The sequence below is a fragment of the Ictidomys tridecemlineatus genome, unplaced genomic scaffold (genome assembly GCF_052094955.1).
Source record: "Ictidomys tridecemlineatus isolate mIctTri1 unplaced genomic scaffold, mIctTri1.hap1 Scaffold_190, whole genome shotgun sequence".
In the NCBI taxonomy this organism is placed as follows: domain Eukaryota; kingdom Metazoa; phylum Chordata; class Mammalia; order Rodentia; family Sciuridae; genus Ictidomys; species Ictidomys tridecemlineatus.
In genome coordinates this window covers 128,908-200,996 of record NW_027521631.1, presented here as the reverse complement: position 1 = coordinate 200,996, position 72,089 = coordinate 128,908, and the positions used below count along the sequence as shown (strand labels likewise).

Genomic DNA, 72,089 nt, shown 5'->3' with positions numbered 1-72,089 from the left:
TTTATTTTCCTGAAACATAATCTGGTTTCTGAAGCAGAAACAATAATTATGCATGTTAATAAAAACTTTTATAACCTAATATTTTGCTCAACATGATGCAGGGACATCAATCAAGTACTAGAAATGTCTCATTTCACAGCTAATAATCACAGACATTACACTCAGCTGAAACTACACAGTCACATTTTTTTTAAAGAGAGAGTGAGAGGAGAGAGAGAGAGAGAGAGAGAGAGAGAGAGAGAGAGAGATCGAGAGAGAGAGAGAGAAAGAGAGAGAGAGAGAGAGAGAATTTTTTTTAATATTTATTTTTTTGTTCTAGGCGGACACAACATCTTTGTTGGTATGTGGTGCTGAGGATCGAACCCGGGCCGCACGCATGCCAGGCGAGCGCGCTACCGCTTGAGCCACATCCCCAGCCCTACACAGTCACATTTTTAACACATATGTTGGAGACTATTTAGGTTTTTCATGTTCTTAGTGTTTTCTCTATTGCATTCTCCTTTTTCAGTGGTCCCTTATGAGACTGAGGCATGCAATAACCCACAAAGCTGTTTCTATCATATGAATCTATTAGTATATTCTATGAAAGAACAGAAGAGGTAAGTGTAATTGCCATTTGATCCAGAGGAAAAAATTAAAATTAAAACAAAGACAGAAAACTAAAATGGATGAGGACAAAATAACTGAAGTAATTTACCTGAGGTTAAACAAGGAATCACTTGGTCACACTGGTATTTCTTCACTTAGATCATACAATTTCTAGTTCTAGCCATTTAAACTTCCATACTTTTTTGGAACAGACTTATGAAGATATCTTCCTCCAATAACAAGAACAGAAAAACTTCAGAATGTTAAATTCCTACAGTATCTAAAAGATTAAGGACAAAGAGGAAAATGTGTTGCTTAACAGAATAGTAGGAGTAGACCTTTTCACTCACGGCTTCACCTGAGGTATCTGATCTTTAAAGTTATATTTCAGAGTAATGCATCTCAAATGTCAATGTGTGTAATCAAAATTCTACCCTGGTTTTCCTGGCTTTGATTTGCTTGCTTAATAAGAGAATGGATGACACTTTCAAGCATAGTTTAAAAAAAAAAAAAACAGGCAAATTGATTTCAGGAAGAAAAATGGTGACTTTCTTTCAAAGGTAGAGAATTATTAACAACTTAAAATATTCAAAACCAAATGTCAAAATGTAACTTGAAATGGTTAAGCCACCAAGGGGTTGGCTGTTGGATTAAAATGTGTCATCTTGTGCTTTTTGAAGAAAGCCAAAGGCAGCATCCAAAATGTTTTTCTTAGTTATGAATAAAAGCATCAGAATGTATGACAATTGTGATCAAAAAAATTCAGACAAATTGAAGAGAGCTGTGATTATATCAGCTCAGCGGGACAGGTGTCAGGCTTATTGAACTCAGTAAGGACAGCATGTGAGTGTCACCACGTGAACCGAAAGATCCAGGCATACTGTTCTTTGTCCTTAAGAAAAAACTGTTAGGACAACATCATCCTTATTTTGATTTTCTAAGCTTTCATTTAGCTTAGTCAAGAGTGGGTATTAACTAAATGATGTTTTTCTTTCTCAATGAAGAGTTTTCTGTTTGAAAGGAATAATAATATTAATCTCCCAATAATTCTTTTTTTTAGAAATAAAATATAAGGTTGTTCCCTAATCTCATTCTCTTCGATTCTTCTTTCCCATTAGTTCTAAAGCCAGATAATTCAGATATTTATCAATTGGGAGGGAGATCTTGTGACTGGATCTAATCAGCACAAGAAATTAGTGGTAAAGGAGGGACACAGGAAAACATTTAATATGCTACATTTTCTCAGAAATTATGCTAGGTACTGGCTTCCATCCTGCAAAGGACCTCACTGACTGAGTTCAGAATAGCAAGACCACTCAACAGCCAACCTGACTGTTGGCATTTGATTTGTTGGTGATTAAATAAAATAGGTAGGCACAGATCTGGGGACAGTTATAGAAGAGCTGTTATTAATGAAGCATAAGCATTGAGCTGTAGTTTATGACAACAGTTTCAGCATACCATGTTTCTAAGCTCCAGTAACTGGCCTGTGCTGAAAGAAAACCCCTGTAGGTTTGTAGTTGTTGTTGTTGTTTGCTTTTGTTTTTAAATCCCAAGTCTGCCAGAGGTCCTAAACCACATTGGATTGATATTAAGGTGTCTGAATATCACTGACTAACTATTTTAACTGAAAAACTAGATATTATCTTCTGAGATCATACAAAGAACATTAGCCTATGATTCAGAAGTTTCCAATTGCAGTTGAATTGGAAGAGGCTTTTTCCTTATATGGAACATCATTTCCTAGCCACTGAAAGACTAGGAGTGATTTTTTTTGTTGTTGTTGTTAAGTACTTGGTATAAACTTCCAAGGATCCACTTAGAAGAAATAAATGCACAGTGGTTTTTACTCATTTCAGGTGATATATGGACCACTTTGGGGTTCATGGATTCCCAGATGATCTCTAAGTTAATATAATAGTTAAATTTCAAAAGTGTATATATAGTCCAGTCTGGAGTGATGTCAGACTCCTGTAATCTCAGTGACACTGGAGGCTTAAAAAGGAAGATTCCAAGTGCAAGGCCAGCCTGGACAAGAGTGAGACCATGTCTCAAAATTTAGAAAAAAGAACTGTAATGTAGCTCAGTGGTAGAACATCACTATGTGTTCCTGAATTGAACCCCCAATACCATGAAAAACAAATAACAACAAGAGTGTAGCATCAGAAGTTCCAAACAACGATGGAGCTAAAGGAAAAAATCCAACATTCTAATTTTAGATTTGTGATGGTAGAACGTTCAAGAATTTAAATGTGTTCTTCCGTCCATTGAGCCTGTCCTTTTCCCATCTGGTGTTATTCCATTTAGCTAATCTATCTCTTTTCGTTTCCTGAGTTCTTATAGTTTTGAACAAACAGTGCCAAAATCAACTGAGCGCAAGGGCCTAGGAAGTACTTCTCATTTTGAGTGCTGTCATGACGTCATGATGGTACTGACAATAAAAAAAATGAATCTGACAAAGGAGAGAGAAATGGAAAATCAAATTAATGGAATAACAGATGTGACTGGCAATTAGCAAGCATTGAGAGGAGACAGTATGCATTCTTAGGCCCTGGTGAGGTTATTATTAGTTTTCCTTCATCTCCTTCACCCAGCAAAAGCATTCTCATTAAATTAAATTCTGATGCCATTGCCCGTATTGGGCTTAGGCATTCTACCTAACAGTAATTGATCGTTAAGTGATGCATGAGATGATTCACACACAACCTTCATTTTTTAAGGCAATTTATGAGCTGAATAAATGAAATACATATGTATGTGCACTTGGCCACTTTGTCTTATATTTTAGTAGAATTTTATAAGACTCATTAAAATCTAATAAGATGAATAATAGGAAAAAAAAGGATGAAAATTAAGTAGGTAGGTACAAATTTCACAATGTAAATAGCATTAAAGGAGATATGCAGTTTTAAAGTCAACCAACATTATTTTCAAGAACACACCTGCTGTGCTTTTTATGTAAATATCTTTACATTTAAAAAATTCATTAAAAATCATGTGTTTTCTTAATCATTCTTAGTCAAGCTGAAAAGAATTGAAAAAGAGTCTCAGTTTCTTCTTTAACTTCTATGAATCTTCACATTTTGTACAAAAAATGCTCAAAAATTGTACTTGCACATTTTTATATTGTGTATTTAGGGAAAAATAAGGCTAAATTTAAAAAATACTAAGTTAATTATAGGAGACTATGATATTTCAGATAGATTGCCATCTGTGTGGCATCAAGTTCCACAGATTCCACCTTTTAAATGATCCCTTTACAAATCATATATGAGTACAAGTGATATTGTTCAAAGATTCTATTAAAGATATTATTCAAAGATTTTTGTCAACAATAATTGTCATATATTTATTCCCCCTGTCTAGCTGAAATCGTGATTATTTTGACCAACAAAATTGTCTCACCACAAAAATCCTTAGTATGTGAGGTAATACGTGTATTAAATAGCTTAACTTAGACATTCTACTATATATTCATATATGTATATATAAATATTTTACTTCCAAATTTGTTATGGTTTAAATATGAAGTGTCCTCCAAAATCTTACATCTGAGACAATGCAAGAAGTTTCAGAGGGGAAATGGGTTATGAGAATCTTAACATAATCAGTGAATTAATCCCTGGTGGGATTAACTGAGTGGTAACTAGAGGCAGGTGGGGTGTGGCTAGAGGAAGTAGTGAATTGGGGGTGTGGCTATGGGGTATATGTTTTGTATCTGGAGAGTGGATTCTCTCTCTGCTTTCTGATCACCATGTAAGCTGCTTTCCCCTGCCACACTCTTCCGTCATGATGTCCTCCTCACCTTAAGCCTTGAGGAATGGAGCCTACCTTCTATGGCCTAAGACTTCTGAAACTGTGAGCCCTCAAATAAACATTTCCTCCTCTATAGTTGTGCTGGTCTAGTTTTTTAGTCACAGCAGAGAAAAGACTGACTAAAACAAATTTAAAAATAAGTAAATAATAAAATAATGCATTGCATTGGGAGTTGATGAAGAATTGGGTTAAGTCTTGGTTATTTCTCTGTATTTTATGATATTGCACAAGATCTACTTCTGTGGATCTCTTCTTCATCTGTAAAATGAGAGTTTTGAACTAGGCAAGCTTTAATGTTTCTTTCAGATCTTAATTACACAAATCCTTTCATGAGTAATTCTCAAGTAATCACAGTTATTCCTGAGAACACTCTGAGAGAGAGAAGGATTTTCTAAATGAATATTAATAATCAATCATGCAGGACAAGGGGAAAAGATATAATTGCAAACCATAAGAATTAAAATGAGATTTCTTTCCTAAGGCATTAATATCTTGGATATTAAAGAGAAATACTTGTTCAGAGATTCTGAAAAAGTGACTATGTGTTCTTTTAGGATATTTTTGAGATAATCCACTAAAGATATTCTGATGGGACTCTTTCATTTTATTTGGTTAATATTAACCTCATTACATAAATTAATATAAAATTGTAACGGTGCATTAAACATTCTTAGTTTCTGCTTTCTCTTGTATATTCAGTTTTATTTCTTGTCCTTGACATATATCCATTTGAAGGAAACAAACTCGAACTTGATGTTTATTTAATTTTTTTCAAAAATGTTCTATAGCCACTTTGACTTATGGTCTTGCCTCTGAATTCTTCTAGTTCCTTATCTTAGGTACATTAGCATGAACTCCTCCTTTGTGTGTGTGTGTGTGTGTGTGTGTGTGTGTGTACAAAATTCTTCAGGTCTTGCACTCATTGTTCACTCATCCTGAAATACTTTCTCGAGATATTTCTTGGCTCTTCCTTGTCAGCCTTCTATACATTTTACAGTCAAAAGAGATCTTTGACTGTAAATGTAAAGTAATTTCCTATTCTTTGGTCATTCTGTTGTCATGATTTACCTTTTTCTTTTCAGGTTACAAAAATTTATTAGATTGTCTCTTCTCTCAAATAGTTTACAAGAGATGGGGTTACAGAAAATGATAAATATTCATAAACATGGTTCCCCTTATGAGGGGATGCAGGATGGGCAGGAGCAAAAAGAACTCCTGACTTCAACTGGAGTGGTCAAAGGTAAATTAATTGATGGTGTAACTTGAAATTGACTTCTGTATCTTTGTTTTTGGTCACTAAAGTTCTATGTATTTTACCTAATAAACAGCTCTTAAAGTTGCTAATTTAGTATTCATTCCTACTCTGATGCCCTAATTCTAGCTCTCAGTATTATTTGTTTGAATTATTACAATACCTTCTTATCTGGGCTGTTTCCCTCCAGCTTCTTGCCCCATCAGTCTTTCCACTGTTCTACAGAGTAACCCCTGTGAAAAACTTCAAACCCCCAAACCATCTCTTATTGGAGTTTTTGGTGATTAATATTCCCTCTAGAACTTAAAATTACGTTTTTGTATGTCTGCCTTATTAAAGGGGAAGTTCTTTGCTGATACCTAACATAGATTGCTCACTAGTGTATTCATAGCACTTTAGAAAGGTGCATGGACACAACAGATGCTCAATAAATAAATAATGACTGACAAATTTTCATATGCAAGCCTTTTATCCATTTTAAGATAGCACATGAACCTGAAGATAGGTTTTTCTTTGTTTCACTTTTTATCTTCTGCAATATCTGTCATACAGTCTTGCACACCAGAAAAGCTCAGTATATATTTTTAATATAATTGTGTTCTTGTGTTTTAAAAGAAAATCAGTAGAAAATTGGAGCTGCTACTCTCGCACTATTTGCAAAATGTCATTTCTATTATAATATGATTTCATTTCAAGAGCTCTTGGTTAGATAAAAAGTAAAGAAAAGGAATCCCATAGTATTAGCTGCTAACTTAAAAAAATCCATATAAAGGCAAAGGATCTGCATTCCTAATAGAAAACTTAATTTAATTTTTTTCCTAAAAAATTGCCTGTATCTTATTCAATGGCTATCTAGAAAACGGTGCAATTATTTAAATAAAAACATATCTAAACCTAGTGTTTTTGCTAACTGTACATAGAGTGAAAATTTGTGAATATAACTGAGGGATTTTCTTCATAGACCTGGCCCAATCACAGAATAGTCATCCCACTAGTAATACTACTTTCCTACTAATGACTTGAGAGTTCCAAATGTTATTTCTTTCTTTATGTGATTATCTGTTCAGAAAAATAGCTTTGTGGCATATATTATGTAGATAAAAGTAGAATATTTTTGAAAGGACTAGTTCATTTTTTTTCATAAATCCAAGAATTAAAGCAATGTATTGTTCCTACAAAATGACTTGGGCTGAATGAGCAACAGACTGGCTACTTTAAAATTAAATTTACTAGAAAATTAATATTAGTTAAAATGTATGGACCAGGAAGGACTCTAGAATTCATTCAAATGAGCTATTTATAGAGAAGAAAACTGAAGTATACCAATTTACTCAATGTTGTACAGTTAGCTACTCTAAATAAAGCCTGAAGTTTGGATAGAAGTCCAAATGTAAGCATCCGTTTCTAATTTAATGCTTATTCCAAAATTGTGTCTACCAGCTTCTATTTTATCTCAAAGAGCACCAAATAGCAAAATTTTGAAACAAGTACTCAATGAGAATGGAGGCTGGTGGGTTTCAGGTGATCACATTTTAAATTCCTATTTTTGTCAAAAAAAAGGATTGTCAATTTATAATAATATACTGTGATCAAATCAATAACATTAAAAAATCATCAATCCTTTAAAAATGTACCTCTGAATAGTGGAAGGCATTTTTGAATCTAATATTGTTTTTATTTATGAAACTTATGATGTATGTGATAAACACATTCTGATTATCTGAATGTAAAGTGGCAGAGAATGTATGTGAACTGCTTTAGTGTGTGCAGATGTTTTAGTCAATTGCAAATGGCAAGATCTCTACTCAAATTAGATTACACAAAAGAAGCTCATTGGCTGTGAAAAATAAGGTAGCTTAAAGCAAAAGAAAGAAAAACAACACACCTAGAATTGGAATTATGTACAGAACTGCTAAAATTCTCTCTTTACCTCTCATGCTTAGCATTCTACAGAGTTTTTCTTCATGCTTTAAATAAGATATGGGCCCTGGAAGCTCCAGCATTATTTCCTCTCAGTTTAGCAACCCCTAAAAAACGTGAGATCATTTTTATTCCAGGTTCTGTAGATCAATATTAAGGAAGATCTTGAATTGGCACAACTTCAGGTACTTGGCCATGATGAGCGAGAGGGGATTTTTGCACCAGAATTATATGATTGAAATGTTCACAGAACCATAGGTAACTGAAAAAGATCGATTACCTCCTGAAAATGATTCCAAATTCTAAAAGGATACATATTTTTTAAAATTTATTGTTGGACCTCCACATCTCTGTGTTTCACAGTGTGGATTCTACCAATATTGGATAGAAAATATTTAAAAGATTTTATGTCTGCACTGAACATGTATAGAATTCTTATTGTTTTACTGTTAATAATATAGCATGACAATTATTTGTACAACATCTGCATTGTACTAAGCATTACAAATAATCTAAAGGTAATTTAAAGTATATAGGACAATGAAAGTGTGTATGCAGGTTACATGCAAATACTATGGCATTTCATGTGAGGGACTTGAACATTTACTGACTTAGGTATTGTGGGGGTTGGGAAGTTTTCTGCAACCAATTCTCTCTGGATATCAAAGGATGAAAGGATGATTGTATGTTCCCTAGAGTATTTTGGATAATAGAATCTGTTATGCTAATATTTTATGCTTTAGTTTTTACAGAGATGGCATACCATTTTCCACTATGGACTTTATATAAATTTACAAACTTACTGAGATTGAAATATTATAAAACTTACCCTTGATAGAAACAAAATGAAATGGGTCCTCATACAACGCTGGTAGAAATGTAACCTGGTAGAGACTGTGTAAAGCAATTTAATAATGTGTCAGCCTTAAAATATTTCATGTTATTAGAGCCAATGAGTCTTCTTCTAAAAGAAAATTCTAATAAAGCCATAAAAATGTAGATACATATTTATGTGCAACATTTTGTGTAATTAGAATATTAGAAATAAAGTGTTGAGCAAATTTGATTTAGTTAAATATAAATATGTGAACAGATAATCTCATATAATTTTGGTAGTGTTTGAAATGTTGAATGGAAAAACTGATTTAATAAACTGTTGTTAATAATATAAATCTATGCAAACTCATTAGAAGAAAATTATTCATAATGTATCAATAAAATATATATCAAATTAAAAAGCAAATATGACCTAGCAATTGAATTTCTAGGTGTTTATCATGTAGATATTATTGTGTTTACCCATGTAATGTTCATGTCAAAATTGTATATAATAGAAAGTATCTGGAAATAAGCAAAACGCATACCAATAATGGACCTATTAAATAAATGAAACAGTTAAAAAGGAACAATTTGTATTATCTGTAAAATATATTAGGTAAAAAGTGATCTTCAAACACTATCTATAGGAGATTCTCATTTATCTACAAATATATAAATACGCTTGCATAGTGATAGAATTTTCCTGCCAAATATATAAGAAATATGTGTACATTGTAGACATGACTACTGTCCAGAAGATGTACTTCCCAACTTCTTACGGTGACCTGGAGCCATGAAACTATTTCTAGCAAATAAAATGTGAGTGTGACTAACTTTTGAGATGAAAGAAATAAAAAGCCCTATTTAAATTCTGGCCATATCACCTCTCCTACAGTATTCATTGAAAGATCTTGGGTTGAAAGTGTAGAACTACAATATAAAAGCAGCTTGGATGGTTGATTCAGTTACAAGGACAGTTATCTATGAAGTCTAAAGATCATCAGGACTCACAAGGAGTTTTCAGGACCAAGAAGTAAACTTATTGTCTCAATTTGTTATGGATTTAGTGTTTTGTTATCACAGAATAAATTTGGTCTCTTCTGATTACTATAAATGACTAATATGAGAAGCCAGAAGTACTTCAAACTGGCTTACTGCTGTAGTATTGCTATGGTTTGGATATGAATTAACTCCCAAAAGCCACTGTGCTAGTGCAGAAATGTTTAGAGGTGAAATGACAGGATATATGAGGGCTATAAGTAATTGATTTATCCTAGTTTTAATGAACTGACTTGATGGTAACTATAGGCATGTAGGGTATGTCTGGAGGAGTTGGGTCACTAGAGCTATACATTAAAGAGTTCCCTGCACTTATTGATTTCCATGAGGTGACCAGCTTTCCTTTGCCATGCCATTCTACCATGATGTCTTGCATCACCCTGGGCCAAGAGCAGTAGATTTAGTGGACCTTGGATTACAGCTTTGGAACTATGAGCCAAAATAAATATTTTCCCCTCTACGTTGTTCTTCTTGGGTATTTTGGTTCTAGTAACATAAAGATCATGAACATAGAAATTGGTACTAAGAAGTGGAATCATTGCTGTGACCAACCTGACCATATGGTTCAGAAGCCTTGGGAGGTGGTTTGTTGGGGGAAATTTGGAAAATTTTGGAGATGCAGGCTGAAGAATCCTTAAAATATTGTAAGCAGTGGTTAGTAGGAAACTCTGGTGGGAATTCAGAAATCCAAAATGCCAATAAGAATGTAGACAATAAAAATTGTGCTCATGACATTTCAAAGGGGAATAAGGATTCAAATGGAATCAATTCAAATGGAGTCAATTCGTGTTACATTCTGGCAAAGAACTTATCTACATTTTGTTCATGTCCCGAGATTTCATGTGAGGTTGAATTTTACGGTGAGAAGCTAATTAGTATAGTGGAAGAAATTTCAGAGCAGCACAGTATTCAGGCTGTGTCATGGATATTGCTGAGAGGTTTTAGGCAGATATACTATGGGAACTATGACCAGAAAGCAGAGCTAAATGATTTATTTATTTTTTTTTCAGTTTGGCTAGAAAAGGGCATGCAAAGTTGGGGCCAAGAAAGGTGTTTTTGTTGAGGAGATTCCAGCCACTAAAGAGGTGCAAAGTGCTTTGCACAGACAATAGAAATGATGACTTGAAGACATCTCAAGAATTTGCAAAATCACACACATTATAGGCTCACAGAAGTAGGAAGGAAAGTATTTTTGAGAAGAGATTGTGAGGGTACTCTTTTTAGAAAAGGGCACCTAGGAAGTTTTTTCCACCATGCTCAGCCACTCAGAAGCCACTGCAGCCATGATTTCAGAGGGGCTCATCTTCTGTGCAACCTGATAGCAGACATTGGGGTCATTCATATGTTGCTGATTCTGCAGAAATGCAGCAAACTAGAGCTAACGGATGATGGAAGCTTCCACTCTGATTTCAAAGAGAGGCCTGGACATATGGACAAAGTGTAGCAGGGTCAGAATTCCTGCAGGGTACCCCTGAGAGAACAATGCATAAAGCTTTGAAGGTGAAGTTAAAGCTGGAATGGAGACCACAGGAAATAAGAGATGCTAGCAATGTTGGGGGAAAAGCTGCTGGTTGTGGAAAGAACCATGTGCAATGCTACTGGCAAGGCCAAAGGTGCAGACTTCCCAAGCCCTTTGGAGAGCACAATATGCTACCATGTATCCTAGGTATTGGACCTCTTTGCCCAGAGGGGTTTTGGTACCATTCATTCTTTCTAAGTCCCTATTCCTCTTTTGGAATGGAATTTTATTTTCTGTGCCACTGTATATTGGATATATATGACTTTCTTTTAACTTTTATAGGGGGATAACAGCCAATAATTTTCCCTGAATCTCAGATGAGCATAAATTTGTACTTTGGGGAAAAGTTGGAAATTTTAAGACTATGGAGACTTTTGCAGAAGATATAAATGCATTTTGCATTTTGAGATGAACATGAACCTTTGGTGACCAGGGGCAGAATATTATGGTTTGGATATGAGGTGTTTCCCAAAAGTTCCTATGTTCATGCAGGAATGTTCAGAGATTGTGGGAGTTGTAACCTACTCAGCCCATCCTATTTTGAATGGACTTAGTGTGTGACAGCTATAATTAGGTGGGATAACTGGAAGACTTTGGTCACAAGGGGAAGAATTTAGCTTTCCTGTGGCCCTTACCCACTCCCCCCCCTTCTGCTTTCTGGTTGCCTTGAGTTTACCAGCTTTCTTTCACTATGTCTTTCTGTCATAATAATCTGCCTTACCTTGACCAAGAGCAATAGAATCAGCCTACTGAAGACTAAACCTCAAAAACTGAGCTAAACTAACCCTTTCTTTCTCTAAATCATAGTAACAAAAATCTAACACAGAAGATGGATTCCAAATTTTATGATGGCTCAAACACAATAGAAGTGTATTTTTCATACTGCTCTATGGAAATTCTGGATTAATTGTAATAATAGAATCCTCATCCCATAAGGTCACCCAGGGACCTAGAGTTCTCAAGTTTGTAGAAATATTCTCCAGTGGGTCCATGGTTTTTATGGTTTTAAAAATTCAGCTGAATGAAGGAGAAAGAACATGGTGAATTCCACATGGGGAACTGTTGTTCCAAAGCCTGGAGGTGATGCTTACCACTTTTACATACAGAGTAGGAAATGGTCACATAGTCATAGTTAGGTGCCAGTAAGTCCAATAATTTGATTAGTTGTGTGATCTAGAAGAAGAGGTGATGAATTTTTTTATGGTTAGAAGTTTTTGTCATACATGGAGGAACATACTTTTCATTGTGTAGCCAGTTATTACTGTTTGAATGTAAAGCCATGTGTATGTATCACTTTTAAGTAAAAATAATCACAAAACACCATGAGAATCTGCTTATAATGTGTATTTTTTGGCTTCAATTTGTGAATTTTTATTATTAAAGAAAATATATGTTCTTTTTAGAAAATGTTGAAAGGCAAAAAAATAAATAAGAAAAAAATGTCATCCAATAATTCCCATGATTCCACCATAATAGTTTTATTAGAGTAAGTGAAATTAGTATCCTCATTTTACAGTTTCAGATGCTAATACCTAGGGTCTTTGAGGAAGTTATTAACTCTAGTAAGTGATACAGCATAGAGGAAGGAAGAGACAGGAAAGTTCTCAGAAAGTAAAATCCAGGGATAGAAAAAGAATCAGTAATAAGGAACTACAAATGACAAATTATTTTAAGGTTTTACAGCCTAATTGCCCTGAGAGAGGTCATAGCACAGCAGAAATATGTCAAAGAAATTGTGATAATGATGACAGCTTTAGTTATTTTCCATTTAATTTATATTTTCATTTAGATAACATCCAGGAATAGCCATCCAATAGGCAGCATGCACCTGGGTACTGGATAACAACTGATCAGGAATGTTGAGATTGACGTGTTACAATGGCAGTGATTCAAGGCACTGGTATTAAAGATTGCAGATGGAGTGGTGAAAAGGCAGAATCCTGAGCCACAATGCAATTTAAGAGCTAGATTGTTGAGAGTTGGTTTTTGTTTCTTTTCTACATACCCTGGCCTATTTCCCTGAAGAGCTCCCTCTGGAATGAAATCAGATGCAGTATGAACTTGGCCAAGATTCTAAATGGTGAATCGGTCTGCTGCCTGCTATTAACTACATGCAGGTGTTCACTTCTCTTGAGCCCCAAGGCTGACTGTTATTCTCAACCATTGTGAGCATCCATTACAAAAGGTGTCAAAAGATGGGGAACTCAAAGAAATTCTTTTGCTCATAGGTCTGTTGCTAATTAACTATATAAAGTAGGCAAATTATTTTTCTACCAGGGCTATGATTTCCACTTATCTAAAATGAAGAGAATGGATTACATAATCTTTAACTGCCTTCTAGCTATAAAACCCATTCTTCCCAAATCCCCAAACTCAATATTTTTCATCTTTTACAGGAATTATTACTTTTTTCTTTATCCTGTGGTTATATGTATAAGGTCTCATTGCTCCTATTAGACCATAACCACGAGGGGAAGAAAACCAGAATTATCTGTCTTTTCCTTGGTATCTAACATAGAATATTTTAAATAGTAGGGATTAATAAAAGTTTCAACAATGGGCAAAGATATACATTTTCAAACTGAAAACTTAGTGTAATGTGCTGATTTCTCTGATGATAATACATCAAAGTCTGAAGCAGTGACCATGAAGAGAATATTCTAGAACCATTATACTTAATGTATGATGCTCCCTGGACAATTGTAGAATAAAGATTGTTTATCCCCATAATAATTTTCATACATAGAATACTAATGAGTTTTTTAAAAAAATCAATGAAACACACTGCTCAAATATCTATGACCAGAAGTCTCCTGGTTGCACAATATATTTAGGGCAGCAATTTTCATTTATATTCACTCTGTGGTACCTTGGCCTTATACTACTTTGACAGCTTGTCAGGAGTATATCTTATCAAGGAGGGTATTCCCTTTGAAGAACTTCACACAGCATGTGTGGCTAGTGAGAAAGAAAGAAAAACATAGCAAGCTTGTTGCATCCAATTAGCAAAGATATGTAGGTTGTCTTGTTGTGCAACTGGGCAATTGGCAATGGAGGAAGCTAATTTTATGATCTATGAAAACCTCTCATTTGTGGTGACAAACTCAGGAGTAAAAAGCCTATGTTAACTCTCTCCTAACCAAATTGTATTTCTTCCTTTCCTTCCTTTTTTTTTCTTTTATGTCTGTAGTAATGTCTTTTTCTTTATGTAAGTAGGAATCATTCAGAATTTTTATTGATACATTAGAAATTAATGGATAATTTATCCACATAGATCTTAACTAGGTAGAATATTTGTGTTTATTTATTTATTTATTTCCCTGTGGAATTTATATGTTCTGTTGTACAGTGTTTTGCAAGAAATACTAAATTTGTATCCTTGAAAGCTGTCAGAGTCTTTAAAACTCATAGGCTATGAATACACCTTTTTAAAAAATTTATTGGTACTTTTTAGTTATAGATGACAGAATTGTAATTTAGGTATAATTATATAAGCATTATACATGGTGGTGGGATTCACTGTGTTGTTTCGAAAATTTATATGTACATGGAAAAATTATGTCAGACTCATTCCACTGTCTTTCATTTTCCCTTGCTTTTCTCCATTGCCTATTGTCTAATCTACTTCACTTCTATTCTTCCCCTCACCTGCCCCTTTCTGATAGCTTCCACATATCAGAGAAAATTTTGACCTTTGGCTTTTTGGGACTAGCTTTCTTCACTTAGCATTACAGTCTCCAGATCCATCCATTTGCTGGCAAATATCAAAAAGTCATTCTTCTTTACGGCTGAGTAACAGTTCATTGTGTATATATACAAAATTTTCTTTATCCATTCATCTATTTAAGGGTATGTAGGTTGGTTCCATAGCTTAGGTATTGTGAATTGAGCAACTATAAACATTGATGTGGATGTGTCACTGTAGTATGCTGATATTAAGTCCTTTGGGCTAGACCAAGAAGTCGGATAACTGGGCCAAATGGTGATTTCATTCCAAGTTTTTGAGGAATCTCCATACTCTATTCCAGATTTTTTGCTCCAATTTTCAGTCCCACTACCAATGTACAAGTAAGTGTACATTCCTCCACATCCTCAACAACATTTATTGTTAATTATACTCTAAATAATTGACATTCTAACTGTAATGATATGAAATATTAGTGTAGTTTTAATTTGAATTTCTCTAATTGCTAGAGATATTGAACACTTTTTCATGTATTTGTTTATCATTCATATTTCTTCTGTAAAGTGCTGGTTCAGTTCCTTTGCCTATTTACTGACAGATTATTTATTTATTTATATATTTTGTGTGTGTGTGTATTAAGTTTGAGTTCTCGTATTCTAGAAATGAATGCTCTATCTGAGATGCAGGTGGCAAAAATTCTCTAGCTTTCTGTAGACTCTCTCTTCATGTTCTTGATTGTTTCCTTTGTTGTGAAGATGCTTTTAGTTTGATGCCATCCTGTTTATTGATTCTCAATTTTACATCTTGTGCTTTAGGGGTCTTATGAAGGACGTAAGTTCTTGACCTGATATGTTGAAGTGTTGGGCCTACCTTTTCTTCTAGTATGTGCAGGGTTTCTCATCTAATATTTAGGTTCTTGATCCACTTTGAGTTGAGCTTTTGCAGATTGAGAGATGTGGGTTAAAATTCATATGGATTTCCAATTTTCCCAGCGCCATTTGTTGAGAGGCTATCTTTTTGCCAATGTATGCTATGGGCAACTTTGTCTAATATGAGATAATTGTATTTTGGTGGGTTTGTCTCTTTATCTTCTATTCTGTTGCGTTGGTTTTCTTGCCTGTTTTGGTGCCATTACCATTCTGTTTTTGTTACTATAGCTCTATAGTATAATTTTAGGTCTGGTATTGTGATGCTTCCTCCTATACTGTTTTTCACTAAGGATTACTTTGGCTATTCTGGGAGTCTTGTTTTTCCAGATGAATTTCATAAGTCCTTTTTTTCTATTTACATGAAGAACATCATTGGAATTTTGCCTAGGGATTTGCATTGAATCTGTATAGCACTTTTGTTAGTATGGCCATTTTAATTATATTAATTCTTTCTATCTAAGAACATATGAGGTCTTTACATCTTTCAAGGTCTTCTTCTATTTCTTCCTTCGGTGTTCTATATTCTATTTTTTCATTTTCATATTAGATTGTCAGAAATTCTGTTTGGTTTCTCAGCCTCTCAGATGTAGCTTGCAAATCAACCAATTTTTCAAGGAAGAAAAAAATAAGTGAGCTTAGGGCTGTACTTATCTTTTTGGACTTCTCTGTGTTCTGCTAGCCTCTTCAGTCTGGTGACGTTACAAATTATGGAACCTACTCAATTAAATTCTTTTCAATATCATTTTCATGTTTTCTCTCTCAGAATAATGCTTTTTCTGTAACAAGCAAAGTCTTTCTTCTCTTATCATAAATTATTACTGATATGCTTTACAGTAGCAAAACAAAGCTCCAATCAGATATTCATACAGAAGTTTATTCATATAAACTTTCTTGAGAAAAAAGTCCATGAAAGATGTTGTATTACTTATCAAAACTACTCTACTCTAACATTTCATATCATGCCAGTCAGAATGGCAGTTATCAAAAATACAAGCAAGTATCAGTGAGGATGTGGGGGAAAAGTCACACTCATACATTGCTGGTGGGACTGCAAATTAGTGCCACCACTCTGGAAAGAAATATGAAGATTTCTTAGAAAACTTAGAATGGAACCACCATTTCACCCAGCTATCTCACTCCACAGTCTATACCCAAAGGACTTAAAATCAGTATACGATAGGAATATAGCCATAGCAATGTTTATAGCAGTTCAGTTCACAATAGCTTAACTGTGGAATCAACCTAGATATTCTTCAATAGATGAATGTATAAAGAGACTGTGGTATATATACACAATGTAATATTACTCAGCGTAAGGGGAAAAAATGTATTGCATTTGCAGGTAAATGGATGGAGTTGAAAAATATCATGCTAAGTGAAGTAAGCCAATCCCCCAAAACCAAAGGCCAAATGTTCTCTCTGATAAGTGAATGCTGATCCATAATGGAGGAGGGCATGGGAAATACGGAGGAACTCTGATTGGGCAAAGGGGAAGGAGGCAAGGTAGGTTGTGTGGGGGCAGGAAAGATGGTAGAATGTGATGGACATTATTACCCTAGGCACATATGGGTGCAATGCTACATCATGTACAATCAGAGAAATGAAAAGTCATGCTGCAATTGTGTACAATTAATCAAAATGTATTCTGCTGTCATATATACCTAATTAAAACAAATTTTTAAAAAGATGCTGCATTAATTTAAAATTTGTAATCAATAACTTTGGCAACCATAAATGCTCATGAAATCCCCATCATAATCAAGATATCTAATATTTCCATCATTTCTAAAACATCCTACCTATACCTTTACAGCCTGCCCCCAACCCTTAGCCTTTAATTGCAAGCAACCACTATTTTTTGTCACAATAGATTTTTTTCCACTTCAATATACTCTCATTTATTTCACTGGTAGATACTTAGGGTTTTTTTTTAAAACAGTTTTATGTGTGTATATTTGAGGTTTACAATATGTTAGGGGATGCATGTAGACAGTAACATGATTACTTTAGTGAGGCCAATTAGCATCTGTCATCTCATGGTTACTTTTATTGGTAATAAGAGCTGCTAAAAGCTACTTATTAAACAAAAATCCCAAACACAATTTTTTCAACTTTAGTACCAATTTTGTACATTAGATCTCTAAATTTCATCCTTCACATCTGTTATTTTGTACCCTTTGACCTGCTTCTCCTCATTTCCTCCCCCAGCTGTGGTGACTACTATTTCATTCTCAATCACTTGTATATATGAGCTCTTTTATATTTTACTTCCATGTGAGAGATCATGCAATATTTTTCTGTGTTTATGTCTTTCTGTTTGCATTTTTCTAAAAAAAATTAGTTATAGAGGAACACAATATTTTTATTTTTGTTTATTTTGTGTGGTGCTGATTATTGAACCCAATGCCTCACATGTTAGAGGCAAGTGCTCTGAATCACAACCAAAGCCTCCTGTGTTTGCATTTTTAATAAAGGAAATCATATCATACTTTCAGCATCTTTCTTTCAGCAAAAATAATTTTGAGATTCATCTATATTATTGTATGTATCAACCATTTATTCCTTTCTATGATTCAATAATATTCCCTTGAATACTAACATATTCTTTTTACTTTAATGATTTACTTAATGGAGACTATTTGGACTATTAAAATTAAAATGATATTAGCATTCATGTACATGTATTTGCATTGGCATCTGGTTATATTGCCTCATGTAAATACCTAGAAGTGAAATAGCTAAATCATATGGTAAACACGTTAATTTTACAAGAAAATGATAAACATTTTGATGGTGATTGTACTGTTTTATATTCCTGCTAATGATTTATGGGAGTTTCAGTTGCTCAACATTCTAGGCTGTTCTTGATATTGCCTGTTCTTTTTAAGTTTAGATATTTTGGGGTAGTTATTACATTATTGTGTTTTAGTTTGTTTTTCACTGATAACTAATGATGACAAGTGTCTTTTGCTATAATTACTATCTATTGCCTACTCATATATCTTCTTTTGTAAATGCTTGTTAAAATGTTTTGAACATTAAAATGTGGACTGACTTCTTATTATTGAATTGTATAATTTTTTTATATATTATAGAACAAATTTTATTTACTATAAACATTGTCTATGTTTATTTGAGTTGCCTTTTATTTACTTTTTCAGTCTCAATCTAACTTAATTAGTAGTTTTATAACTTTGTGCTTTTTATTTTACTAGTATATTTTAGAAGAACAAAGGTGTTAAAATTTTATGAAGTCTAATTTATAAAATTTTGCCTTACATGTTCTATTTAATGAATACATATATACGTATATATATGTATGTGTATATATATATATATATAATTATATATATGTGTGTGTGTGTATATATATATATATATATATATATATATATATATATCCTCAAGATTATGTTTTGTTTTGAAATAAGAATTTTATGGTTTTACCTTTTATTATTGAGGTCTACAATTTAGAGTAACTTTGTGTGAGTTAAAGGTGAGATTATTGTTATTTTATTTTTTTCATACTGATGAGTTCCGTTTTTTGAAATAAATTTTTTTTCACCATTGAATGACCTCAGCATTTGTGTTGAAAAATCAATTCACCACATATGTGGGTTCTACTTCTGGATTCTCTATTTTGCTCCATCCATCTGTCTGTCCTTAAGCCAATAGTGCATTGTTTTGATTACTACAGTGTTACTATAATTACTGAAGTTTGGTAGTTTAAGTCTTACAGGTTTTCTTCTGTTTAACATTATTCTCACTATTTTATTTCATTTCTTATGTTTTCACATACATTTTAAAAATCCATGTCAATTTCTCTAAAAGAACTTGTAGACACTGTATTGAATTGCATTGAATTTATAGATCACTTTGAAGTAAATTTTCATCTTAATAATATAGATTCTTCCAATACTTGCATGTGTAATTTTTCTCCATTTATTTTGATTTTTGTTAATTTTTTTCCATCTCTATTGTTTACATATAAAAATTGCACCTGTTTTTTGAAGTTTTTGTTTAGCATTTTATGGTTTAGGGGAATTCCTATTGATTTTTTTTTTTAATTTCACTTCCTATTTGTTCACTATAGGCATACAAAATACTGTTTATTTTCTATATTAACCTTTATATATTGAGGGGATTATAAAATTGTTACTTGTATACATAACCATGTTTGCTATCTTTCAACTTTATTCATTTAAGCTTAGTCATTCTTAAAAATCTAAGTTTTCCTCTTGTATCATTTCCTTCTTCAAGACTAAAGAATCTCATTTGCATTTTTCATAGTTTGCTTTATCTAAAAATATCTTACTTTACTCCATTCTATTTTTACTTAATACAGAATTTCAGGTTAACACTTTTTCCTTTTAACACTTTAACTATGCTATTTCACTGTTGACTGTCTTTCATGGTTTTTGAGGTCATATCCACTATCATTTCAATCATTGCTCCCTGGTATGCAAAATGTTATTTTCAGGTTGCTTTGAAGAATCTCTCCTCACTTTCAGCTTTCGGTTCTTTAACTACAATGCGCATATGTCTACGGGCATGGTTCTTTTAAAAGATAACATTTGGAGTTTGATGATCTGTTGAGAATCTATAAATCTAGGTTTTTCACCAGATTTAAATTTTTGTTCATAATTTCTACAAATAAGTTTTTTCTCCAAATTTTCTCTTTGTTTTCTGGGACTACAATTACCAATGTGATAGATCTTTTGAAATTGACTGAAGATTTCTGAGGACCATTTTGTATATATTTCCAGATTTTCCTCTCTCATCTTCAAATTAGAAGGTTATATTGCTCCATATTCAGTTTCACTTAGAATGTTTGCCACCTATTTTTTAATGATCAAAATGACGCAGGAAGTTTATAATTCATGCCTTATATTTTATCAATTCTAAATTTCTATTATTTTTCTAATTTACATTTCTATACTGATACTGCCAATATTTTTATTTCTTGCAAACATTTTTCATTACCTCAATGAGCATAATTATCACTGTAATGTCCTTGTTGATAATTGTAACATGTGGTCATCTAAGAGTTGACATCTACTGATTTTCCTTTGCCTTCAAAAAGAATAATGGTTTCCTAGCTGATTGTAACAACAGTGATTTTGTATTTTAATTGTGGACATTATCAATGAAAATCTAGGTTAGAGATTTTTTTTTCATATTGTTTTAAAACGGGTTGGTTTTTTCTTTCCTAGAATTTAACTTAAAAACTACTATTTAAGGGCTGGGGATGTGGCTCAAGCGGTAGCGTGCTTGCCTGGCATGCATGCGGCCAGGTTCGATCCTCAGCACCACATACAAACAAAGATGTTGTGTCCGCCAAAAACTAAAAAATAAATAAATAAATATTAAAAAAACTACTATTTAACTTAAAAACTACTATTGTAGGCAAGACCCAAAAGACAGCAGGAAGAACTTTTATTTGGCTGCAGCCAGGCTCAGAGGGCACAGCTTTTGCTGTAACCAATTAATCCCCTGAACCCTGAGTTCAGGTCATTTCAGAATTTTATACCCAGCATGTAAGGGGAGAGGTTCAGAAGTTCACTGTGCATGTAAGGGGAGGGGCTCAGAAGTTCACTGTCTGCAGAAGTTCACATAAAAGCAGCTTTTTCTCTCATTGTTCTGGGCAAGCTAACCCTTCAAGCACAACACCTGAGAAGGGGAGAGCTGCTTCTCCCCTTTCTTTCCTCCCCCTGCCAGCTGTTTCCATGGAGCCTAATTGGTAACTTTCTTATCTTAGGAATGTAGACATCTCTGTGAAGCTGGAGCTCAAGGTCAGAGGCCTTGTTTATACATTTCTACAAACTACTATACTGAATAAATATTTGTAAAAAACTAGTAAGGGGGTGTCAAGCACCCAGATTCCTGATTTATTCCAGGCTAGTGGCCAAGTAAAATAGGGCAACACGAAAATAAGAAGTTTTTCTACATTGAACTCTTTTGTAGAGACTCTTTTGCTGACAGTCCTAAAATCAGCCATGGCAAAAATTTCTAGAGAAGCCCAGTTAAGATTTTTTGTTGAGGAGGGAGTGCCACTACACTACTCTTCTGTGGTGGTGGCAGCTTAAATTGTAGTTTGGCTTCTTGAAAGCTTGGCTCCTGATTGTTTTGAACTTGTCAGAGCATGAATGCTTCAGGTGTCAGTAACTCATGTTTTAGTGTTTCCTCTTTTCTGGTCCCCTTTCCAGAAGCACTGGTTTCTCTGTGCTCCATTCTCTGATTCTTTTGCAAAAAGGAGGGTGAATTTTTTTTCCTCTCAAAAATACAGACACGCATGACCAGTACCACTCTGTGATTAACTTCCTCATAAAGCTGCTAAGGAAGGACACACTGACTCTCTGCTGGTCATGTGCTCCAACCTTTAATTTGTTTTCAAATGATGCATGCTCAGCTTCCATCTCCAGCACCCTCAGGTAGGTTTTGTTTTTTTGTGGGTTTTTTTTATTTGAGATGCAATAACTCTTATTTGTAGGAAGATCCATTTATGAGAAGCTTACTCCTCTATTCTGGAAACAGCATCCCAGTATACATAGCACCACAAAGCTAACAAGGGCTCCCTTTTCTACATATTTTTGTTCTATTTCTGGCTAAAACATCTTTTAAAATCAATTGCCCAAATGAAACAAAGTCCTGAAGACTATCCATTAGTTTTCTTTAAGCTTGTGTGTGTGTGTGTGTGTGTGTATAATATATATACATAAACTATAGAGAAAATATTTGCTGCTCTGCCTTCTGCTCTCAACCCTTAACTGCAGAAGAATTATTGAATTTACCCCAACATCACCATGCTTCTCTGTGGGTAAGAGGTGTTTTGTTTTGTGTGTGTGTGTGTGTGTGATTTTGAATGAAAAAAAATTAAAACTAATCCATAGCCCTACTATCTTACTTTTTTATTGCCATGAAACAATTATTTCCTTAATAACATTTTCTTTTTATTCTTAGTCTGTAAAAACAAAGGCATAGAGCAGAGTCAAGCCACCCTACAATGTACATGAACATGAGTGAGAAATAAATCTTTGATGCTTTAAATCTAAGATTGTGGGGTTGTTTGTTTTTAAAATGTAAGTTAGCCTAAATTACCTGCACAGACATGCTACATAACTTAGCCTAAGATGACAGATAATTATGTATGAACATAAGATGACAGTGGAGTCCATCACTGTGCCTAGTAACAATGATATGAACAGCTATAATTTAAAAAAGAAAAACACTGGTCTTGCAAAACAAGTTCACATTTATTATGAAGGAAACAACATGGAGTGGGCCAAAGTCTACACTAGTAAGGAGATGTACCATTCTCTCCCTTGTTTAGGTACTAACTTATAGTATGACCTTTTGAAAGACACTTACCTCTTTACCCTTAGGTTTCCCAATTTTATGGTAATGAGTCTAACTATAGAAACTCTGAAGATGTGCCACAACCAACCTAAGATTCCATAAATACTAGTAAAGTATAACTCACAGTCATCAGTGTGGAGTTTCTCTGCAGTGGAATAATTGGAATATTACCACAGGGACCTCAATTACTATAAAGAAGATTGTTTACAAAACAAACAAGAAAAGCTTTGGCACTTGATCCTGAAAATTAAGATACTGATTTCTGCTTAAAAATGTTACCACACCCCTTGGTCTTCCCTTCTGATGTGAGATTGGGTATATTTATATAGAGGTTGCTCCTACAGTCTGTTTTCTAGTATGGAAACACACATGGAGCAAAGTCAAGCAAAGTGGTATCAACCAGAGTCAGACTGCATATAACATGAATAAGGAAGTTTATTACTATAAGCCACAAAAATTTTGGTGGTGTTTGTTATGCAATGAAACTGATTGCTACCCAAAAAGTAGTACCAGGAAGGGGTGCTCTCCCAACAAAATAACCTAAGCTATGTCATTAGAAATGTATAATATGTTGGCAATTAAATTTTTATTGGAGGGTGGAAAATAAAGACAACTGGTCTCATGCAGTAGTAAACATCTGGTATGCTGAAAGTTTTAAGAACTTGGATATGCAAATAATCAGCATAATACATTTATATGATTTAGTAAAATAGTTTTTTTTTTAATTCTTAGACTTTTTTTGTACTTGCATTGAGGAAGTACAACAAGGCAAGTACCTCTATATGGGCTCAGAAAAGAATTGGCCAATTTGCAAGGAAAGATGTAAGGTAAAATCAAAAACCCAGTAATCCTAAAACTTCCAGGGATGAGATTTGAAATTTCTTCTTATGTTCAATGTGTAAAAAATAAGTAAGCAGTTATTCAAAGAATCAGATTCAATCTCCAGACATAAGCTAAAATTAAAGTTGTAGCTCTGTAAAGAAAACACTATGGATTAATATGGATTTGATGTATGTTTTTAGTTGGATCTAGTAGCTTAAGAATAGGAGTATAAATTGCTCTCTCAAAGAATATTTCAAGGAGAGGTGAAAAATTTTAAAAATATTGAACTTGTGAATAATAGAGTACAGTTGACTATACACGTAATCGAAAGAACTGGGTGCAAAACAGTTTATTGTTTTATAATATGTCCACAGGAGTAATGTAGGCTAAAAAAACACTAAATTATCAAATAGGTCATGATCTGCTCTGTTTGGATTTGAACAAGGAGAATAAAAAAAAAAAGTCAGAGACGAACTAAGTACCTATGGCCAATAAGGAGCCATGGAACCTATTATAGGAAGTAGAATTTGTGCACAATCAAGGTCCATTACTTACTTTTAAATAAAGAGTTTTATAACATTTGCCCAAAACAACTTAAGAATTTGTATAGTCCGGTTGTTCCTGAGTACTTTCCATTTCCCCTTTTAAAACTGGTTTATATACAAGTGTGTGCATGGCTGGGGTAGCCTGAAAAATTTAGTTTACAGATCCTTGGGTCAAGAGGAGTTATAACTCCCTAAAATGTAAAGACTTTGGTTAAATCCTGGTTGAGAGTTTGATTGTGTAAAATTTGCAATATCTTTCTTAGGTAAAGGAATAGAATACTTGGTATGCAAGAAGGAGACAAGTAAATATTTGTGATCAAGAAAAAAATCTTTGGTACATCACATTATTTTTTCACAATCACTGAATAAGTTCTACTTCTCTGGGAGGACTGTACTTGCTCACCAAATACATTGTTACTTGCCAGTGCCTACTATGGGAGGTGTTTGTATCCCAAATGCATCTATAGGAGTTTAGCCCTATATCTTGCTTCTTTGGTCAATGGTTATTAGCAAACATGATACACTCCACAGATAATCAAAGATCATAGCAATATCTCCAATTACTGTCTGCCTCTTGCCCTTCACTACTGTGTCAAGAGAACGTAGAGGCCTACTTGGGATCATCATCCATCTGGATCCCCAATAAGAAAACTCAAATGGCAAAAATAAAATGTACAGAATAAAGCCACAGATTAACCACATATAAATGAAAAACAAACACTTATTACAAGTACAAAAAAGAGAAAACATTCCCACCGCAATACCATCATCTCTCTCTTTAATTTCAAAGGAGGACTTTTGTTTTCCAAGACCCATCCTCTTTAAAGAAGGGAACTTGTACTATTTGTAATATATATGTATTATATATATTACATTTATAACATGGGCATTTATAACTTGTAATACAACCTAGGGTACATATCATGTTAGAGGAGGAGAAAATAGGACAATATCTCAAATTTGTATTTAATGCTGCATGAAGAACCTTATGCAAATCAGTCTCTGGGCTTCAGATTCCTCATCTATCATATATAAATATATTCTTCCCAACAATTCTTTAATACATTTGAAGCCTCAAAAATAAATGAAGTAAAATATTTTATAAGATTTACATTAATATACTAATTTTCTCACATGAAAATGGGAAGACTTAATCTCCAACAACACTGATACAAAAAAAGCCATTTTTATCCTTGAAAATGAAACAATACTTTGAATTTAAAATAAGGAATGTGTTTTTTGTGCATACATGCAATTCTATAAATTTTTCACAAGAAAACCAAAAAGTAAAACACACATAAAAGAAATCATGTATGTACCTTAGTACACATCTTAACTGGAGAATAATTATATCTAGACCTGTGGGTTGGATTACCTTTAAAATGTAGTAGAAATTGACAATCGTGTAAAGATTTTTTGCTAAAATTATATTTGGTGATTCTAGGGACCAAAATTCTGATTTTTTTATCATGTTCTGAATATGACCTTTACTTTTTCAGAAGAAAAACATTGAAAGAAATTAATAAGATGGGGTAGAGAGAGAAGATGTGAGGGAAGGGGAGGGGGATAGTAGGGGATAGGAAAGGTAGCAGAATACAACAATTACTAATTGGGCATTATGTAAAATTGTGGATGTGTAACCGACGTGATTCTGCAATCTGCATTTGGGGTAAAATTGGGAGTTCATAACCCACTTCAATCTAATATATGAAATATGATATGTCAAGAGCTTTGTAATGTTGTGAACAACCAATAAAAAAAAGAAATTAAGGTGTTCTAAATTATTCCTTTTTCAGTTATTAACCCACAGCTTTTTCTATGCAATTACAATGAAAAGAAGAACTATTTTACTTAAATCATTATCATGTTAAATTTTTTGACGCTATAACTCAAAAGAAATGAACTGAATTGAAATTATGTGCTAAATACTGAACTAATCAAAGTGTTTGCATGTGTTGTTCATTCATTCTGTCTTTGAGCTTCTGTATAAAGCAATTGTATAAATTTTGTGGTTGTATTGACATTATGTACAACTTTGTGATGAGAAGATAGAAAGTGTGGCAATTTTTGCTCATTAGATAATAATTTCCATAACTACAATTTTTATTAAATTCAAGTGTTTATCCAGTGACTGGTATGTCAGGTGTTTGGATAGCCAGCCAGGATAGTTAGATGAAAAAAATTAATTTCTTGTCAAGGAAAAATCATCATGCCTCCATGGATTTTCAACGTCTGTGTAGATGATGGACATTTATTTTTTAAATCAGGTAAATATACACAATCAGAAAATGTGATTTAAAATACTATAAATTAAAAGTCTAAAGTGCTTTGAAAACCATATAACAGAGTCGCTGCTATACTATTTCTCTACTGAAATAGAGACTCTAAGTTTTTTCCTGAGAAAAGATATGTCAAGTGAAACCTGAAGGATACATGGTATTTAAGTAAGTAAAGAGTGAAGTAAAGAGACATAATTCTAAACAAAAAGAATAACCTGTGTGAAAACCTAGAGGAGGTAAAGAACTAGGTGTCCCCTGCAGAATGAAGGATAGATGTGGCTATAGCTATGAAACAAGAAGTGTAAAACACACATAAAAGAAGAGTAGGTTGAGATTTGACAGGGCAATTGAGCAGATGCTGGATCTTGCAGGGTCCTTAGGTGAGGAAAATCATTAGGACTGTAGTCTGTTCTGCAATTAGGATCAGGTTTAAAAAAATTGATTTGTGCAAAGGCCCAAGGGCATGACAAGCATGATTTAAAAGTGAAACTGCACGAAAATGGAGGGAGAAAAATTACATGGCTAAAGATGAGGCGGAGAGCTAAGTGGGATCATATTAGATAAGACTTCTTAGTTTATGCTAAAGAATCAGGGCTTTAACTCAGAGAATTTGAGCATGATTTTTCATGGTAATGGCATATTTTTTAAAAGATATTTATTTTTAGTTGTACACAATACCTTTATTTTGTTTATTTATATGCAAGTACTCTACATTGAGTTATATCCCCAGCCCAAGTGCAGCCATTTCTTCTCAGAAGTGCTATTGGCATCTGCCAACTTGTCACATCTGGAATCACTTTACCTGTGGCAGTTTTCCTGCATCAGAAAGAATTTAAGCAAGTGTAAAATTAAAGCCCTCTGAAGCCTAAGGGTAAACTAGGTACAAGAAAGGTGAATAAAGAAGCAACACAGGGAATAAATTTGACCTCTTATAGGAGATATTGATAGTTTAAAAAGAAAAATAAAATGTGTTATATATATTTATTTACAAATAATGAAGATGTTCAGTATTTTCATTGAACATCCATAATATGAATTATTCTCCACTGAACAAGGTAAATGTAGGAGACAACAAACAAGAACCTCTACTAATAATTTCAGTAATTCATATTTAAATAGCATTTTATGGCTTTATAAAAATTTTCATCCAGTTTTTTTTCATTTAACCCCCCAAAACCTCTTTTGGTAGATAGGCTAATAGTTTTTTTCTCTCTTAAAATGAAGACTAAAGGCTCACTGAATAAATTTTGAATGCATTCAGAAATGACTAACTATGATTTGATGCTAAGAATTCTTATTCATGGTCACACAGTCTTTAAATCATCCAAGTCTTATCCAAATCATGAGATTTCTCTTTGTATTTTTTTAAACATTCTTCAAATTTGTCCATACTTCTTCTAGTTCTTCTGAATATTGTTGCATTAGGCTCTTTCCTCGGAGTGTTTTTCGTCTCTGTCTCTCTAGCTTCTAACATAATGCCAATTAATGAGTGAATATTATATCTGTGCTGAGGAGTTTCTTATCCATTAGTGGAAATTTCTCTCTGTAAAAGAAGTACATCAGAAGACAGGGCAATACAGAAGCAATCTTTAGAAATAAATGTATCAATGATTTGAATATATTAAAAATGTAAAGGCAATTGAATTATTGTAATTTTTAAAATACCCCCAAATATGTCCTATTTGATCAGCTTAATCAGTGAATATGGTGAGATGTCACTCCTGTAATTATGTGATGTGGCTTTACATGGGGATATCATCCAGTTGGGTCTGACATAATAACATAAGGACCTACATGTAGAGCATTTTTCCAAGTGATGACTAACGAGAAGTAAGAGATTTCAAGTGGGAGAAGAAATGGCTGAAGTAGTTATGGCTTTATGAGCACCACATGAGAAGAAATTCAAGCAGCCATAGGGCCTGAAAAATGTCTCTGATTAATAGTCATAAAAGAATGGAGACCTTGCCTGCAGCTTCCAGGAAATGAATGAACTCACAAGTGGATAGGCCTGGAAGCAGATCGCAGGGCCTTCAGATAAGGGCCCATGCTGGCCAACACCTTGATTTCTGTGAGATTTCATGCATAGAACCCAATAGAGTACACCTGAGCTTCTGACCTATAGAAGTGTAAAATAAAAATAGATGTCATAAGCTAAGATATTTGCAGTAAATTGAAATAATAAAAAAATCCAATAGCAGTGGCTGAAACTTTCAATAGAGCATTTGTGGAACTGGTTTTTATGAAAATGGAATAGGGACTAATTGTAATAGTTTCTTGTTGTAACAATCAAAAGCTTAAAGGCTTAAAACAGTAAGAATTTATATTAACAGTCCAGAAGGTCAAAAATCAAAAAATGGCTCTAACTGAGCTAAATCAGGCAGAGCTACATTCATTCCTTTGTGAATTCCAGAGAAGACTCTATTCTTGGCCTTTTTCAGATTCTAGAATTCACCTGCAGCCACTGGCCCCTCACCCTGTCTTTCATCTTTAAAACCAGCAACACTTTTGCAAGTCTCTCCCAAATGCATCATTCTGACACTGACTCTACCACCTGCCTCCTCTGCATTTAAGAGGTCTTGTGATTACATTGAGCCCACCCAGGTAATACAAAATAATCTACCCACCTCAAAGTCAAGTACATAACAATATCAAACCTGCCCGAAACCTCAATTCTTCTTTGCCATGTAATCTCACATATGCACAGGTTCCAGGGTTTACAGTAGAGATATCTGTGGCAGGTCATTTTTCTGCCTACCAGATAATACAATTTTTTAAGAAGAAGAAGAAGATATGTTGGTGGGACAATGAATTGTGCAGAGGATAGTTTACTTTTTCTTATGGTTGAGGTATTATGAATAGATGGAATAAATATTTGAAAAGATAATGGGATGATAGGCCTTAGCAGTCCATGCAATATTTTTAATGCTTTGCATGTGCAAAGTTATATCATGCTGTGAAATGTCCTATTTACTGAAATGGAGATGGAAGAATTTATAATAACAACAATAATCTCTTAAATGCAATAAATATTTACTGTTTGAAAAATACTTTCCCAGACATCATCCCATTTATTTATAATGACATCTGTGAAGGCGTTGCCAATTATGGTGGGCTAATTTCCTCTCTTTTCTCAGAAGCATTTTAAAGATAGTCCTGTTAAAGCATGCATAAGAGTATTTTGAATAATTTATTTAATATTTTCCATCAGTGCAGGGATTCTGTATATACCAATGCTTGGAGAGAATCTGATGACTACCTATGCTAATATATATTTACTTACTAGAACTGTGTCTTGAATAAATCTTCTCTGATAATTTATCCATAAAGAAGGATAAACAGACCAGTGACAGTTGAGGTCAGCATTACAGAGCATTTCCTCTATGACTTTCATCCTGAAATGAATATATTTGTGTTCAAGATTTAAAGTTAAAATGTTATCAAATATTACCTCTTTTGTTAAAAAAAGTGTCAAAGTCTAAATTCATTCAATTTAAATAATACTTAACTAAATTATACATATCATTATGTGATATTGTTAGGCATATAATATTAATTCATGTTATACATATACAAATAATTATGCCTATGAACAAATACACAAATATGTTTCAATTTCCATATGGAAAAGTTAAGTTTCTAAGGGTAACACAAAAGTACATTTTAACAAATTTACCAAAACTTTTAAAATGTGATTAAGAAATTATATAATATTTTTCAGGATAACAAAGGGACTATTTTTCTTTTCTTTTTTTTAAGCCACTTTATCTAGGTATGAGAAATATGTAGAGAGTTGAACATAATTAATGTATACATATTGATGAGTTTGGGGATAAGACTATGTTTCCAATATAAATGGGGTTTTTAAAATAATATTTACTTTTTAGTTTTTTTTTTAGGTGGACACAATATCTTTATTTTATTTTTATGTGGTGCTGAGTATTGAACCCACTGCCTCACACATGCCAGGCGAGCGCACTACCACTTGAGCCACATCCCCAACCAATATTGAATGTTTTTAACAAGAATTTTTGTTTATATATTCTTTTAAAAACTGTATAAAATGGCATAGCAATCTCCTTTGCTTGATCATGTTTTTTTTCTCGTTAAAAAAATCAAAGATCTTTATAATTACCTATGTGTCCTGGTATTTCCTCTCCCTGCTCCCACAAGCTCCTGTTAGTTCAGATTTCCACATATTTAATTGTTTCATTTTTCTTACAATATTGAGGCACCAGAGTTTCTTTTTCACATTTTTTCTAAGTAATTATTTTAATAGCTTGTGTTGATAAGAAAATTTAAGCTACAATCATTCTGTGATCTCAGACCAAGTAATTTCTTAGCTTTTCTGACTTGTTAATATTAAGATAGAAACAGTGATGTGAATGAGTGAGCACTGGACTAGGAGAAGGAAGGTTTAGATTCTAGGTTAAATTTTCAACTCACTAGTTATGTGACCTTGGTAAATCTCAGAACCTTTCTGATCTAAATTACCATATCTATAAGTATGGAGAATGACTCCCATATATGTTAGAGATATTTCAAAAAATACCTACGTATAGAGCATAATATAAATACCAACTTACCATGCTCTGAGGAACAAAAACAAATCTTGAAGCTTCTATATAATCTTCCCCAATCACTTGCCCTTTCATTTATTAATTGAGATTTATATATAATCCTCCTTAATCACATTAAACTACACTTTGGTCAGATAATTCTTATGTATGTGTTTAATTTTACTACATGTGTATGGATTCATAAACAACATATTGTTTGGTTTTCATGTCATGGATTATTTATCTTAACATTTTTTGATGGGTATTTACATTTTTTACAAAGTTTTATTATTATAATATGGAAGTAAGCAATTTTGTACAACATGTCTCCCTGTGAATACGTACAAGAGTTTGTGAAGGAATAACATGAGAAGAACTGTTGAAGGAGGGGAGACACATGACTTTCATCTTCAGTTTGTTGTAAGAATTTACACTCCCACTAAAAAAGCATGGCACTTTCATTGTTCTACATGCTCACCAACACTTGGTTTGGATTAAAATATGAGACTTCAATATTTGTGTTTTTGTTTTTAAGATTTTTAACAGATTTATTGACATTAATCATCTATAATAAACTGCACATATTCAAAGTGAACAACTTGATATTTTGATATTCTGTCTGCAAATAAAACATAAATTCACACACAGATTTGTAAAACAATAACCACAATCAAGATAAAGAATACATTCATCACCTCCAAACATTTCCTTGGGCTCCTAAGTAAGCCTTCCCTTCTTATATCCCTGTCCTCTACCACTGTCCCAAATACTGATGTTTTATTTTACTATAAATTAGTTGGAACTTCTTAAAATGTGAAATAAGTGGATGTCATACTGCATGCATCCTCTTGTTATCCCCTTATTTATTTTGGTCAGTCTATTTGTTTTGAGATTCATCTATGTTGTAACCTGTTTGAAGAGTTCAGTACTTTTTATCATTGAAAGTTATACTGTTGAGTGGATAGTCGCTTTATCCTGTCAATGTCAAATCAGAAATTGTAAACAAACAAAAAACAACAACTTTATTTGGGACCTGAGAATTGTAAATTAGGAAAAAACAGATTGAGACATTTCTGAATAAGTGCTCTGAAGACCCTGAAAAGTTATAATATTTTAAAGAGAAGGAGAAACTGTAGATAAAGGAAATTTTACAAGCTGCATAAGCAGAAAAGAGATTGGTACAGAGAAATTAGCCTAACACCAAGCTGTACATCAATGGACTACTAGTCATGATTGATAACCAGGAGTATCTGCAGGGGTAAAGTTGGTCACTGTGACAACTTCTGAGCTGTAACCATTCATAAAATGTGTTAATGGTTTTGAAGGGTCAAAGTTAGCATCCCTTGTTATTTCTCATGTACAGTTAAAAAGGGAACTTTACTTTTATGTGCAAAGGCTCTGGTCCCCTAATATCCTCTCAACTCTATTTTGAAATGCAATTTTAAAAGTTTTTTTTTAGTTGTTGATAGACCTTTATTTTATTTATTTATGTGCAGTACTGAGAATCAAACCCAGTACCTCACATATGCCAGGCAAGTGAGGAACCTCTGAGTCACAGCCCCAGCCAGTAAAAGTTATTTTTTAATCAATCATAATAATTTTCCTATATTTCACAATCTATTCATCTATTTATAGGCATTTGGGTTATTTCCAGCCTGGGGCTTGTTATAGTCTAGATAAAGATGTCCTCCAAAAGCTCATGTGTAAGGCAAAGCAAGAAAGCTTACAGGTGAAATGACTGGGTTATAATAGTCTTGACCTAATCAGTGTTAATCCCCTGAAATGGATTAACTGGGTGGTGACTATCGGCAAGTAGGGTAAGCTGGAGGAGGTAGGTCATTGGGGGGTATGACTTTGCATTATATATTTTGTAACTGAAGAGTGGAGCTCTCTCTCTCTTTGTTTCCTGATATGATTTCTTGAACAACTTTTATCTATCATTCTCTTTGGCCATGATGTTCTGCCTCACCTCTTGCCCCAAGGAATAGAGTCAAACATCTGTGGACTGAGACCTCTGAAACTGTGAGCCCTCAAATAAATTTTTTCCTCCTATTATTGTTTGTCAGGTCTTTTGGTTGCAGTAGTGAAAAAGCTGTCTGAAATAGGGCTATTAATACTAAAATTGCTATATACATTCATACAAATTTTTGTATGGACATACACGTTAATTTTTTCTTGAGAAAACTTGTAGGAATGAAATGGCTTGATCATGAGGTAAACTATGTTTAATTTTGTTTTCCAAAGAGATTTTCACCACTTTACAAATTGAAAGTAAGTTTTATCAAAAACACAAGTGGTAGGTATCTTCTCCTAGATTTTGCCTTGGCTTTTCTTATTTAACAGTGATTTGCAGAGAACAGTTTTTATTTTTGATGAACTCAAATTCCTTAGTTTGTATTTTTATGGAACAGCTTTTTGTATCATGGTTAAAAATATTCTAACAAAAATTTTCTCACATATTTTCTTCTAGAAATTTCATGGTTTGAGTTTTCTTAACTAGTTTGGTGATTGTTTTAGTCAGCTTTTTTTGTTGTTGTTGCTACAACCAAAAGACCTGACAAGAAAAATTTTAAGGAGGAAAAGTTCATTTAGGGAACTTTTAACTTTTTCTCATCTGGGGACTCCAGATGAGGCAGACCATCATGGCAGAAGAGTGTGGTAGAGGAAAACAGCTCACACAAAGATCAAAAATCAGAGACTCCACTTGCCAGAGACAAAATCTAAACCTCAAAGATTTAGATTGACCCACCTCTTCCAGCCATACCCTACCATCTTCAGTTACCATTCAGTTAATCCCAACCCTTTCTATCAGAGGGATGGTTGACTGATTGGATTAAAGTTCTTATGGCCTGATTGTTTTACCTCAAAGCCTTCTTGCATTGTCTCACACATGAGCTTTCAGGGATCACCTCCCATCCAAGCCAAAACAATGGTCCATTTTACATTTTTAATCTTTTGTGCGATATGATGAATGAACGGGTGATCCTTTGTTATTGTTTCTATTTTTAAAATATAAAGTATCTAGCAACTAAAATAAATGGAGGACTATTCCTTTTGTTTCTCATGTCTCAGGATTCAGAGCTCTGTCTTAGCTCATGTTCAGTGTCTTGAACGCCATGATTTCATGTATTTTGTCTTTTTTTTCTTTTGGTTGTTTTATGGGGAAGTATAAATCAAGTTCTTATTATTCCATCTTGTCTAGAAGCAGGCAGACTTTGGTATCTCATCATTTTTAAGTAAATTTGCTTAATTTCTAATAGAGTTGGACATCTTTTACTCTATTCCTTTTATTTGCTTCAACTAATTAGGTTTTCAATTATGGTCTTTCTTTTGGGAAGTCTGTCTCTTTTCTTTATTGGTTTTTAGATATTGTTTTCATATGTTCTGAAAAATGACCTTTAATCAATTGTATGTCATATAAATATTTTCTTCCAGTATAAGGTTTACCATAGTCTCACTTGTTCATAAGGGATGTCTATTCAGAGAAATTTTAATATTATCATACTTATCAGTTTTTAAAGAATCTTAAGATATCTTTCCCTCTCATTTAGTCATAGAGATATTCTACCACATATTCCTCCTAAAAATAATTTTCTTTTTTTCAACAAGTCTTTAGACATCTGAAATTTATTTCTGTGTAGAGTTTGTAGTAGAGATATTCCCATTATTTTTATATGAATAGAAAATCAGACCATTTATTGACTAATCTATTATTTTCACAATGATTTATTAAATCCATTGCCATTTCCTTTAGAACACTCTTTTGGTAATAAATTATTTCTTGTCAGAAAAATATCTTTTATATTGCCTTCATTTTTTAAATGCTATATTTATCAAGAAAGCAGTTACAGTTTGTTAGGTATTTTCTTTTAGCTATTAAAGATACTATTCCATTGTCTTTTTATTTTCCTTTTTTTAAATAAATCATTTGTAAATTTTTGCTCTCTTTTTGATGGAAGTTTTCCTCTCTGGCTGCTTTATGATTTTCTTTCCTGTATTTGGTTTTCAGAAGATTTACTATTATATACCTAAATGTTATTATCTCTACATTTATCCTACTTAAATTTCACTGCTTACATTTTGTCTTGATATATCTTTTGTCAGTTTGGAAATGTTCTTGATTTCTGACTCTTTTTCCATCTTTCCTTAAATTTCAATTATGTATATATTACATTTATTTTTCATTTTCCATTTATATTTTATTTATTTTTTGTACTTTCCACATTTTTTATTGTCTGATTTTTTACTGATCTATTTTCCAAGTCACAAATTTCTATCTTCATCTGGCCATAAAATATTATTAAAGTCATGCATTGATATTTAAATCATTTAAATAAAGCATTATATAGAATTTCCACTTACCTCCCATTATTCACCATCTTATTTAAAGTATCAAACATCAAGCACTTTAAAATATAATTCTGAGTTTTAAAAGCCTGAATTTCTTGTGAATTTTTTTTCATTTTCTATTTTTTATCTTAATTTTTAATTCTTTCTTGTATGGCTATTTGTTTTGCTATAGATCTTGAAATTGAGGAAGAAAATTAAACAACTACTTTGAGGTTTTCGATGATATTATCTTTCTTCAGTATGATTTGCTTTTCTTTCTGAAAAATGGTTTTGAAATTAAGTTGACTTGTATTTGGGCTTCAAGATTAATTATCCAGCAAACAAGGTAGATGGTGAAGTGTGCCTCCCCAAATCAGAGTTTAAAGGTCATAAACATTAAAAAGAAAAAGTCCATTTTGGGCAGAAGAATCAGGAATGTCTTCTTGATAGATCTGGGCTTTGAGTAAGCTGTGTAAGAAGAATTAAAAGTGTGACACATGACTTAGGGAAAGAGATTGAGCAAGAAGAGACAAATCAGAAAAGTGAATCAGAAAAGTGGCTTTATAAAACACTGTTGAGGTTGATCTAATGTATTCAAACACTTATAGAAACAAGCTTTTAATATCATCATGCTACTTTTTTTCTGTAGATAAGCTTAGATCATCCCTGGCAACAGACTCACTTTGGTGTAATCAAGTGAGAAATAAGAAGTAGTGGTTTTATGATTGTTCTTTCTCTATGCAAAATATATTTAAATAGAGTTACTCTTAAAGATTATTGCTATTATCCTATGAGGTATTATCTCACAGAACAAAAGTTTATGGTCTTTTCAACAATGTATATGTTAAATGAATTTAAATGTTAACTATTTTAATGAAACTAAAGCTTCATTTCAAAACATAATTTTTAATGGAACTTAAATGATCAATACAATGAGTAAAATTATATTATACAACTTTTCTTTCACAGCTCAGGATTTCATTCGTAAAATGGGAATTTAGTGATTGATTATTTATGAAACACATAATAAGAGAGCACCTTTGTGAGCTAAATATTTTGCTAATAATATAATAAAACTTCTATTGTAGAGCTGTTGTGAGATGTAAATAAATAATTATTTAAATCACCACAATAGCTGGCACATAATAAAATATTAATAAATGTTCCTAGTTAATATATCATTTTTGGTACTGGGGATTGAATCCAGGGGCATTTAACCACTGAGCTGCATCCCCAGCCAACTCTTGAATGAAATGAAATGACACTCTTGAATGAAATGTCATATACACTCTATGTGCTACTTCCTGGCCTGGATCATGAAAGCTCTCACAGTTGTTTCTCCATGCTCTTTTCCTGTCCCTTTGACTGGAATTCTGAGATGATGACTTCGGATGACTTAAAAATCACATGTGAAGACAGCAAAGTTTCTATTCATCTAGGTCTTGGAGGTTAAGGGGAAGAGTTTTCTCTTCTCCTGAAGTGCTGGCTGAGATCATTGTGTCAGCAGGACAGTGTTCCTCACTTAGTCTCTGGGAAAGGATTCATTTCCAATTTCAGTAAGGTTGTTGGTAGAGGCCATTTTCTTGTTTTGTAAGGACTGAGGTCCCTATTTCCTTGATGCATGTCAGTTGTCACTGATTATTGTCCAGAGGCCCCCAACATTTAAGAGCATTCAAGTATTTTCAGTGGTCCCTTCAAGCAATGGGGAATTTAGTCTCTCTCACACTGAATCTCCGGGACTTTCTTCTCCAGTGCGTCCCTTGATGTCCTCCTTAGCTGGAAGAAAGCTCTGGTTTTAATAGTGCATGTGTTTTCATTGGGCCCACCTGAATAATCCAAAATAGTCTCTGTAATTTTATAGCAGTTGATTAACAACCTTAACTGCATCTGCAAAGTCTCTTTTGTTCATGTAATGTGAAATATTCATAGACATAGCACTGAAGTCGAAGGTCATGGGGATCAAAATTCTATCTTTGCAGAAAACCATCCAAAGCAAGCTCTTCTGCATTACAAAGTGCTCTCTTCTCTCAGTATCTTTCATCTGGTACTTCCCTTATCTCACTAATGTTAAAGTCATTTATGTCCATGCCTTAATTTTCTTACTCAATATTAGCACCCTTCTGTTGATAGTTATCCATAGTTTTAACCCTTTTAATGGGTGATTGAATTGGGACACTAAAGGGATGTGAGTTTTGAATGGAATAACTCAGGGTTTCACAGTGAATAAAGGTAGAAATGTCGAACTAGAACTAGAATAGGACTCTTAATCCAACATTTTCTCTTCAATAATACGTGGTCTCTTGATCTGGCGGGTGCCTTGCTTTTCTATTCTAGGGTTGTTTGCATAAACAGAATGAACTGTCTGCAAACAAAATTGCTGAGAATATGGCCACTAATTTTCTTGAAAAATAAGGAAATTTCCTTGAAAGATAGGAAAGAGAGAATATGGGTATATTGACACTTTTCTCTTTGAGAGCCCACAAGACATATCCCTTATCCAAGAATTGGAGATCCTTTTTATGAATTTTATGCATTTTAAAGAAACACATGGGCTGAGGGTGTGGCTCAAGTGATAGCGCTCTCGACTAGCATGTGTGAGGCACTGGGTTCCATCCTCAGTAACACATAAAAATAAAATAAAGATATTATGTCCACCTAAAACTAAAAAAATAAAAATAAAGAAACACTTCTTTTTATTCAACAAAAGAAAATGTAGGCTTATGTGATGACTTTTAAAAAAGTCTTGATAACCTGGGCAGAGATATCTGGTACTGTCTTGCATTATATGCACCAGTAACAGTCAAATTCGAGCACCAACAAAACCCCAATGTATTTCTTAGAGACACTTTTATTTTCCAACCTGCTTCTAACATAGGGTTTTTATTCCTTTCCTTTTTGCAAATCTTCCCACTGAGTTCTTATTTGTACATTCTATAAAGGGGATTCCTACTTTGGTGGAGTGATGATGGTCACATGTGTGGCCATCACTGTAAATCTTTCAAGTTGGAGTCTTGGGACTGAACAAGAACAGCATGATGAGTGATGGCAGGAGAAATAGGTGAAAAGCAGAGGTTTTCTATCCTTCTGAAGTTAGAGGAGAGAGCAGTAGTGTGCTTTCTTAAATCCTGAACTCGACTGAGAGAGATGAATTCAAGTACTAGCTCTGTAGCCCCTGCCCTTCTTGACCTTAGAAAAATTATATAATCTTTTGACCTCATTTACCTTACTCACAGAGGGGAAAAAGTATATGTTACTTATTTGCAGTGATTTTGAAAAGAAAATAAACACATTTTGTAAGTTATAAATAATAGTAGAAATCATTACTCAATATAATAACTCAATTCATTTTAAGCATGCATAAATTACATCTCCTCCTCCTCCTCCTCCTCCTCCTCATCATCATCATCATCATCATCACCTCTATTTGATACTGGAGAATGGATAGACTTCATGCCTGGTTTGAGGTTAAACAGCAGTTGAGTCATAGCCCAAAGGTTAGAATTTGATCCAGTGTGATTCCCACCAGATCCTTTAATTTCAGGCTGTTTAAGCCAGTTTCTTTACAAAATTCCTGCAATTAGAACATTATGTGCATCTTAAGTGTAATTTCCCAGCATTTTCTTAGAATTAAATAAATGGAGGACTTTTAGGGACTTTTTAACCCACTTTTCCAGGAATATTTGACCTTTTTAAAAAATGTACCCATATTTTCTCAACCAGACACAAGACCAAGTCTCCTGATGACTCTTTTCTTGCATTTGGCTCCTGAGTAGGTAGGTGATGATGTACCAGAGTGGGAAAACCATAAAGCTTTGCTTTTCTTCATTTCTACCTCCAAGAAACACACATTTTAAAATCTCTAATGATCAGTTATTTGTATGATGCCCTTTGTTAAAGGATAACAATGTGTCCTCTACAATAACAACCAAATAACAGGTAAGAAAATCTCTATACATGATTTTACTTCAAAAGAATCCAACTGGCAGAAGGAGACACAATTGAAAATGGGCAAAAAAAAAAAAAAGTGGGCTAACGATGAGCCAAGACTGTTCAGGAGTTGATAAATAATAAAGCTGGGTTTTGAGAATCTGGAATTCTTACATAGTTTTGTCTACTTTTAATGTTTTAAAATTTCCAGGAGAAATGCTAAATAAGTTCATTTTATAAAAATGTTTAAGGGTATTCAAAAAATGTCTATTGACATTATGAAGAGGTATAAATCTTTAATCTTAAGCATGTCCATGCCTGTTTACCAACATGGAAATGCTTTCAGCTGTCCTAAATTGCAAACAGTTGGGAAAGTCTCTTAATTTTTTTATAGAATTGATAAATGATAAATAAGTTGTTTCTATAATTAAAAACAAAGATTGGCATAAAGTCTTATATGTAGGTCTTTCAATTCAGAAACCCCCTTATTCTCTGCCTACCTTTGTCCTAATATTTGGGTTTAGTAAAATTTTCCTTTCTAAGACCTATACTCATGAAAGTTATTAAATGCCATGTAGAGTCTGTGTTTCTCAAAAAATATCAAATAATTTAAGCTACTAGTGGATCAAAATTTTTTAGGACTGGATTTTGGATTGAGGATTTTAATAACATCTTGTCTGCATTTTAAGATGACATTTCTTTTTGCAAATGTAATTTTAAAAGTTCTAAAAACATACATTTAGCTAGATGTAGTTTCTTCATTAAAAATGTTAGAGATTTTCACAGCTGTTATTTTCCCAGTATGTCTTTCATGGTCACATTGATCCATCTTTTCCTGTGTCCTTTCCTTTAACTTTCAAATTAATCCTTTTGCAAGATGTTTGATGACAATCAACTGTTCTGTGTGTGCTATAATAAATTCTCAAATAAAAGAATAAGCAGAAATGGAAGCATCAGTCTTCAGGATAAATATGGAATGTCAGTGTTTAATAATCTTGACAGGGTGCATAAAATGTCTTGGGAGACTGTGTACCCAGAAGGGAGACTCAAATTTGATAATGTAACATATTATGCAAGGTTACAGTAAAATATTTTATAAAACTGTGTCAGTGAATGACCACCACCAAGAGACACATGTTAAAAAAGATCAAATTCACATTAGTAGTAACATCTTTATCTGAAATTTTATTTAGAAAGAAAGCACTTTTAAAATGTCATCCAGTTTATATTAAGAGATGTTATATTACCTAGAATATGGTAATATCCTCCTAACAAGTTTGAAGTCAATGAGTGAGAAGTTTCATGTTCATAATCTTTTCTTTTTCATACAAAAAGATCTAATAACCATAAATTGTGGCAGACTGATAGTCCTCTATTATTGATTCTTGAAATTCACTAAGAATGAAAAACATTCAGGATACTTGAGTCTAATGGATTCTTCCCTTGATTCAAATAGCTTTACAAAATTTAAATTCATGATTGTGGCATCACAAAAACAAAGCACATTAAGTATCTCAGAGAATTTATGCCTTTTAGTATATTGTCAAGTAACCCAGCCTAGCTATATAAGCTGATTTTGGACAGAAGTCAGTGTCCAAGAACATAAGTCTTAGTCAAAATTCTGGAAATATTCAGCTTTAATGGTATCCAAGTGAGTGCCTGTATTGGTCTACATTTTTATTATTATTAAAACAAAACAAAAACAAAAGAAAAAAAATACAGAAAATGAACTCAAAATGAGGAAATTTTTATTTTGGCTCACAGTTTTGGATGTGGCAGTCCATGGCTCATTGCTTTGGGGCCTGTGGCAAGACAATACATTTTTATGGGAGCATGAGGTGGAGTAAGTTGCTCACCTCCTTGTGGCTGGGAAGTAAAATAATAAAAGGAGGGTCTGGGGGTTCCAATATCCTTCCAAGGACTTGCCACCAATTATCTAATTTCCTTCCATTTGGCACCAACTCACTATCTTGCAGTGGTGCTGTGGGTTGGAGACTAAGCCTTCAACTTACTGGGCTTTTTGGGAAGACATTCAAAAACCAAATAGCAGTGGCTTTCTATCAGGGGGATTCTAGAGAAATTGGGAATCTTTGTTACTGTGAATTCAGACTAGCTTGGTGATTTTCAAAGGAAAGACATGTAAGAGTTGCCAAACTACCATATTTGGGAGAGAAAAAAAAAGTTATCCTGGGATAAAAGTGAATAGAAGAGAAGTGAAAAAAGGACCCTCTCTATGTGCCTTCATAAACCTCATTTATTAGTTAATCCATTTGGGTGTTTATCAATTCATCATGTAGAGTAAAGTAAAGGGAAATGTTCTAATTCTGATTACATTTAGATCAAACATAAGGGAAAGGGCAAATTATAACTAACAAAATGAGAGAGAAAGGGACCCACTTGAAAATAGATGTAAAGTAGTAAACAAGTTATTCTTGAAAGAAAAATATTACTTGTGTCTTGCATAGGTTATTGATAGCTAGATTTTGCTATTTAATTCCTCAAAAAAAATATATCAGTCATATCATTCATGCTTTTAGTTTGTAGACTGCCAGTAGAGTTTATAAAATAAGCAACTTCACTACACGCTCTCTAAAAACAGTTTCAAGATCTTTTCTGTTAAATATAATAAAATTAAAAAGAATATTCATAATTAATTCATAGTTTAGTATCTAGTTTAAAACAAATGAAGTAATCTACATTAATACAATCTTTTTATTTCTAAAAATCTATTAGTTGCATACAAAATTATAAATTGGCTTTAATGATTCAAAAGGTCAGAACTAGCTACAGGTGCAATTTGTTTTAATATGTGGAAAAGCCTTCTAAAACCTTAGTTTTCTGGCACAGTAATGAACTACCTTAGCATGTATGAGGTTGTTGCCATGAGAATTATACAGAAAAAGACTAAAAAATATTGAGTGTGTTGATGGAGGGCCTTCTACAATGCAGACAACAGGTACTTTCCTTCAACATCTCTTTCTATCCATAATTTCATGGATGAACAGAATTCAGAAAAATATTATAACTCAATTACATTTACAATTACAATTCACCAGCATTGTCCCCTATAACTTACTATTTGATGATTTTGCACTTTACTTGCTTACCAAAAAAAAAAAAAATAGTCCATCATAAAGCCCAGAACAACTCCATTTGTTCTGATTTTGAAGAATTCTAGTACTTAAAAAAAAATAAAGATATTTGATATTTCTTAGCAGGCTAGCCATAATAAGATAGAATTAGGATGTCTAGTATCTAAAAGATAAGAATTTCTAATATCTGAATACATTTTAAAAAGTAAAATTACCCTCTATTTTCCTTCTTAAGAAGCTATTGTATCCATAGAAGTTTGTTTACAAGTGGTATGTATGACAATGCAGTCTCCATATTTCATTGTGAAAATTTACATTAATTATACAAACTAAATCTGCTGGAAAGAATTCATGAAGAAAACATGTAGAGTTACATACTGTGACAGTTCCTCGGGTTCATATGTGTTGGTGACTATAAAACTGAATGATATTCAATTTTGTAATGCAATACCTTGGAAGAAAAAATGTTTATCAGGAATGTTTCAAAGTATAAAATTTTGAGATGTGAGATGTGAAATCAATCCTTGAAAGGTGAAACTGATGGAAAGATTTTTGGAGAAAACAACTGGATTAGATTGTAACAACAGATTCTTTGAATTTTGGTAGGTCATTCTGGGTTCGGTATCCTTTCCCATAATTCTGGGGGCACTAATATATAGCTGCAGAATACGGACAGCAAGCCCATAAATGAGCTGCCTCCTGAAATGAAACACAGGGCTATTCTTCCAAATTCTTCTTTCTGTGATTCCAAATATAAAATAAAAGAAAGGACAATGATTTGGCTGACATTTAAAAACAACTTTAAAACTCTCCAGTAATTTCTGCCACTTTTCTCCTCTTACTGAAATTGTTCAAATCTTTCCCTTTCTTTTTTAAAAAATCATTATTCCCTTCTTCAGTCTTCAGAATATTTGTTAAATATATTCCTAGTGAAAAAAATATTTAAAGAAAATTTATTTTAAAATTGGTCATTTAATCAATCATTTGGGAAAACAATCTTGTAAAACTAAAAGACTTACTAGCAATTCCACTCCATAATGTTGATAAGGCAAGGCTCTGATAGACTTTATGGTTATGATTAATTCTCCATTAATTTTTTTAACATAGAAAAAATTTAAAATAAAAAGAAAATAAAGGCTACTAGTCTAAGAAATAGCAAATTGAGCTTTCCTAAACCGTGTTTATAAAGTCTAAATTATAAGCTTTAAATCGAACCAAAATTTTTAATGCTTGATTTTATTTTATTTTATTTATTTATTTTCACATTACAACACTTTCAAATTTTTATTGAGTATGGTCTTATTACCTCTGTAATAATGCTTGATTTTAAATATTTATTTTCAATAATCTTTAAGTGATCATCAATATCATAAGCACTGCTGATTAATAAGAATTCAGACTTAAATTGTTTTCTCAGAGCCCATGATTTAGATTTAAAAACCAATTATATTTTAATCTTTCACAATAGAAACTTTAATCTCCTTTTTTGAATAATTACTAATATATTTAAATTAGTAGTTATCAATTGATAATTTTGTTCCTAAGAGTGTATTGGAAATGTCTGGAGACATTTCTGGTTATCATGATGTAGGTGTTACCAGCATATAGTAAACAGGAAACTTGGAGACTACTAAACATCCTACAAGCACATGACATTTACTCATTTATTTGATTCATATGCCAATAGTGCTGAGGTTGGAAAACCTTGATTTAAATAAATTATACAATTTCAACAGTTTAGTCATACATCACATTATTATATTTATATAAAAATGATCTATAAGGCTAGAATGGAGGGGCTAGGAATATAGCCTAGTGATAAGAACAGGTTCTTAGCATGTGAGATGCCCTGGGTTAAATCCCCAGCATGAATGTGTGTGTGCCCGTGCGCGTGCGCACGCACATACACACACACACATACACACACACACACACACACACAGACTAGAATTAAGCTGAAAAACTGCTGTAACATTATAGTACAATATGCTACTCAAGTGTTTGTGGTGATGCTGTTGTAAACAAACACACTGTTGCTGCCCACCATATTAAAGTATAGCACATAAAACACACCACATATACGACAGTGGTCCCGTAAGATTATAATAGAACTGAAAAATTCTCATTGCCTAGAGATGTAGCTGTCATGATGCCAACATAACACATTTTTCAAGCCTCCATAAACAGACCTGTCAGAAAAGTATAGCATGTTTGTCTATGAACAGTACTTAATACTTGATAATAGTAATAAATGACTGTTACTGGTTTATGCATTTACTATACTACACTTTTTATCATTACTTACAACAAAAACGTTTACTACAAAACAGTATTCAATATTATGCCACCAGCAGCCTCACATGTATCATCTATGTTGAATGCATCAAGAGATCACATCAAAGCAGAGGCACACACCTAAAGTTCCAGCTACTCAGAAGGCTGAAGCAAGAGGATTGCTTGACCCAGGAATTTGAGACCTGCCTGGGATACATAGCAAGACCCCATTGCAAAGCAAAACAAAACAAACAGGCAATGTTGAGTAATTGATTTATACCATCTAGAATTGTGTGAATACACTGTTTGCAGAACAGAATTGCTGCCTACTGATGCATTTCTCAGAATATGTCCTTGTCATTAAGCAATGCATGAATGTATTTAAGAAAAGTTCACTTTAATAAAACTTTGCCTAATATATAACAATTCTGAGTTTACTTTTTATTAGTGTATTAAAATTATACATAGTAGTGGAATTAGTTGTTACATGTTTGTACATGCACACAATAATATGATTTGTTAAAAGTTGTTCCAATTCTGAGTTTTAACAAATCACTTAAAAGCCTTTAATAAAGAGAAAACGAACACTGTAGATATGACATAAATAGATAAAAACAATAGTTACCACTCTCTGAGTGCCTGTTCTGATAGAATTTGTATTAGGTTGTATAGATAAAATATTTTTAATTCTTACAACTCCATGAGGTAAGTATTATAACTTGCATTTTACAGGAAAATAAATAATAGAGTTTTAAGTTTTATTTATCAATACAGATGAAAATAGACAAGGTAATATAAAATATGAACAACTGACCTCTAAAGACTGGCCTCTTTGGACTATAACACATTTTGCCTCAAAATACAATATCCATCTTTAGTAACTTACCAAAAAAAGGCACACAAGGTGGATTGATTGACTTCAGTTTTACTAGGTATTTTTAAAAGTGATCTTGACTTAATTCCACAGCTTCATCTAAAATTTTCCATTTTCTTTCCTGTAATGCCTTAAAAACATATAAAATGAGCATAATCTCCGTTTATAGTTCAATCAAATGTATGGATACAGAAATTTAGAAATTATAAAATTTTGCAAACATTTGATATTAAATATTTTAAAAAATTAAAATAAGAGAGGTTATCCTTTGGGCATTTGCCTAAAGTGATTTTTCCTCTTTTTATCTATAATATAAAATCTAAAACCTTAAATTTTTCTAAAACAAATTAGAAGATTAAGCAATCAAAAAATTTCATCCTCAGGACCTTGATAGTCATAATTTTGATTAGCCAGAGTTTCAAGTCTTAGATGTAGGAAGCGAGAATCATAATTGTTCAGCATTTAAGTACTTTTCCACTGAAAGGTCTTTTGGGGACAAGGGTGGAGTTTTGGTAAAGAGATGACTACAGGAGGGTAAGAAAGCATTAACAAATTTAGTTAATGAAATAAACATAGGAATTTCTTTTTAAATTTCATTGTTAGATTTTCTTACTAGATGTTAGTTTATAACTTGATAAGAGCAAACATTATACTTGAGAACCATTCAATATATTTCCTTTAAGTTATGAAGAAAGAGTGCACCATAGCTTTTATTCAAATCTATCCAAAAGTCCTAGCTAAAAGGGACAAGAAACAAAATAAATAACTAGGAATTGCAAAGAAAAGGAAAAAAAAAAAGAAAGAAAAACGTCACTATTTACAGAGATTATGACTATCCGCAAGGAAACTCCAAAACTCTATCTGCAAAGTGTTAATAAGAGAATTTACTAATGTTGCTGTGTCAAAAATCAACTAGATATGAAAATCTTTCATCAATAAGGAAAATAATTTGTTTAAAAAGTGTAACATAAATCTAACAAAAAAAGTATGAAGTCTCTATCAAGAAAACCATAAGACAGTATTAAATGGGTAAATAAATGGAGAGATATACCATGTTCCCAGTTGGGAAGACTCATGACTGTAAATTGACACTAATTGATTTTACAGATCTAATGCAACTTCTATTACAGTTCCAATTTTCAACTTGGCAATGGTGGCACATGCCTGTAATCCCAACAACACAGGAGGCTGAGACAGAAAGACTGCAAATTCAGCCTCAGCAATTTAGCAAGATCCTCAGCTACAAAGCAAGACCCGGTCTTAAAATAAAAAGGGCTACAAATGTGACTCAGTGGTAAAATGCCCCCTGGTTAAATCCTCAGTACCAATAATAATAATAAAATCCAATTTTTAAAAATGAAGCTTAAAATTATTCTAAAATTTATATATGAAAATAAAGGGCTAAGACCAAGTCAACCTTGAAAGATTGCTAAAAGATCTGCTATACTTTCTTTTAAAGAATTAGTATACAAGTAGGCTGGGGTTGTAGCCCAGTGGCAGAGCACTTGCCTAGCACATTTGAGGTACTGGGTTTGATCCTCAGCACCACATACATCTACAACTAAAAATAGAAAAAAATATAAAAAGACCAGAAACAGGACTACACATAAGGATACTAAATATATGACGCCTGATACTATAGGTCAATGGGGAAAAATGAATTAACAATAAATGAATGCAAACAACTGGGTAGCCTTATGGAAAAAAATGTAATAGTAGGGGTTGTGGCTCAGTGGTAGAGTACTTGCTTAGCATATGTGAGGCAGTGGGTTCAATTCTCAGCACTGCATACAAATAAATAAAATAAAGGTCCATTTACAACTAAAATTTTTATTTAAAAAAAATGAAATAATATTCCAACCTCACCCCATATTCAAAACTCATTTCCACCTAGAGTAAGGATTTAATGAGAAAGATAAAACATTAGGATAATGGGGGGGGGCAATTAAAGTGGAGAACAAAAGCATTAATAACAAAGAAAAAAATAAGTAAATTTGACTACATTAAGAATTCTTGTTCATCAAAACACACCACAAAAAAGATGAAAAGGGGAGCTTTTATCTGGGAAAAAAATAAATGATGATGTTTTAGAATCCAGAATATAAGAGCATTTGTATATAACAATTTAAAGTTAAAAATTTTCCACAAGAAGAACGAAGAACCAAATAGAGGTTCAAACTCATTAAAAATCAGGAAAATATAAAACAAAAGCACAATAATGGAAAAGATAAAGGCCTGAAAATATCAAGTATTGATGAGAATATAAAATAACTGGATTTCATACATTTCTGATGGGAGTGTGAATTGGTACAATTACTTGAGAGAACAACTTGGCATTATCTAGTAAAGTTGAAGACATCTATATCCTAAATTCTACTTTTAGAGTAATATATTTGGGTATATCAGGATATATATAAAGAATGTTAACAGCTATATTGTTCATAACAATTCCAAATGATTATTAACTAATTAAAAATGATTAAATTTTGGTAAACTGATTTCTATAATTATGATATAGTTATGAAAAAGAATGAACTATAGCTATAAACAACATGGATCAATCTTAGGAATACAGTGCTAAGAGTCATTGAAGAATTATAAAATTAAGAAACATGCAAAATAAAACAATATAGGTTAGATAAAAGCAAGAGAATTAAAAGCCTAAGATTCATTACAGTGAAAGAATGGAGGGGCTCTTAAACTGAATGCTAGGTACACAGATATTTTTATTCTTTATACCTTATATATAATTATAGAAATACTGTCAGGCTGGGGATGTGGCTCAAGCAGTAGAGTGCTCGCCTGGCATGCGTGCGGCCCGGGTTCGATCCTCAGCACCACATACCAACAAAAGATGTTGTGTCCACCGAGAACTAAAAAATAAAATGAATAAATATTAAAAATTCTCTCTCTCTCTCTCTCTCTCTCTCTCTCTCTCTCTCTCTCTCTCTCTCTCTCAAAAAAAAGTAAAAAAGAAATACTGTTGTCCAATAGTTTTTAAAATGAATGCTTAGCCTGTAAAATGAATAAAGTGCCTCAGAGTTTTTCAATATCTGAGTTGAAATAATTAATCTGAACAGATAGTTAATTTCTTTAATATATAAAATTCATAAGTAAATAAAATGCGAATACCCAAATAGAAAAATTCAAACATAAAAATATTTTTTCTTCTTCTCCCTCCAATCACAACCCACTAAAAGAATTAATGAAGAAAGACATATTTTTCCACACTATTCTTAATATTCATGCAACTCCACTTAGAGGTTTAGGGTTTGTTCTGTTTTGTTGTACTAATATGGAATCACACTATAGTCATTCAGAACTTCCTTATGATTTTTCCCCACAAATATCACATATATTCTTGCAAGATAATGTACAAAAATGACATCATTTTTTTCTATAGAACAATATTCCATGTTATAGGTATAAGATAATGTATTTAATCATTCTTCTGCTGATGGAAAGAAGAATATTTCTAGTTTTCTGCTACTAAAATAATGCTAAAATAACTATATCTTCATACATATAACTTTATACTGTGGTGCTTTTATTTCTTTAAGATTTTATTTATTTAATATTCTGGGTCTGAGAGTATGTGTACTTTAAATTTTAACATACATTGCTGGGTTGCTTTCCACAAAGGTTTTACAAATTTATATTCCCAAAGGCAATATTAATATAGTTGAGTTTTTACCTTGTTAGCTTTCACTTAGAAAAAGTCTTTCATAGTAAAAACACAGGAAGACCCCATAAATTTGGATTGATTTATAAGTCTATATATCAAGGCAGTATAAAAATGTTTAAATTAAAAAGCAGTCAAAATAAAGAGACACTGAAAAGATATAGTTTGACTGTCTTCATATCTTTAATATATTAAAAAGTCCATAAGTAAAAATGCAAACATCCAAAAAAATGAAAGAAGACATGAATTAAATAAATCATAAAAAAATAAAAGTGACCAATAAATACATTTTAAAATATCCAATATCACTAGTAGCCAATAAATGCATTTGAAAATAGCTAACATCTCACCACTTTTTAAAAACACAAGTTTAAAATGAGAATTTTTATTTTTGGCTGATAAAGTCTTTAAAGTTTTCAATACAGTAATACCCAGAATCATTTATCATATTTTTTGCTAGAAAACACTTGGCAAAAGTACCATCTTTAGAAACTTCTAAGGAAATAATCATATTCTTTTTTTTAAAGAAGAGAGAGAGAGAGAGAGAGAGAGAGAGAGAGAGAGAGAGAGAGAGAGAGAGTTTTAATATTATTTTTTTTTTTTTAGTTTTCGGTGGACACAACATCTTTTTTTTATTTTTATGTGGTGCTGAGGATCGAATCCAATGTCCTGCGCATGCCAGGCGATTGCGCTACCACTTGAGCCATATCCCCAGCCCCAGGAAATAATCATATTCTTAAAAATACATCTACATATGGGTGGTCTATGATAAATTATTTGTCACAACAATAAAATCCAAAATAACTTAATTGTTCCACAACAGAATGATGGAATAAATTATGGTTTATGTGTGAGACAGAAAACTATGTAGGCATTAACAATCTTGTTTTTGACAACAAACTAAAACAAAGTGTTAAAGAGAAAAATATGTAGGCTACAAAAATCTACTTATAATATAATCTCAATTTTGTTATTAAAAGACATAAAATCTTTCTATACACTAAACACATTATTTTATAATTTAAAAGATAAAATTTTAGAAAGGGTTCTTTCCATATTATTTTTTGACTATATCTAAAGGTGACACTTCTCAGAGGAAGATACACAATCTATCAACAAACATGAAAAAACGTTCAACATCTCTAATAATCAGAGAAATGCAAATTAAAACAACTCTAGTATTTCATTTCACTCTAGTCAGAAGAGTAGTTATCAAGAAAACATGCAAAAATTAGTGTTGGCAAGGATGTAGAGGAAAAGGCACATTCATACATTGCTGGTAGGACTGCAATTGGTACAGCCAATCTGGAAAACAGTATGGAGATTCCTCAGAAAACTTAGAACGGAATCACCATTTTGACACAGCTATCCCACTCCTCGGTCTATTCCCAAAGGACTTAAAAACAGCATAGTATTGGGACAAAGCCACATCAATGTTTATAGCACCACAATTCACAACAGCTAAACTGTAGAACCAAACTAGATGCCCTTCAATAGATGAATGGATCAAGAAACTGTGGTATATATACACAATGGAATATTACTCAGCAGTAAAAGAGAATAAAATTATGGCATTTGCAGGTAAATGCATGGAGTTAGAGAATACCATGCTAATCGAAGTAAGCCAATCCCCAAAACCAAAGGTCGATTGTTTACTTTGATAAGTGGACACTAATCCATAATGGGGACAGGGGGATGGGTTGAGTGGAGGAAGTTTGGATTGGCCAAAGGGGAAGGGGCATGGGAATAGAAAAGATGGTAGAATGAGATGATCATCATTACCCTAGGTATATGTATGATTGCACGAATGGTGTGATCCTACTCTGTGTACAACCAGAAATGAAAAATTGTGCTACATTTGTGTACAATGAATCAAAGAACATTCTGCTGTCATGTATAATTGATTAGAACAAATAAATTTTTTTAAAAAGTTATTTGTGTGATTATATTTAATATCATTTGTCATTTATGGGAGACTATCAAAGTGCCATTGAAGAAATTCATGTGAAACTTTATTATATTTAGGTTAAGCACATTAAAAAGAGGTACAGGTCCTATATTCTTTGACAAATCCTAAACTTACTAGTATATATTGATATATTTTTAAAAATACCTTTAAATTTCTATATTTAAGTGGAAAATATGGATTCATTCAAAGATAAATTCAAGCCAGGAGTGGTTGTAATCCTAGGTACTTGGGAGGGTGAGGCAGGAGAATCAGAAGTTTGAGGCGAGCCTCAGCAACTTAATGAGGTTGTAAGCAACTTAATGAGACCCTGTCTCAAAATAAAAAATAAAAAGGGCTGGGGGTGTTGTTCAGTAGTTGAGTGCCCCTAAGTTCAATCCCTGGTACCAAAAAGACAGGCAGTAGGAGCAATCTCTTTGATATTCATTTTATCTTTCCCCAAAAGGATGAAATATTTAAGCCTAAAACTTACCTCAAAGGTATGGTCTAGTCTGTACACTGACACTGAATTTACTGCACTGACTATCTCCAGTACACCACTGAAATTATTCAAGTCTTGAAAAACTTGCAGAATTTCTATAATTCTACTTAGTACTGCCACCCGTTCTTCAAAATTTTCTGCTTCCACAATGCATCTAATAACAACAACAAAAAATCCATGGCTTAGAAAAGTTTCTCCACCTAACTTAAGAAATAAGAAACTTCTTTAGAGCCAGAATTCAAGCTTAAATAGGACTTATTATGATGATGATTAAGAAGCAATAATAAAGAATAAACAAAACTTACTTTTAAAACCACAGGGTGAGGTTTCTGGTATGGCGAATCATTTTTAATAAATTTGGAGAATTTATCTCTTTATCTTCTTTGGTCCACACACTCCCTACAAGTTCAGAAGGCTGGACTTTCCTAGAAATAAATTTTAAAAAATCAGTACAACCTAATCTATCTATAAAGGATTAGTATCAAGATTATTTAAAGATCTGCTAAACTTAATTTAAAAACTGATAATGACAAACATGAAAAAATATTTTCTCTCAGGAAAAAAAAAACTGCAATAAAATTCCATTTTATTATTGCCAAAGCCACAAAACCTTAATAATATCAAATTGGTAAGAAATGATAAAATAATCTCCAACTCCAATATGCAAGTAAAAATTGATACAATCACTTTGTAAAACAATTCAGCAGGATCTTCCATTACTAAAGATATACATACTAGCTGACCCAACAATTCTATTGCTAAGTACATTCCTATGTAAACTCTTACAGAAAGTTACAAGTACTCATTCACAAGACTGTTCACTGAAGCACTATTTACAGAAGGTAAAATGCCAAACAATCTACCAGTTCACCAAAAAGAGACTGAATAAACTGTGGAATACTCATAGAATGGCTAAAATAAGTGAACTAGAACTATATTCATGGACTTTAACAGATATCAAAAAGAATATAAGTAAAAACATGATGCAGAATAAGTATGTTTAAAATGTACAAGCCAATACTATATATTATTTAGGAAAATGTGTGTGTGTATATAGAGAGAGACAAACAGAGTAAGCATCAAATTCTGGGTAGCTGTTATTTTTTTTTATTGTTGGTTGGTAGTTGTTATTTCTTGCGGGGAAAGGAGAGCAATGAATTAGGGAGAATTATAGAATTTCAATTTCATTTGTAATGTTTTTGTTATACATGAGCACTCATTACATGGCTGCTTATCATTAGGATAACTTCTCTAGATATTTATATTTCAAATGAGGGCTCCTGGATACAGAAAAGATTTTAATGGAATGATAGTGGCAGGGGCTTACTGTTGAATAGTTGTTACTATTGTAGTGCATTAGTCTTCCTACCATTCCTCTTGTGAAGGATTGCTCATCCTTAATCTAGGTCTATATAGCAACATGTTAGAAGACTTACCTACAGGACATACTGTGATTAAAACTGCTATGAGCTTCCCTCCAAACCCAGGAAAATAGATGAGATATTTTTAAGCTGTCATGATATGTAGCAAAATGTTTAAAAAATAGGTAAGAGGTATGCTCAAGGTTTTTGAAAATAGACCAAGAAATAACAATTACCTACCTGTAGAGATAAGATTCCAAAAGTGTTAGCTGACGAGCAATTTCTATTGGGTGAAGTGTCATAAGATCAAATGTTTCAAACTGCCCTGGTTTACTGATATGCCATTCAATTGGTGAAGGTGGACTTTCAAAGGTAATATTATGGATTATTCCATTTGCCTGAGCTTGCTTCTTCCTCTTGATGATCTTAGCAATTGACTCTACCCATTTCTTCATAGCTTTCCCTAGAAAAAACACATAATTAGAATGTCTTTTACTTGACAGACATAACTGTAGATCTTCATATAATTTTTAACGTTCACTCAACTTCAACAATTATCAACTCATGGCAAATTTTTGCTTCATCTAACCCAAATCATGCCATTTCTTCACTCTGTTGTTTGTTTTTTTGGTACTAAGAACTGAACCCATGGATGTTTTCTCACTGCACTACATCTCCAGACCTTTTTTGTTTTTCATTTTCAGACAGGGTCTTGCTAAGTTGTTGAGGATCTCACTAAATTGTTAAGGCTAGTCTTGAACTTGTGATTCTCCTGTCTCAGTCTCCTGAGTTGCTGGTATTATAGGCATACACCATTATACCCAGCTCTAGTTATTCTTTAAACAAATTCAAAAATCATATCATTTTGTCTATATTTAAGTCTTTTTAAAATAATCATTAGGTCATTATGACATATAAAAAATGAATCATTTTTTTCTTTTTTAAAATTTGTTTTTAGTTATACATAACAGAATATATTTTGACATACTAGATGGAATATAACTTCCCATTCTTGTGGTTGTACATGAGGTGGAGTTACACTGGTCATGTATTCATTCATATATGAACATAAGAAAGTTATGTCTGATTCATTCAACTTTGTTTCCTATTCCCATCTCCACTCCCTCTCCTTCATTCCCCTTTATCTAATCAAATGAACTTTTATTCTCCATCCCTGTTATTGTGTGTTGGCATCCACATATAAGAGAGAACATTTGGCCTTTGATTTTTTGGCTTATTTCACTTAGCATAATGATCTCCAGTTCCATCCATTTACTGGCAAATGCCATACTTTCATTCTTCTTTATGGCTGAGTAATACTCCATTGTGTATATACACCACATTTTCTTTATCTATTCATCTTTTGAAGGGCACCTAGGTCGGTTCCATAGCTTAGCTATTTTGAATTGAGCTGCTAAATTTCTTTGTCAAAAAGTGAGATCTTAAAATCTTCAAATACTTGGTTAATACTCAAATTTCTATCTCTTAAATATTTTTCTTATAGTTAATTTTTTTAAAAGGACATAAATAACATTTACTTAATTATATTTAGTCCATATGTCCTAAGTTTCCTTAGGACTACAGGTTCTCCCTTTATGTCTCATTTTTGCTTGCAATTTATTTGTTGAAGAAATGGAATTGCTTGTATTGTGGTGATTCTCAAGTCTGTCTTGCCAACTGTACCCCTGTGGTATCATCTGCCATGTTTCTCTATCCCCCCTATTTTCTGAAAACCAGAGACATAGAGATTGATGTTTTTGTTTGTTTTAGTATTGGGGACTGAACCCAGGAGCACTTAACCACTGAACTTCATCCCTGGCTCTTCTCTTTTTATATTTTATTTTGAGACAGGGTCTTCTTAAGTTACTTGGAGACTTGCCAAGTTACTGAGGCTGATTTTTGATCCTCCTGCCTCAACCTCCCAAGGTGCTGGAATTATAGGCTTGTGCCACTGTGCCCAGCAAGATCAATGTTTTTACATGAATACTTGCCAAGAATACTTTAATAGGATTCTTAACCAATATCTTATACTGTTAGATAAAACACAAATGTTCTTAATATAACATATGTTTGATGACACATATTATAGCCTGGAATTTTATCACATAGGCTATGTTTGAAACTTCAAGTTGGAAATTCCTATCTTTTAGACATAAAAATGTATTCCTCTGGGGGCTGGGGTTGTGGCTCAGAGGTAGCACGTGCAAGGGCCTTGGTTTGATCCTCAGCATCGCAGGTGCTGGATTTGATCTTAGCACCACATAAATGTAAAATAAAGATATATGTCCACCTAAAACTAAAAAAAACAATATTTTTAAAAAATGTATTCCTCTGGAATATGTTTCTAAGAGAGGAAATATTATTTTAAAAAGCTGATAATCATCTAAAATTAAAGTACCAGATTAAGGAGAATAAAAAAGCATAAAATTGCTGGGTGTGGTGATGCACACCTATAATCCCAGTGGCTGGGGAGGCTGAGGCAGGAGGATCATGATTTCAAAGTCAAGCCTCAGCAACTTAGCAAGACCCTAAGCAACTCAGTGAGACCCTGTTTCTAAATAAAATATAAACAAAGGGCTGGGAATTAGGCTCAGTAGTCAAGTGCCCTTCCCCTGAGTTTAATCCCCAGTACCAAAACAACAACAACAAAAAGCATAAAATTATATATATATTATTTATTTAATGGAAACAAATGGCAAACTTGAGGGGACATAAAATTAAATAGCTTTAATTTATTAAAAAGGACTTTTGACATTTTTAAAAGCAATATTCTCCTTAAAAACTTAAAAGGGGGGGGCTAGGATTGTGGCTCAGTGGTAGAGCGCTCGCCTAGCACGGGCGGGACCCAGGTTCAATCCTCAGCACCACATAGAAATAAAGGTGTTGTGTTGTGTTCATTTACACCTAAAAAATAAATTAAAAAAAAAAAAACTTAAAAGGGGGTTAAGAGTATAACTCGATGGTATAGCACTTGCCTAGCACGTGCAAGGGCCTTGGTTTGATCCTCAGCATCACAGACAAATAAAAATATGAGAAGACAAGGTTCTAAGACTTTATATGGTTCTAAATATATGTGAGCTTACTGGAGTTTATAAAGATCATTCCAAATGTTATTTCAGCTTTTTAAAAATGGAAAGCAATTTACATTCTTAGTCATACAATTTTGAAAATAAGCTCAAATGCAACATAAGAGCCAATCAAAACTTTAAATAATATACCTCTTACACTTGAAATGAAGGATTCCAGTCTTTTAAGCAATTCCACATCTCTTTCAAAGTCATAAAAATGGTGTTCAACCCAATGGTGAAATACATTTAAAATCCTGGTAAAATAAAAGAATCACATTTTAGTGAAATCTTCAATTATACATTTTTTACTTCTATACTTCTTCATTATACTTCTTTCATTTTTCTAATGCCATGGCGATAGTTTTATATGCAACAATCAATATAATACTTAGAGTCTCCATTTTTAATGAATACCTTAAGTGCTTCAATAAGAAGAAGAAAATCAATCTCCAAACTGTACATTATTTTTAAATTATACTTTAGCCAGGAGTGGTGGCTAACACCTGTAATCCCAGCTACTTGGGAGACCGAGGCAGGAGGATTGCAAGTTCAAAGCCAGACTGGGCAACTTAGTGAGACCCTATCTCAAAATAAAAAATAAAGGGCTGAGGATATAGCTCAGTGGCAAAGTGCCCCTGGGTTCAATCCCCAGTACTGCAAAAAAATAAAAATAAACATAAAAGTTATACTTTAAAATATGTATTTGTATAAAGATTATGGTTTCTGTGCTTAATCACCAATTAATGTTAAGGAAAAGTGTCTTTTATTTATTCATATATAGAAAATACATGCTCTATAATAGAAAAGCTATTTTAAGTTTTTAAACTGAAAAAGTATTTTAAGCTGTAAATTTTTAATGTATTTTTCATATAAAATGGAAAATTAACTAAGATTTATTGTATTTGGTTCTAAATTCAAGTGCTAGCCTAGTGTCATTGCACATGTCTATAATCCTAGTGACTTGGGAGACTACAGGAGGAAGACTGAACTTCAAGGCTAGACTAAGCAATTTAGCAAGGCCCTAAGCAACTGAGTGAGACCCTGTCTCAAAATAATTAATAAATAAATAAATAAATAAATAGGGCTGGGTATGTAGCTCATTGGTAAAGCACCCCTCTGTTCAATTCCCAGTACCCCCCCCAAATAAATAAATAAATAAATAAATTCAAATGCTATCATCAAATTTCCCTGTAACCTACAAATATGCCTATAACCTTATTTCATTTTAAAAGACAAAAATATTTTTGTCAAGAGAGTGATTTTGTTTTGCATATCACAAAAATGATTACTCCTGATCTTGCAAGTATTTAATTATCTATACAAATATAAAATGTTCTCTACCAGAGACATCCTAATAATATTACTTTTCTTCATTACTTCAACAAATGGCCATTTGCAGGTTAGATTTTTATTTCCCTACCACAGACAACTATATTTCTCTCAGACTATGCAAGTACATTTAATTACCAGTCTTCATCATGCTATTTATATTAAAACAACGTTAAGTCATTATGGTCTGGTAAGTTCAGGAGCTTAGAAAATATATCAAAAGATCATAAATTGTTAGCTTCTAATTTCCACTTATATCAGTTCAAACAGTTCTGCTTATATTTTCTTTCTAGTTTCTATAGTATTGATGTAATTTTAAAATTACGATCAGATAAAAGAAAAAAGTCTAATCAGACTTCATCAAACTTAAAAACTTCATCTCATCAAAGTATCATTAAGAAAACTAACAGGCAAACCACAATCTGGGAGAAAATATTTACAAAACCTTTTTCTGACAAAGGACTATATCCAGTCCTACTCGATATACTTATACAACTTAGTAATAAAAAGATAACTCAACAAATGATAGACATGAGTCAAACCTGTTCTTCAAAGATGAAGAATGACTAGCCAATAAGAGACAGTAAAATGTTCTCAACATCATTAGTCAATAGGGAAGAACAAATTAAAACCACAATGAGATACCACTATACACCCAACAGTATGGCTAAGGTATGAAGAATAACATCACTAAACAATGGTGAAGATATGCAGCAGTGGAATGCTCATATATTGCTGGTGAGAATGTTCAGAAGAAGTTTTGACAGTTTCTTTTTAAAAGAAAACACACATCTACATTATGTCCTAGGTATTCTACTCTGAGTTATTTACCCAAGTGGGAAAAAAAGAAATACACACACCCACCCACACCCACATTCACACTAAGACTTCTAAGATAAAGTTCATAGCAAATTTACTCATAATCAAAGACTGGAAAAAATGCCCAGGTATCCTTCAATGGGAAAAAATACATGAACTGTGGTGTATTCATATAAGGAAATAACTATCTTAGTAATAAAATTTAAAAAAACATTGATTCAAGCAACATGGATGAACCTCAAAAGCATGTTGAGTCAGGCATGAAAGTTATAGAATCCATACCTTTCTTTCCCATACTAGTCAGAGTCACACCCACAACAGGAATGAAGTAATTCAGACTTGGGGATGGCACCAAAAGATCTCAGAAATTATTATCTTCTAAATTAACAAGTGAATTACAACTCCTGAACAGAGAGCAAGGAATGTAGCCTTTGAACGCTTCTTTAAAAACCCTTGTTCCCCCTGATCAGCAGAATCAAAGCCTCTGGGACTGGAGTCCCCTGTGTTTCCTTTTGCTAGCAAAGCAATAAAACTTCTCTCTCCTTTTCCTCAAAACAAAAACAAAAAAGTGTAAAAATCAATTTATACAAAATTCTAAGACAAGTAAAAGAGTCAATAGCAGGATAAATCAGAATACTGCCTTTGGGCAGTAGCAACAAAAATTGACTAGAAGGAGCACAAGAGAACTTTCTGGGTTGTGGTCTATCATTCTGTATCTTCAAAGGAGTTTGAATTACAAAGACATTAAAATTTAACCAAAGTACACTTAAAATGTGTGTATTTCATGTTATGAACATTTTAGAACAAATGAATAATAAATACTGAAATGTTATTGATATATAAGTTGAAGCATTTAAGAAATAGTGTATTTTGAAACACATTCAAAAGATTAGGTGATTAATGAACTGAGTGAAAAATGAAAAATAAATATATGTGATAAAAGTAAGTAAAATAAAATGTTAACAGTTGATCTGGTGGGTTTATCATTGTTCACTATGAAATTCTCTCAATTTTTCTCTTTTTTAAAATGTCAGAATAAATTGCTAAATAAAATATATTAGCTTACATTTTACTAAAATTCCTTCAATGCTCACAGAAAAAGTTTAACAAACTGGCTTGAATTTCAAAGCCATCTTCAACTCTACCCCAATATAGTTAATCTCCTCTATTACAACTTACAATACAATGTCTTCATTCCTCTAAGTTCAATTTCCTTACCTATTTCCTCTGCACACCATTCTCAATCCTGTCTTTTAACCTTTGTTCATACTACTTCTAGGTACCCTCCATACCTTCAATCACCTTTCTGCATATCTAAATTCTACACATCCCTTCGGGACAATCTCAGATTTTACCTCTTCTAAGATGTCTTCCCTAACTACTGGAGTCTAATCTTAGCTATTCCTGAAGTTTTATAGGGGTATATTTTTGTGAGCCATTGAACTATTCAAAGTAGTATAATGTATAACTATTTCATGTATATTTTTACCCCAATAAAATCATAATATTATGGAACCATATCATGACAGTCTATTATTTTTGTATTCACCATAAGTCGACAAGTATACAACTGAGAACATGCTTAGATATAAACATTTAAAGAATTCACATGACTGAGATCTAAGATCTTATTTCCTGTCTGCCCTATAATAGGGACCTCATAAATGTATGCCTCATTTGAGTAGATTAGTGCAAATGCATTACAGTTACTTGAGAAAAATTATTCTTCTTTCTTGCTAATGTAATGGGTAAAAAATCTCATTTTCTTATACAAAGAATGACATGTTAAAAGTTTTGGCTAAAAGACATATAGCTAGGAACACCAATATTCCTCTAAAATTGAATTTATTTATGGTAATTATCCTGGAAAATAATAAATCCAGTTCAAAACTATAATTTATTAGTTAACAGTAATCAAGGAAACAATATTTAGAAAAAATATTTACATCATATATAGTTAATATGATAACTCAATATCCAATGATAAGGGGTAGATAATACTTTAGTTTTCATTTGGATTATAAGAAGGTTAAAGGAGCTTCCAATTTTTAATGCTTAGTGAAACAAAAACACAATGGCTCAAGAGGTCATATATGGTCCCATCCTGTCACTCCCTTTACATGACCCAAGTTCAAATTACTTAATCATACTAAGTTTTCCATTTCTTCATATAAAAAGTTAGAATAATCATTGTGTTGCACCATAAAAAAAATGTGTTTTGAGGATGAGATTAAAAAAAGATAAAGCACTTAGGGTAATATCTAGCACAGAAAGTACCTAACTGGCAACTCTATAATTAAATCTATTATAGAAATTACTGCAATGATTCCTTAGGTAACTTTACATAGGATAAAGAGTAGAAAAAGCAGTAGAACTTCCATAAATATTAAAAATTATAAAAAAACAAACAAGGACCAAGTACCATTACAAAGGGACATAAGGGAAATAAAGTGGAAAGCTGACAGTAAGCAAGCTTATATATGTAAGTTTTACTTATAATAACACACATTTATTTTGATCTGTAAATATATCACATGTCAGAGAGAGCTGATGTAAATAACATGGTATACTTATATAAATTTCTTCAGGATATTTATTTAAAATAGCTTCACAGTGAAAGAAATTTGGAAATTTAACTGTCATAAAATTAACAATAATATTTATATTTAATTAAGAGCTAAGAATTTTGTGTTAACTATATACTGAAAATGGCACATAAGAAATGTAATATTCAGGTCAAACCTAAGTTGTACTGATTGGACGTATTCCTTTCGGAATCTTTTAAGGTCTGCACTGATTGGCTGCTCACCTTTCTCTATTGCCAATTTGTCTGCTTCAGTAGGTTCTGGCTCTGGAATTTGAAATCTAAGAAGAAAACCAAAAGGACAGGAATTTGTTCATAAATAAATGAAAGATATTTTAAATACAACAACAAAAAAATTGACCAAAGAATCCCCTTTTCTATCATTTTGTAGAAAGTGCGATTACTGTTAAGCCTTCCCTGCAGTACTCCATACTACACAAGTACAAAAATTGCCTTCAGCTATATGATCCTAAGATTTTATATCAAATCTTTATAAAAAGTTTTTTATGATTAGCATTAATCAACCAACAAAGGGTTCATGGAAAAGATCCAAGAAAAGAATCCACAGGAATATAACTTCTTTAAAGATCATAAAGAGCTGGGAGATTTAGTGTATGCCTGTAATCTCAACTACTAGGGAGTTGAGGCAGGAGGACTGCAAGTTCAAAGTCAAACTCAACAATTCAGTGAGACTGTCTCAAATAAAATAAAAGAGACTGAGCATGTAGCTCAGTGGTAGAGCTCTAGCTAGCTTCTGCGAGTCCCTGTATTCAATCCCCAGTACCATAATGTGAAAGAAAGGACTTACCTAACCATCTATCCTTAATATTTATATCATAAAATGAAAGCGGACTAATCAATTTCCTTAAATACGTGAGTATGAAATTCAAAAAGGAAGCCCAAGATGAACTTTTAAATTAAGAACATAACCTAAGTGGGTAAGGTAAAAAATCAAAATTAAAAAACCAAAAACCTTGCCTAACCAGAGGAAATATAGCTATAATGTAAGTTAGGAAATATAGCTATAATGTAAGTCTAGCAAATATACTTTCCTTATTTTGGACACATAAATAGAACAATAGATTTTCAGAACATATTATACTAAGTCTTGTAAGTTTAATTTCATAGAACAAAATGGAAATAGGGGTCAAGACAAAATTTTAGTTAAGTTTATAAACGTAAAACAAAAATCATTTTGTAGTTCAGATTATATATGTACATATTCATATACATGTGTGTATATACATATACATATACATATTTGTGTATGTATATATGTATTTTAGTACATTTTGTTTTTTGAAATTGGATCTCATTATGTTGCACAGGCTGTCTGAAATGATCCTTCTGCCTCAGTCTCCCAAGTACCAGAATTATAGACCCATTCCATGACATCCAGCCAGGTTCTTCTTAAACTACAAAGCATTTAAAGTATCACTAAGTAAAAACATTCAGTTAAAAAAATTTTTTTCAATTCAAAAAATGTTTAAATATTAATAAAGGAATTGTTTTTTAGGCTTAATAATAATACATGATTTATTTAAAATAAAAATTTTTAACTTTCAGAGATACACATAGAAGTATTTACAGACGAAATATGTTTTCTGAGATCTACTTCAAAATAATCCTGGGGGTAGAATATTTAAATCTGTAGGGAAGCAGATAAAACATGTGTTGATAATTATTGAAGTTAGATAATGGATAAATGGGTTCATTATATTTTCTGTCTACTCTTGCACATGTTTGAAATTTTCCATAACAAATTTGTTTTAAAATCAAAAAGTGGAAAATTTCCTTAAATAACAGAACAAATTTTACTATAATGTTGTTTTTTTCCTCTCTAAATTGGGTCTTTAAGGGGCTGGGATTGTGGCTCAGCAGTAGAGCGCTCGCCTAGCACATGTGAGGTGCTAGGTTCCATCCTCAACACCACGTAAAAATAAATACATAAAATAAAGGTATTGTGTCCAACTACAACTAAAAAATATTTTCAAAAACTGTATTAAATTGGGTATTTAAGATTACCTCTTGGAATATTGCTAATAGCCGAAAAGAACTATGTTACAAACAGCAAACACTACTTAAAAAGTATGGTAATACATCTTATGTAATGCCAAATAAATTATGTCAACACCTACCTGAGTAGGTACCAGCTACTAGGCACTTTGCAAGGTACAGAACAGTTAATTTTTTTTATAAAATATTAATGCAAGTAAAATATACATGTTTTCTCACCATTCAATCAGTAAGCTTAGCAATTCCTGGTTTACAAAACGAACGATATGTAGTAAGAAAAGTATGAACAAAATTGGGATCTGAAAAAGTAGAGCATAAACATATTTCATGTTCAATTTTTCAGTTTAATTAATTCAAAATACCATATTTCCCTTCCTTTTTAGTTTGGTTCTTCCTGCCAACTGTGGTATTTTCTTGATAAATAAGGATTGTTTACAAATTTTTAAAATTTGCATTAATATGCAAATTTTATGAGCACTTATTTAATAACTAATCAAGTTAACAATATTTAATTAGCTATTTATCCCTTTTGATTCTGCAGTATTTTAATATTCTGGAGGCAATTCATTTTTTTTTTCCTGCGATCTTCTAAATAATTCTGGGAGTAGGTATTTAAATCTGTAATGAAACAGATGAAACATGAGTTGACAATTATTAAAGTTGGATGATGGATAAATGGGTTTATACATTATCTTTGAACACCATTTAAAAGCTTTTGGGAATTAGGCCCTAGGTAAGTACTCACAATGAGTTTCACATACCTGCATACATATGATATGTTAACCTTTCAATTAATTTCACCACAGTTCCTCATTTAATAATGGGGATTCCACTTCTACTTTGCAAGTTGTCTTCAAAAACAATGTTTTCCTCAGAGTCTTTTACCACAAAACGATACACATCTGGACTTGGTAATCTCAGTGGCTGATCATTTTCTTCTTTCAATAAAACAGAATCTAGCATTCTATCTAGAGTACTACGATAATGAAGAGAAATAATGGTTGCCATCCAATTATTTTTCTCTTCTGCAGAATTAGCAGCAAATATTATGCTGTCTTTGGATACTAATTCAAAAGCATGTCTGCACTCACAAGTATCTTCCTTATCACAGATTTGTACTTTCCTCATGATAAACTTCTCTTTTAATCTATATTCTGCACTACTATAACCTGGAAGCGGGGTCTGGCCATGATTAGGTTTACAGCTGATCATTAAGCCATCAAAGAGAAAAATATGTCGTTCATGTTTAGCACCAGTTCTTGTCAATGGTCCTTCCATTATAAATTCATTGCAGCACTGTCCAATATCTTTGCCTTCCCATCCATCTATGTTTTTCTGAATTTCTTTCGTTTTTTTGATGGCCAGGTGCTTGCTTCTTAATTGATGATTATAAAAAGGGCAAACAGGATCCCTAATAAAAAAATGAATATAAGATTATTCAATGATTACACAGTTCTAATTCCTAATTTCTTCAAGTGAGAACTATCTCAAATCAAGTGACAAAAATATTAAGTTGGAGTGAGGGTGTAATCCAGTGGTAAAGCACACGGTTATTAGAATACATGAAATTATAGGTTAAATCCCCAGACTTTCAAAAGAAAAAATTAAACATCCAAATACTAAATTTTATATACAACATTTACTTTTTTTCATTACTGTGAAAGTGAAGTACTACAGACTATATTTCAAAATTCCTAATGCCATAAGTACTAAAATTACAAAAGAATCCTAAATTCTTATACTGATTATACAATTTTTTTTAGATTTATTAAGTGTATCTTAACATATGATCTTCTTTCTTTTGTAAAAATTCAAGGTTGGGTTTGGCAGTCCCTGGCTGTTGCTTTTGCATCTCCCCTTTATTCCCTACAGCAGCCACAGGGCTGCTTCCTAAATGCCATACAAACAGCCTCACTCCTTTGCTCCAGACCCTCCAATACCTTCTATCCACCCAGAACAGAGCCCAGAGCCCTCATCATGTCCTACAGACCATGGGGTGGGAGCTGAGCAGGAAACAGGGTGCCCAGGCTCCCGAACTTGTTTTCCTGGGGCTGTCAACAGAGCGGGGATCCAGACCTCGTCCTCTGGTGCTGCCCTGGTGGTGGGTGAGGTTCTGTCCTCTGGCACTGTCCCCAGAGTTTACCCTCCCATCTCAGCAGAACAGAAAGCTGGAAGCCTGGAACCTGGTCTCCTTTCTTGTTCATTCAGTGACCACCTAGCTGGAGGACTGGCCAAATGTCTTGCACAGACCAATGAGTGTTAAGTGTGCCTCCTTCCTCACAGCAAGCCTAGGGCCTCACCAGGCGCAGAGCTACGCAGGGCCGGCTCTGCAGAGCATTTGTTTAGGAGGCAGGTGAGGCTTGGTGGGAGGGGACGTTCCCTTCCGCTCTCTTTCCCAAGTTGAGTTGGCATCTGAAAGACGTGCTTCCACATTAAAAGAAGAAGAGAGAAGGCCATCGTGGTGGTTACCCCAGCATCGATGTCCATACCTGCTGTGTCCGGCTGGTGGCAGGTTCTTAAAGTGGTCCGTGGATGTGCAATCACGCAGGATCAGGAAGCCAGAGAAAACCAAGGTCGGGAGAGGAAGGACATGGCCAAGGCAGTCGGGTCAGAGGGGCTCTTGCCTAAAACTCTCTGGACCATGCGTCTACATTTTTGCCAGAGTCTACATAAGAGTAATTTTTTTTTCTTTGAATTCTCGTAAGTTTTGTCTCATTTTTTTTTTTTTGGAACCATCAGAGGTTTTACATGTTTTACCACAAAAGCAGGAGCAACACCATCAAGTCCATGGTTAAACTGAGCTTTTTGTAAGACAGAGAAACAGGAAATAGATCATTCTAAACACACGGAACTCTTCTGCAGATATCTTTTCTGGCATCTTGTTAACAAGAACAATTATGGTGAGCTGGGGATGTGGCTCAAGCGGTATCACGCTGGCCTGGCATGGATGCGGCCCAAGTTCGATCCTCAACACCGCATACAAAGATGTTGTGTCTGTCGAAAACTAAAACATAAATATTTAAAAAATTCTCTCTCTGTCTCTCTCACTCTCTCTTAAAAAAAAAAAGAACAATTATGGTGAGGGTCTTTGTAGAAGCTTAATTAAGATGCATTGGCGGAGAAGGGGGCGCCACTACAGGGCAGCAGTGAGGTCCCCCAAGAGGTGACTGGGTCCATAGGACTACAGGACATGACAGGAAGGCACATGGCTACCCATCTATGAAGAGGTGTCAGTGGTCACTCAAGGGAAGGGAGGTTGGGGTCCTTCTGCTGATGGATTGGACACAGCATGGATGTCCTGGTGATGGGTACTTCTATCTCCAGGTGATGCCCGGAGCCTGGTGTACCATGGGCCCTCCAGCTGCGTCTGATCAGGCTGCATGGGGACATGGACTCCTCCCTCGCCTGCATCACTTCATCTGTAAAATGAGGAGGTAAGGGCCAGCTCGTCATGCCCACCGAGGACCTAAGCTGCAGCTGTCCGTCACCTCTGGTTTCAACACTTGCCTGTGTGGTCAGGATGGACGGTGCTGTAACACGACCAGGCTTTGTTCCCTTTGGTTCCTGTGGTGTCACAACAGAGCACCACGTTAAGCAAGTCTGCAGTGTGCTCAGCTGGTGGCTGTGTGATAATGGATAATTCTGGGAGAAATGTCTTACCTTGGGGGATATTTATTCCATTTTCCAAATGAAGTGTGTCTCATGACCACCTTCAAGTCTTGGGATTTATTAGAAGGACTCACAACACCAATTCACCATGATTTGCTAGAAGGACTCAAAGTCACTGTCCTGGCTAAGGTTTATGCCTGCAGGTGGACAGGAGGGACAGCAAGAGGTGTACCAAGCATGGAGGAGCGAGCTAAGACCTCCAGAGCCCTTCCTCAGGGAGTCACATGGGAAGTGGTTTTCTCATCTAGCCGTGACCTTCAGCAATCCATAAGAAACATTTTCACTCAGGGAAGCCCACCCAGGTCTTTAAGCCTGAGACTTTCACCGGGGGCCATGACACAGGTTCCACATTGGCAGATGACCACAGTCCAGTTGGGCAGGTTTCCCACTTTACAACTCTGGGGGATGATCATTCATATTGATAGTCCATGCAACATTCAACATGTATCATGTGATTTTCTTGCAGATTACTGCTAAGTATCTTACCAAAGATGGAGATTTTTCTAATTTATAATTCAGTGTACCATTTGGAATAGTAATGGAGCTGGAAATAATGAGTCAAGTGGTACATATTTAATAATAAATATTAACAAAATGCTTATGTAATTTAAAATGTATATGCGCTAAGGACCAAATGTTTTTGGCTGATCAAGAGAAAATCTGTAGAATACTTTCTAAGTGATGATATTGGTTGCCCTTGGCAGTGGACTTTAGAGAGTTGGTCCTTGAGTAATTTTTATTTCATATATTTACTATGAAACATATATTTATAATAAAAGACTTAAGACCCATAAGCTTGAACCATACTGACTTGAGTGGTTTGCATTATGAGCATGCTACCAAACTTCCAACCAGTGAGGCACCTTGGAGCTTAACCTTGCAAGACCAGGTCATGGTTCCAAGGTGATTTCCAGGAGCTTCCGCACCTTGGCAATTCTCCAGGCCTGGAGCAGGCTTGCTCTGACTTGCCTGTGTAAATCCAAGTTCAGGATTCTCAATTTCATAATTGACTTAGAGGCTTCTTGTCCCTGGACGCCAAGGAGACGCCACTTCCCCCTTTCCTGTGTCCAGCAATGATGGCTGCAAGGCTGACTCTAGGTCTTTGTGGTTTTACCCAGGTTTTACCGAAGATTAACTGAAAGGGCTCTAATGATGAATGCCAACCATGCTTCACACTCATGACCTCCCAGGAATTGGCTTTTGTTAGCTGCAAAAAGAAAACCCCCAGTCTATCAAGCCCCTGCTCGGATCTGCCATTAGTATCTAACAAGTGAAATTCAGTTAAATCGCATGTCACCAGGTTTCTTGCAAAGAAAACTTGAAGTTGAATTTTGCAATTGATTCCCCAGGCCCTCCCAGAACCCACTGAGAAAGAAAGATAATGGAAATGGATTGTTTCAAGCCCACTTCAGAAGTGTAATTAGGGACAGCCTTGGGCAGCTATGGCTTCTTAGGCATTCGAACAGAGTTTGGAATTTCTTGCCAAATTTGTGAAGTCATTTAAATTTTTTTTGTAAAGAGCTCTTTTGTTCAGATTCTCTGCCTTTTAAGAAGGCAGGCTTAGCTCTCATCAGCCAGGGACTTGGGCTGTCGCTTTCTGACAGTCCTCCCTTGGTCTGTTCTGTTCTTCCACTTACAGCTCCTGGTCTCAGGGGCTCCCAAATAACAGGTGCCAAGAAGGAGCCCCCTCCACCAGGCAGCCAAGGGGGGCTGGCGGCAGGTTAAATGAGGGGAGGAGCTGCTGTCTGAATCCATTTTTTTTCCCCAGGGAAAAACACAGAGAAGAAAAATATCTTCATTCAACATAGTGAATGTTCCCCAAGGTACCAATTGACCATCATCTCAGGTTCCACCTGCCAGGTGTGGCCACACCTGACAAAAGGCCATCTTGTCAAAGCCACCACATGCTGCAAAGTGCAATTGACAACCTCCAGGAGAGGAGGGCACTGCACGTGCTACTCGGATGGTAAACAGGTAACACATCAATCCCTGTTTTTACAGCCTTCCAGGGAATTCTGAAGCAGGTCTTGCTTAGGAACCAGAGTGTATGGGGCTGGGGGGGGGCAGCCTGATACTTAGGCTTTGAAGAACAAAACGAGTTGTGTCATAGTAGATCAATGGGCCCTCCTGAGGGATTCCTGAAGGTGGGGCTGGACCTCAGGAACGGGGAGGGGCGAGACTCGCCAGCTCTGAAGATCAGACCCCACAAGCGTGGGCACTCAAGGGCCCACCCAGGGGCAACAGCAGCACAACCACTGGAGGGATCAGCCAGTGGCAGGGATATTGGGAACATGGGACATCTGATGGTCTGTCAGGCTTGGGTCATGGGAACAAGAGACCTTCCAGAACATTCTCACAGAAGGCTCAGGCCCCACTCTCTCCATTCCGTGCTGCTCCTCTCGAGGGCTTGGGCCTTACAGGCTTTGTCTCCATTCCCAGTGCTTTCTGTTCCCCTGTAAATCTTGTGTGTCTTCAACGACCACCAAACCTATCTTCCTCCTAAACGGCCCTGGCCTCTGCACGTGCCTCTGTGCATGGCTTCTGGCTACAGGGGAGAGGATGCCTGAGCTCCAGCCCAGCATCTACCTCCCCAGCGCCTCCTCGCCCTGCTCCCCCTTCCAGCCCCTGTGACTGGGAACCTCTGGGGAGAACCCATCCTTCTCAGACATCGGTTTTCATATTAGCAGTAACATGCCTCGTACTAAAAATCCTAAACTTGTTACCCCCGCGTCGCTCTCCTCTAAGCTGGATTATTTTTTCCAGTTACATTAACCTGCCTGTTTTGTTCTTTTATGAATCCGCATCAGAGCCAAACAGGGGTTGAAAGGACGACTATCCTAGGAAGAATCCTTGCAGGAGGACAGGAAAGCCCCATCACGAAGGGACTTCGCCACAGAGACAAGGACTTGAATTGGGTCTGCAAACCCCTGTCCCTGTGCCCTGTTGACAAGGTGACCTGACAGGACTCAGGGCTTCCCTGGGATAAAAATGTTTGAGTGGTAAAGCCAGAAATGTCCCAGACAATCTGGGACCAGGTGACCGTCCTTCTGCATTCAAAGCTGTGGGGACAGCAGGACAGTGGGGTAGAGGAGGGTGGATTCTGCGTGAACCTAAAGGCTGTGTTTAAAGTCCAGTTTTCCTACCGCTTAGCAAGTGACTTTGCTTCTCTAAGACTAAAACTGCTGCATCTTCAACATGATATGCCTGCGCTCTTCCTGCTAGGTACCATGGTGAGGAGTAAATGGACATTGAATAGGCCTGGCCCAGCATCAGCCCTGGGCAGCTTCTCCCTGAGCCTCATGATCAGTGCATCTCATCAGCAGCAGCTGGGGAACAGCAGATGCTGGGATTGGCAAGAAAACTTGGGCTTTCCTTGAGACACAGTAGTGAAGGGGTGTCACAGACACTAGCAATCAAGCTCCAGGTCATTATAATAAATGCAGGAAAAAAATTCATGATGGACAAAATGTCAAAATGTCAAATAAGGACAAGGTGAGGTTCCCTGTGGGTCGTACTGAAGCCCGAGACTGAAGGCACTGTATATGCCTCTGCATGTGTGCTCCATGGATGTCTCAGTGACCCAAGCTTTAACAAAATTGATTTTGATGATTCAATAGGTCAAGAAAGCAGTTATAATAACATCTGTGTGGGGTATAAGTGAAGTATTTGAATTTAAAAATATTATTACAACTTTTAAGACACCTACTTTTTAATTTTTTTGATTTTTTTTCAATTAATAGAATGTTCTGTGAAAAACTAACTGTGAAAAAAAATCATGGAAATATCTACCCTTCGGATCTGGCTTCTTAAGCTAGCTGGGTGTTCCCAGGTTTGCCCATTCCATAGCACGGGTCTGAATTTCCTTCCTTTCCAGGGATGGAGGACACCCCGGAATGTGGACGACTACACTTTCCTTAGCCATTCTTTGGCTGAGGGACCTTGGGAAGGTTTAGTCCATGGTGACCAGCACTGCCTTGTGAGCCCCTATTTCTGACTCTGCCTGTATGAAATGTCCAGCATATGTGAATCCAGAGGGGAAGAAAGCAGACCAGTGAGGGTCAGGAGCTGGGAAAGAGGGAAGGGTGCAGAGGAACTGGCTTCTTGCTGAATGATGATGGGTCCATCATTTGGACTTGAATCCTGATTTGGTTTCATTGGGCTGATTTTTCTTTTCTGAGGCCTCAGGCACCTGCAGGATGAGCTGCTCCCATTGCTGAGTCCTTTGGAAAAACACCTAAGCCGCCCTCTGAACAAGGGCAGCATGCGTGTGGCTGAGGGCAGCATCTTACGTCTCCAGATGGTGTTGGTCACTGGTCATCATGTGGCTGTGCTAGGTATGAGCACAGTATGAGCCTTTCTGACCACAGTGATGACCTAGTCATTTAGCACGAGCAGGGTCCACTCATGGGTGAGGCTCGATGTCTGTTCAACTTCAGGGCCAGTGGTACAGGAGGAGGTGGAGATTTCCTCTGCTCCCTGGAGTTGGTTGCCATGCAACCAATGGACCATCGCTGCACAGTCCTGGAAGAACTGGGACAGGGGAATCAGTAGGTCTCAGAACACCCCAACTTTCACCGCGCTTCAAGGTCTGACAAGCCTGTTTGCCTCCCTTTGTTTTGCTGTCCTGGGAAAGGAGCCCGGGGCCCGTGCAGGCCTCCCTTCCCTCTGACAGATGAGGAAACTGGGGCTCTGGGGGGCAGGCAGCAGGCGGGGAGCCACTCAGCTGCAATCAGGCAGGTGGACATGCTGGGGACCATCAGAGCCCTCAGGGAGCTTGGGAACACAGCCCCAGAACACTGCTTGGCTTTTGTGGAGATGGAGAAGAACAGGGAGGCAGGCCAGTCATTGCTACTCCAGTGTGTGAGTGCGCTGGAGAGCAGAGAGAATTCCTGGGGAGGTGTGGGCATGTGCTTTGCTTCTCAATTCACATCGTTTTCTTGTGAACATGAAATAAGAACTTAAGTAACAGCAGGGTGAATGTGCTTATGGCCCTCGCGGAGTTTCTACAACTGAGAACACCTTGTTGTATTCGTTTCCAAGCCTCCTTTTTAATTTTTCGCCATATTCTAATTGTAGGTTGAGGGGGAAGTATAATTAGCACATCAAATGCATCCTTTCATGGGACAAACCATGAGTAAATATTTAAGTCAAGAAAACAAGTCAACTAAATTAAATGTATGAAATTGCAGATGGCTGCGTACCAAGGAGCACAGGGCCACCTGCTGAGAGCCATAGCTGAGTTGGAATGACGCATGGCATTTTTGCCAGAATGGAGTGGTTGAGACGTGAAGCCAGGGATGGTTATGTTAAGCTGTGTATACAATTGTATATTAGACCCCTGCTGTCCGCCTCAGGCGCTGGCTACTTGGGAGTTCTCGTGGGGATTCCTGGGGAGTTCTCATTGGTTGGAGAATTGCCGGAGGAGGGATTTCCAGTTGGTATGTGGTGTGTCCCGGGAGAAGGCCATGTGCGT

General features: G+C 34.3%; 1 pseudogene; it reads right to left on the bottom strand.

Annotated features, from left to right (window-relative positions):
* Positions 1 to 43,294: 43,294 nt before the first annotated feature.
* LOC144372923 (son of sevenless homolog 2-like) lies at positions 43,295 to 64,799 on the bottom strand (annotated as a pseudogene).
* Between the last annotated feature and the right edge of the window lie 7,290 nt (positions 64,800 to 72,089).